Source organism: Humulus lupulus, chromosome 1 (genome assembly GCF_963169125.1).
Source record: "Humulus lupulus chromosome 1, drHumLupu1.1, whole genome shotgun sequence".
Classification (NCBI taxonomy): Eukaryota; Viridiplantae; Streptophyta; class Magnoliopsida; order Rosales; family Cannabaceae; genus Humulus; species Humulus lupulus.
In genome coordinates this window covers 266,182,994-266,255,082 of record NC_084793.1, presented here as the reverse complement: position 1 = coordinate 266,255,082, position 72,089 = coordinate 266,182,994, and the positions used below count along the sequence as shown (strand labels likewise).

At 36.4% G+C, this 72,089-nt stretch overlaps 2 protein-coding genes across 2 annotated transcripts; one reads left to right on the top strand and one right to left on the bottom strand.

The window, feature by feature from the left end:
• Positions 1-26,573: 26,573 nt before the first annotated feature.
• On the top strand, positions 26,574-28,990 carry LOC133806325 (nicotinamidase 1-like). Its single transcript, XM_062244443.1, has 5 exons — positions 26,574-26,986; positions 27,093-27,276; positions 27,629-27,762; positions 27,868-28,053; positions 28,653-28,990. The coding sequence occupies exons 1-5, from the start codon at positions 26,846-26,848 to the stop codon at positions 28,770-28,772; spliced, it is 765 nt and encodes a 254-aa protein (XP_062100427.1). The 5' UTR covers positions 26,574-26,845; the 3' UTR covers positions 28,773-28,990.
• A 32,232-nt stretch (positions 28,991-61,222) lies between these two features.
• On the bottom strand, positions 61,223-63,427 carry LOC133833889 (uncharacterized). The gene is made up of 8 exons (XM_062263496.1): positions 63,116-63,427; positions 62,767-62,970; positions 62,463-62,478; positions 61,991-62,268; positions 61,870-61,908; positions 61,694-61,780; positions 61,365-61,604; positions 61,223-61,267 (listed from the first exon to the last, which is right to left on the bottom strand). Exons 1-8 carry the CDS (start codon positions 63,425-63,427, stop codon positions 61,223-61,225), a joined length of 1,221 nt encoding a protein of 406 aa, XP_062119480.1.
• Positions 63,428-72,089: the final 8,662 nt, after the last annotated feature.

The window sequence follows — 72,089 nt, the reverse complement described above, 5'->3', positions numbered from 1 at the left end:
CTACTTGAAATGGAGTCCTACTCTTTCAACATACATGATCTGAGTTAGATAGATCTCCAACTCAATAAAAAAAAATGAGAAAGCACCCAAGGGTGCTCAGCCAAGAGAAGGGAAGAAGAGCAAGAAATGTTCATGAGAACTTACCTCTTTGATGAGCTCAAGCTTGGAGGTGTTGTAATGGAGTTCTTGTGATGAGAGAGAGAGAGAGAGAGAGAAAGATTTATTTTTCAGATTTTCTAGTGAGATAGGAGAGCTTTCTTACTGAAATAGTGAAGAGAAAGATGAAAGAAAAAAAATGAAAGATGAGAAAGAGAGGCTAGGCGTGTACAGGGGAAATGAAAGATGAAGAGTGAGTTTTTTGTTTTCCTCTTAGCTAGTTTAGTGTAAGAATTGAAGTGACAATAGGAATATGATGACTCTCTTATCTTTGTAAGGCTAGTTTAGTTTAGTGTAAGGCTAGAATGGTACCTGTGTGAAAATGTTATTTCCTATTGCTTTCAACTAAAGGAACTTATGATTTTTCATTTAATTGAATGTCACACCAAAAAAGATATTTGACGACATTAGCCTTACTAAATAAATATTATATAATTTTACTTATGTAAATTCCATTGGTCTTAATTCCACCTTAAGCAGGAATAAGTATTTTTCCCGTAACTTGCACATATTGATTTTTCCTGGAAAAATTCATTAAATTTTTTTTCTTATTCATAATTATTTTATGCTCAACATAATTTTCCTTTCACCATAATTATTGGAGAATATTTTAGATCCGATATTTTCACCCGAGTAGGGATTTTGACTTGGTCCGGGACAACAATATTAGTTTGATTGCATAACCAAACTTATTATATAATAACCAATATTTAAACACATAACTTACATATAAGGCATACCATATTTCATAAAAGTATCAAAATACTTGGAAATAAAATTTCTGAGAATAAAATTTCCCGTAACCCAAATTTTACCCGGTGCCTTAAATGCAGGGTGTTACACTTCAAGTATTGCACATTTGTGGTCGTAGACTGCTCCTCTGCTTACAACGCCATTCTGCGACGTCATACCCTGGTGGAGTTTGGAGTCGTCACCTCAATACGCCACTTATGCATGAAGTTACCCACTGTGGCGAGAATAGGCACAACCTATGGAGACCAAAAGGAGGCCCATCAGTGCTCCAACGTATCCCTCAAACATATAGTAATGGTGATTGAGGTGGCAATCCCCAAGCAACCTCCTCCCAATGAGATGGAGGTCCAGGTTGTTCAAAAGGAAAGGGAGTCCAATGAGTTGGACCCCAGAGTTTAGGAAGAAAGGGCTATCGACCCTATGGAAGAGGCTGAAGAGGTCGCCTTTGACACCTCTAATCCAAACAGGAAAACCAAGGTCGAGAAAAATCTCAAGGCGGAATTCTGAGAGGCCTTGTTGGGCTTCCTCAAGGAGAACCAGGATGTCTTCGCTTGGTCTCGCTTCGACATGACAGGCATTGACCCAAACATCATATGCCATACCTTGAATATATATCCAGAAGTTGCCACGATGCAATAGAAGATGGGGACCATTGACCCAACCAGGTCGGAGGCCTTGAAGGTGGAAGTTGACAAGCTTCTCGCGAATGGTTTCATCCAAGATGCTTAGTACCTGAAGTGGTTGCTAAACCCAGTCCTGGTGCCCAAGCCTAATGGCTCCTAGAGGACCTAAATACACTTCTCCGACCTGAACAAGGCCTGCCCAAAGGACTGTTTCCCTTTGTCTAAGATTGATTAGATGGTCGAAGCCACCTCCAGGTATGAGCTCTTGTCCTTTATGGACGCGTACTCGGGGTACAACCAGATTTCCATGTATGTTGCCGACCAAGAACACACCAATTTCCAAACACACAAAGGTGTCTTCTTCTATAAAGTGATGCTCTTTGGTCTTAAGAATGTTGGTGCCACGTATCAAAGATTAGTGAACCAGATGTTCAAAAACCAGCTTGGTAGGAACATGGATGTTTACGTGGACAACATGCTAGTGAAGTCCAGGACAGCCTCCGACCACGTGAAAGATCTGATGGAAGTATCCTCGTTCCTCTGCAGGTTTGGGATGAAGTTTAATCCCCATAAGTGCACTTTTGGAGTTGCATCCAGGAAGTTTCTGGGCTTCATAGTCAACGTCTGAGGAATAGAGGTAAACCCCGAAAAGATCAAATCCCAATAGAAATTCCATCGCCTAGGAAGAATAAGAATGTGCAAAGTCTGACGGGAAGGAAAGTAGCCTTGAGCCATTTTGTCTTGAAGGTGACTGATAAATTCATCCCTTTCTTCAACACCCTCCGAGGAGGTCAAAGATTCGAGTGGACAAAAGAATACAAATAGGCATTCTAGCAGCTAAAGGCGCACATGGCTAACCCTCCAATTTTGTCTAAGCATGTAGATGGAGAACCCTTACTCCTCTACATGGCTGTCTCTGATAATACCATTAGTGTTGCCCTGGTTTGCAAGGAAGACTGGGCCTAAAATCCCATCTACTACGTGAGTGAAAGACTCCTCATAGTGGTATCTAGATATCCACTCATGAAAAATCTAACATTTTGCCTAATGGTAGCTTCTCAAAAGCTAAGTCCCTACTTCCAGGAACATCCCATCAGAGTCCTCACCAACCAGCCCTTGGAACAATTCCTCCAGAAACTGGAGTCCTCCGGGAGACTCCTCAAGTGGGTGGTTGAAATGAGTCAGTTTGACATCACTTACCACTCGAGGACTGCCATCAAGGGGCAGGCACTAGCAGATTTTATTGTTGAGTGCACAGGAATGCACTAGCAACCTGGAGAAGCCCCTATAGTCGTGCCCAGGTAGAAACTATATGTAGATAGGTCATGGAACGATAATTGAGTCAGGGCAAGCCTTATCTTGGTATCACCCGAAGGGCACATGGTTCACAGTGCTTTGAGGTTTGGATTCGATGCCTCAAACAACGAAGTTGAGTACGAAGCACTAATCGTCGGTGTGGCCCTAGCACTTAAAGCTGAAGGCCTCGAGATCTTCAGTGATTCTCAGCTTGTGGTAAATCAGGTCCTCAATGAGTATTAGGCCCGAGGGACAAAGGGGGCCCCCTATCTAGATAAGACCTAGGAAATTATGCACATCTTCAAGAAATTTACCATCCGACAAGTGCCAAGGGAACATAATTCAAATGTTAATGCCCTAGCCAAGCTTGCTACCACTAAGGATGTTGAATTGATCAATGTGGTCCAAATAGACTACTTGGGTGTTCCAAGCATCTTAACTCTCGAGGAGGTAGAAGCAGTTCAACCCCAAGACGATTGGATGGAGCCTATTGTGAAGTACCTTGTCTCTGGAGAGTTACTGCATGACAAAATAGCAGCTCGCAAGCTGCTTTACAGAGTGCCTCAGTACGTGATCATGGACGGTAAGTTGTACAGGCAAGGATATTCATTGCCCCTTCACCGGTGTGTGTCCAAAAGAAAAAGCTATCCTTATCCTCCAAGAAGTGCATGAGGGATTTTGTGTGGACGACGCTGGGGGGCAGATCCTCGCCAAGAAAATCCTAAGACAAGGGTACTTTTGGCCTACAATGAATGGTGACGCAATGGAATTTGTCAAGAATTGTGACAAGTGCTAACGCTACGCAAACATACCTTGAGCTCCTCCAAATAAGCTCACGTAGAGGACAAGTCCCTGGCCCTTCGTAGTCTGGGGCATTGACCTTATCAGGTCCTTGCCCACGGGAAATGGAGGAGTGAAGTACGCTATTGTGGCAGTTGAATACTTCACGAAGTGGGTTGAGGTTGAACCTTCCGCTACAATCACTTCCAATAAGGTGCTGGACTTTGTCATTAAAAACATGGTTTGTCGCTACAGGCTCCCGAAGAAGATAGTCTCTGACAACGGTCTGCAATTTTAACAGGGAGCTGTTTATAGACTTTTGTCAAAGGCACAGAGTTATGAAGAGTTTCTCCTCCGTAGCTCATTCGCAAGCAAATAGGCAAGTGGAAGTGGTCAATAAGACGATTAAAAACACTTTGAAGAAGAAGGAGCCGCCTAAGGCATTGTGGAGATATTGCACTACTGCTAGGAACTCTATTGGCCATTTTCCATTCTCCATGGCCTACGAGTATGAAGCCATGCTCTTAGTTGAGGCCGCAATCTCCACACACTGAAGAGATACATATGATCCGACCATAAACCATGTTTTACTCTAAGAATCTCTAGACCTTGAGGAGGAGCTCCGAGAAGCTTCACAGCTACGTGTAGCGTCCTACCAACAAAAGGCAGCCAGATATTTCAACTCCAAAGTGAAGGATATGAAGTTTGGGGTCGGAGACCTAGTGTTGCAAAGAGTTTTCTTAGCCACTCGAGACCCTGGTGTTGGAGATTTGGGCCCTAAATGGGAAGGCATGTACCAAGTTGAGAGCATCATGTGTCTAGGGACAAACAAACTGTCCCGACTGTATGGGGAGTTAGTGCCCCATGCCTGGAATATCAAGCACCTTCGATGGTATTATCAGTAGTATGAGCAATGTATTTTCTAAATTTTGTAATCATTTTGTAGCCTCTGAGCACAATTAATGGAAACCTTGTATGCAAAACATGATAGAAATTCATAAAATTTGCTTGTAGTTCTTTTAATTTGTTAAATTTTAATGTTAACTTTTGAACATGAGGAACACCCACTCTCTGCCCTGGAAAAGTGAATGGGGACCAGTCCCCGATCACTTGGGGGCATAGCTGGGTCTCCTCGCAGGGTAACCACTCGCAGAGCATGACCTAAGAAACTAAGCTTGTCATGAGCGAAGTAAGTCTAGTGTCACAACTTGCAAGGGTGGGTCAACCTAGGGAAATTAGTGAAACCTAGCATTGGAAAACCCTAAATAACCCAACTCATAGATGAACTTGAATTATCTCCTGAGGACTACGTGCTCGAGGAGCAATAACCAATTCTCAGTTCCTGAAGAGTGACCGGAGCCTCGAGTCACCTAAACTCGGGAGCAAATATCAAGTTGCCACATACTTGATCACAAGGCATGGCCTAGAGGGGCAGAGAACTCGACCCATGTCTTGAGGACTTAGAGCTCGAGGATTAGCAATGAGTTTCCAATTTCCAAAACCCGAGTAATCTGTACTCAGGGGACAAAGCTATAATCGTGACTAACGGAAATGATCCCCTGCAACCTCTCGAGATCCTAAGACCCAAGTCGTCGAGACTGGAGGATGTAAGGACACGTCAAGTGCTCCCACTTGACATTGCACTAAAGTTACTTCCAAGGACTGCGAGCCTGTGAAGCAACACTAACTAGGGAAAGTAAGACCTTGAAGACTATGACCCACACGTGGTGGACAGGATAATGTCTAAAATTCTCATGAAATCACATCACGTTGAGTTAAAATTAAAACCTTCTCAACCTTAAGACCAAATTGCACAATTAATAAATGCTAAAAACATGTTAGTGATAATGCAATGAAGGCAAATAAATAGCGCAAGCAAAAAGCCATCCAGTAAAGTAAAAATATTTACAACTACGCTCGGGGGCTCGAGTATTAACTTGTTTATACCACAAATAGAGTAATGGCATGCAAGCCTATTTAAAAAAAGCAAAAGAAATAAAAACAAAAATTAAAAGGGCCTACTCGCCCAAGATAACCTCCACGAGGAGCTCGATCACAAGATCACCCTCGGGAGCACGACCCGCCTCAGCTGCAGCTTGAGCTTGGGTAGCTACCATCTCATCCACCTTAAGACGCTCCTCGAACAACATCCTAATGTTGGGGTTGTCTATGAAGGCTAACTCCATCTCTCTATTGCTTTTCCAAGCAACATAGAAGGTTTCCTCCGCAAGCACATCAAGCTCATTCTCCAACGCCTGGACTTGAAGTTTCAAGCCCTCAGCCTTTGTGGCAACAACTTGAGCCCTTAAAACTACATGCGTAGCCTCCTCCTGGGCTCAGGTGGTGCCTCCTTGGACCTTGGCGACATTCTCAGCATGATGTGACGCCTCCCCTACATGCTTGGCCACCTCTTCGTGGGCAAGACAGGTTTCCTCCCGTGCCACCTTAAGGCTCTCCATGATCCAATGGACAGCCTCCTCGGTGGCCTTGGAGCGCCCCTTGGCTTCCTCCACTAACCTCGAGGAAGTGTCCTTGGGTGTTTGAAGTATCAATTGCTCTGTCACCAGACGGGTCTCCAGATCGAAGGCACGAGCCTTCTTTTCCTCTAATGCCTTCTGGAGCCTTAGGTGCTCCTCCAGTGAGACTAAAGCCTCCCTTAGCTCATTAAGCTCAAAGGAACTCATCATAACGACGTCCCTAAGCTGCTAATAGTGAGCCAAAATACTCAGTAAGAAAACATATTCAAAAAATTCACAGAATAATACAACAGGCTTAGCAGTAATAACTAGAACTAAGCATAAACACTATTCAGATCAGCAACCATAGGATTGCACTAGTGCATGTTGCACTCCCTTTTTATTCTTATGGCATCCGAGCCAGTCAAGTGCTTGGTGCACTCCCAAGGTGGCCCATCCACAGCGGCCTATGCTCAATGCCCGTAATGCCAGTCTCAGCTCATAAGTCGAGTCTTGTAGATCCTTGACTTATAAGTCGAGCCTTGGAGATTCTCGACTTATAAGTCGAGCCCCCCCTAAATCAAGAATGCCCTCGACTAGAAATTCGATCTTTAACCAGATACAACAACAAATCCTTGGCTTATAAACCGAGCTTCCTTGTCATAACAGACAATCACATAATACATTTATCATACATACAAATACAATGCATTACAATACATTAAAACATATATACACAGGAATAATCATAATCATGTGCATTTACAGGGCCAACGCCCAAATCAAGACTATGTTCAGCATTCGGGCTAAGCCTTAATCATGTATATTATATTCCGGTGCAGTTTTCTTACCTTTGGTCCAAGTACAAGCTACCAATGAATGACCCTTGAGGATGATCCCTGATCTAAGCCCCTAGCGATGACCTAGTCACAACCATGATAAAGTATCCCATCAATAATTAGTGAATAAAGGCTTCCAGACCGAGTCTTAGCCTCCGGGACATCGAATTCCACTAAAATGGGTAGTAGAATCGATCTCAATCCCTTAGGGTTGAGTTCCCGCACTCAAAAACCATTTTAGGGTTCAAAACCCCTTAAGCGCCGCGACTCTAAGCTCTTGTACCACGGCCCGCCACTAGACAGAGGCTCAGCCTCCCTTTTAACTAGACACACGTCGCGGCGCTGCTTAACAGGCGCCGCAGTGCGCCCTCGCGACAGAGCCCTCACATGGCTCCCAGGGTTCAAGAGGGCCGCAATACCCCAAGAACAGGGTCACGGCCCAACCCCTTCGAACCTAGACTTCTTGGGTTTTTCTTCAGCCAAACCCAACCCAAATCACTCCAAAACAAACCTAAAACTTCAATTCAGTTCCCATAACCAATTTAACACTTTTCCAGCAACAATAACTAACTCGAAACTTGATTGAAAACTCATAAAACACTCAAAATCAATCCTTGAACCCTTGATCATGCAAGCTCTAACCTTCCCACAGAATTCAACATAATGGATATAAAGAATTTAAGTCTAGGTCCTTACCTTCGAGATATACTCTACCCTGAGCTAATTCCCAAGCTCAGCCAATCTTAAACCTTTAAGTCCTTAGTTTAGAATCCTCCAAACTTCTTCAAATCATAAAGCACCAAATGAGGGAGAGAGAGAACTGAGAGATAGAGTGAGAGAGCTGAAATCTTCTACTTCTTTCTAAGCGTTTCTAAAGTCTCAGCTGCCTAAGACTCAACTTAACCTTTTTGCCAAAAAGTCCAAAATGCCCTTATAACTAACTTAAATCATCTAGTGACATCAAGGGAAATTCTGTCAATTGCCACTACCCGCCAAATCCTCGGGTGTTCCTCTAAATTCTCCAATTATCTCCAAATAATAAGAGTTTATTCCCTCATTACCCGATAAACCCCGATAATGAGCTAAGGTACCAAAATAACCTTAGGCTCACCCCAAGCCGGGTATTTAACCATGTTGTGACTTTTCTGCTAGCTTGCTCACCAGGATCCCATCGAGTAACCACTACAACAATTTTGACCAAATATAACACCAAATATATAGCATATTATTCAAAACGTTTTTGATACATACAAATAAAAAAGATACAAAATTTTTTTTATTAAGTGTAAAGCAATAGGCGCCAAATGAAAATGACAAAAAGAAAAAAACTAAAACAATAAAAAATTAAGAATGTTTTCTGAAACCCTTTACACGCTGCCTCTCTCTCACACACACTCAAGTCGGCTCTCTCCCACTCTCACTCACTCTTTCTTTCTCTCAGAGTCTCTCTCCTGGGTTTCTCCCACTCTCCATTCGGCTTTCTCTCACTCTCACCCTTCACCTGGGTTCTTGCTTCTAGCTAGCTATAGAGATACACAGCGATGGAAAAGGACAAGAGCTCATCGCTTCAGCAATGGTGTGGTCATGGTGTGCTTCAGCTGCTCAATGGAAGGGATTGAAGGGATTGAAGCAAGAACCCAGGTAACTGTGAGGTATATGTTTCATTTTTTTTTTTTCAGATTTCAAATTAATATCCGTTCTTGAAACCAAATTCCTTTTCTCAACAGACTTCCTCATCCGTTGGACGCTGCACTCTCACTCTCTTTTCTCCATCAATAGTTTCTCAATCTCTAATCTTCTCATCTCGATCGATCTATCCATTTGAACAGCAAGCCCCTGCTTTCCTTCAAAGCCGCTGCCACCAATGCCATAGATGAGCTTTGTGAGGACAACGATCTCTCCCTCTCCCTCTCTCTCTAGGTGAGCTCAACCCATCTCTCTTTATATGTATAAAAAATATTGCGTTGGGATTTATATGTGTATTTTTTTATTTGATTCTAGAACTATTGATGATGTTTCGATTATGATATTATTGAAGTAAGTTTTTTTGTGTGATTAAATGTAAAATATTTTTTGTTTTCAATTAAGTTGATAAATTTTGGGTTTGAAAAAGTTAATTTTCCAGTGTTTCTTGAGTGTTTAAATGTCAACTATATATGCACTTAATTTGATATTTTTGATATGCTGACTACATGATAAAACACATAATATATATTGAGTAAATGTCATAGTTTGGGTCTTCAAGCTATTTTTTTTTTCAGTTCAGGTCTCCAATAATTTTCCGAATAGGGTATCTCTAGAACTTGAATATGACATATTTTGGGTTTGAAGAAGTTGATTTTCAAGTGTTTTAGTCAGAACCTCTTGTTGTTATAAAACAGGGGAAGAGAATAGATTTTTGGCCTTTGAAGTTAAATGTTGGAAATTCGAATGATGCTTATGATAAAGCTTTCTTGGTTGCATATAATGTGTTTGTTGAAATGCCTCCAAGAGAGTGATATAGATAAATGTCAAAAAAATTGTTTTCTTAAGTGTTTGTGGTTGTATACTGGTTTAAAGATATTTAATTTTCTAATCTATTTATGTTAAAATACTCATGAATATTCTCTTCTTCTATATGATTTTCTCTCTTTCATTTTGTAATTTAATTGTTTGTTTTGTGGAAAAAAATTACTACTGCTTATCTTTTTCTTTTTTAATATACAGGCTGATAGGACCTAGATTGTTCTGGCATTGGAATATCTAATGGCAGCTATAATTGATTTCCATAATAGTGTATTTTTTTTCCTTCTATGTTGCAACATGTGCTTGTCTTCAATGATTCATGTTTTAGGAGATAAATTTCTATATTAAGATGTTCACAGCCATTGTAATTTGATATATTAAACATGTTAACAATATCATTAGATTATGAATGAACAAAACTTTAGCAGTTTTTCTTGTTTCTTATAATTTAAACAATTTTTCATTGAAGTTGAAGCAAAAATCAGGAGACATATTGATGTCAATAAAATTCATTATGTGTTTCTTTCATTGTGCTTATATTTCCAATTATGTCAATTTTGTAATGTTGATGGTTTTTTTCTTTCCAGATGTCACTTCTTGCGACCATTGTCTTGAGCTCCAGCTATGTCAACAATGACTTTGGTAATAACTATAATAAATTTATGATGAGGCAGTTCAAAAGAATCATTTGTTTAGTCTATGCTTCTAATGATGATTTTATTGAAATACTAATTCATGGTTGCCTTGTCTCATTATATCATTCCTCTCTAAAAATGCAGGGAGCGCAAGAAACAAATTTTTTGCCATGTAGCATGCACTAATTCAGGTTTCATGTATGGGTTTTCCAGGGACAACAAGTGCTAGTTACATCCATTACTTGGTAACTGATGAGGTATAATATGATCAAATTCTAATAATTGATACTTGATTTATCATTTTGGGATCTTGGTTTTTAATAAGGCTCTCTATTTGTTTTTAGTTTGTCGCACCTTTACTGTTATTAGATTTATTAGGATTCTATATTTGTGCTCAGTTCACAGATGTTGGAAATTAAAAAAAAATTGGACTATAATTGAGACCAACAACATGCACCATTTGTTACAACAATCCTGAAATTTGTTCCATTACTTGGTACTAAAAACTAACATGTTTTATACTCTTATTGTTTGAGGTCTTAAATTCTCTATTTTCAATTTGAATAAAAATTACTATAAAAATTTATGAAAAATAGGAACTACAAATTGAGGAAAATGATAAGACCTTGTTTATAAAAAGTAGGAAAACATTTTGCTGTAATTGTTGATTTTGCAAGGAGCACAAATTGACTTTAAAATCATTGAATTGTAATATTTTTTTATAAACCGTACTTTATAATTGCAATATTTATAGCCACATGTACTTTTTAATTGCATATGCTTGTGCCATCTATGTAAAAAATCAACATTCCCTTCCAACTAAATACTTTTTAATTGCATATGCTTGTGCAATATTTATGCTGAAAATTCATGTCTATTGTAGATTGTATTCTAGTGTTTTTTCTCTCTTTTACTTCAGAATTTATCTGTTTGTTTGTGGAAAAATCACTGCTTCTTGGCCTTTTCTTTTTTGATGGGCTTTTTCTATAATTTCCATATATCTTAACTTCTTATTGGTTTTGATAGGATTTTCTTGATTTTGTTAGGATTTTCTTGATTTCTATAATTCTTTCATGGAAATTCTTTTGTTAGAGTGCAATATTGCTTAATTGAATTGTTGAGACACTTAACTATGGAAAAACAATTGCTATTTTATTTGAGCTATGAAATCATATTGCTCAATTTACTGTGTTATCATTCGAGAAGGCAATTATATGAACTAGAAATGCCATATATCTTAATTTCTTATTAGTTTTGATAGGATTTTCTTGATTTTGGTTCCTTTCTTATAAGGTTGCATATCTTATTTTCTTATAATTTTTTTTAATTTTAAATCTTACAGCAGTAAAAAAGTAACTAGTAATGATTTCTTTTTATTTTCCCCTAAACATATGAGTTAGTTAGAGTTTGGTATTTGGTATTTGGAAATTTTGGAAGTTTCTTTGTTCTGATGTAATCCTTATTTCATGTGTTTTGGATTGTAGAAAAACTCACACCAACAGTTTGCAAGAGGTATCTTCTCTTACTTTTGTTTTTGTTATAATATTATGCTTGTGAAATATGTATACATTGCTGAATAATTAATTAGGTACGTGGTTGATTATAATTTGGATACAGATGTACGTATTATTCTACTTACTTCATAGTCTAGGAAACAACCCTTTTTCATTAGAATTATCTCTTAACTTCATATCTTAATAATTAATATAATATGCCATTTTCCATCTTCCATTCTAGTGTTTTATCTGAATAGAAAATCTTGCATGTTTGTACTTTTGGTCTAACGTAAAACTTAGTGATTGTATATACTATTCTATTTCATAACTTTTATGTGTTTATGGTCATTTTGCCATTAACAAAAAAGAATCCACACATGAAGCTATTTGAGTCACTACTCTATACAATCACTTTTCAATCTAAATGATTGAAGACAACATTTCTTTATTTCACTTTCCAATAAAAGCTTCAGAGAGTTTTATTGAGTTAACTATAATCTAAGTATAAAATTAGTTTTATACTTCTTTAAGGGTCCTTAGCTAAGTCCTACAATGTTGGCCACTGTAACATATTCAAAAAATTTCATACAAGCTAACCATGGACCTGACCACTGGACTTACTTCTCATTAGTTGAAATGATGGGAGAAAACTTATTTTAGTATCATGTAAAGAATTTCAACTTCAAATGTCTAGTCTTAGATGATTTTCTTACAATCTATCAGCTTTTGATTCTACTTAACTTAAAAATGATGATACAACTTTCATTTTGAACTCACAGGACAAGAAGTCATCAACTTTCAAATGGCCATAGCACCTGTTGGCTTCACCTTTAAAGCTTTTGGTTACAGAATAGCTCTGCCAGAATATGCTCCAGGGTATGTATCCCCAAATGAAAAATTGGGTTAAGTTTTGTGCTTTTGAAATATGGGGTTAATCTCACTTTAATCTCATTGTAGGTGGATTTACTTTTGGCTGCTTATGGCTGCTGCTTGTGGTTTTTTCATCAGTGAAGAAGCTTTAAATATCTGGGTCTGTCTTCTGTTCTGGTACTTCTGTTTCACAAGCTCAAGAAATTTTCTTGCTCCTTTTAGTAAAATTTGTGTGTTTCATGGTTCCATTGTATGCCTGAATTCTTATTTATAGTAAATGATTTAGGTTGGGGTGCCATAGGTTGACTAAATTTTGGAAATCATAACGCATGTATTTGCTGCTGGTCCAAAAATAATATTATAATGAATGTTAACAATATGGACAATAATTACATTGTCATGATCTCAACAGTATTAATATGATCACACATTAGATATTATATAAAATTTAGTACTAAAATTGTGACATCTTTAGTTCACTTCTATGTACATACTAACAGGAAAACCAATACCAGAATAATTAAGCATCTGAGTCACCCTTTCAACTCAGATAGATTCACCTATAAATGTTTGATACTTTGTAACTATTTTACATATTTTTGGGCTCTCTATAATTGATTATTAACGTATACATGCTGAACTTTAATTATGATGCACTATGTTTAAATATATAAATTTTTATATATAATGTTCATACTTTATATATATGTATTAGTTTTAAGTATTATTAATTAGAATATTGATGATTAATATATTGCTAAAAAAATAACATTGTTTATGTGGGGAAAGAACAAAAATCAGATTATAATATGTTGAAGTATAATTTGTATTATGAGTTTGAATTAGTAGTTTTCTATGAAGTTAATAAATAAATTAGAATAAAAAATTATGTTATATCTATGAAGTTAATAACTTGATCAAGTTATTGACAATGAAAGCTTATTTTGTCTTTAAGATTTCGTTCTTGTGATTTTGCAGGCCACATAAACAATCAGTATAATACTTGCTTCTAGGAGCTTGTTAAATCTGGAAAAAGCAAAATCGAGGCTCAAAATATATTAAAGGTGCAACACTTGTTCACTCTGTTACCGTTTTTTTTTTACAATATATTGTTTTATGTTTAAGAGCACAATAACTTACTGAGTCCCAACTATTGTGGCAGTATTAGCTTGACTTTCAGTTCCTGCAAAAATCCTTGCCATTCCAAAGTCTGAAATCTTGGGATTCATATTCAAATCAAGTAGTTTGTTACTGGCTTTCAAGTCTCTGTGGATGATTCAAAGCCTAGAATCCTCATTAAGGTACAGAGTTCCTCTTGCTATTCCATTTACAATATTAACCTGTGTGCTCCAATCTAGGTGTGCACATTTCCTTGAATCTAACCATCACAAGTGCGAGAAAAATGCAGTTTAGAGTAGGAAACATAACTATACATCTATAATTTAGTATGATGATACAAGGTCCTGAAATCAGAGGACTTCAGAGAAAAGAATGTATACAAATATTTATATTATTACCAAACAAAATGATGTCTATGTTGTTGGTTGGCAAGTATTCATACACAAGTATCTTTTCCTTTCCATCTACACAGAAACCCAAAAGCTTGACAAGATTGTAATGTTGAAGTTTCAATATCAGTAGAACATCATTAGTGAATTCTTCTGAACCTTGCTCAGAACATATTGAGAGCCTCTTCACTGTCACTTCCTTTCCATCTCTTAGTGCCCCCTACAAAAAACCATTTTGTTTTTGTGTAATCCTATATATGTTGACTTCTTTTTCAGATTGAAAAAAGATAATAAAGAAATACTTTATTAATTCCCTTGTAAACAGGGCCAAAACCACCCTCTCCTAACTTGTTTGAATCAGAAGAGTTGTTAGTAGAAATTTTTATGGAAGCCAAATCAATGTATGGAAACTCCTGATCTGTTGAATCATCTCCATTGATGTTCTTATGAGAAATTTTCCAGAGATTTTCATTATTCCCTGAATAAGGAATCAAGCTGTCGATTAAGTAGAGAACAAAAATAAAAAAAGACAGGCAAGTTACTCGTAGATAAGCTTGAACAAAATCTTTATTACTCTTTTTGTGTCTTCTGTTAAGTGCATAATAGCAAGCATATGAACCAAGAACTACTATCGCAAGACATGATATAACAACAGCTACCAATGCAAATTTCCATCTTTTATTTCTTCCATTATCTACAATTCAAATCAATCAATTAGATAATATCTCTCTATTTCTTTTTCACATAAGCTAGTATGTAAAAGAAAAAAGAAAAAAAAAACAAGAATCTTCATGATGAATAATTAAGAACCTTCTCCATTCTTATTATTAGCCATAGAATCAGATTCACCCATATAAAACGCATACAACTCATATCTCAAGTAGCAGCTTCGACTAAGAATTCTAACTCCAATTGAGTAATAATAAACATCCAAAATCTCTTCTGTGGCACTTCTAAGACATTTCTTATAGTCATCTGGGGACAAGTCTCTAGTGCATTGTACTAAAGCGTATACAGTATTATCCATATGTTGGAGGTTATACTGAAACAGACTAAATCAGTATAATAGCTTTTTGATGCAAGGATAGTAGTTTTAGTTTCTTGTTCCCAGATGTTGTTTCTTAATATTTGAGTTATTTAAAATATGGTTTGAGTTGCTCCTTTTTGGGCAAGTGTTTTTTCTCTTTAGTTTTTGTTTTAGTGTGTTTTTGTCTCATCCCATTACACTCACTTTAGTTCTTTTTTCTCTGTCCTGGACTGGTTACATTTGTTGAGTTCATGCAAAAAAAATTCAAATTTCACACCTGCAACTATTCTTTGAAAAAGTGATTGTTTGTAATCAAAATATAAAAAATGTATTGTTATGCTCAATATTTTTGTTTATGAATGTCCTAAAATTGTTCCTAAAATATAGCTTCCAATCCTGTTTTGATTTAGGCTTCTTGGCTCCCTCATTTCCCCGTCTTTTTTCAACAAAGATTAAGAAGATTACTCAATTTACTATTCTCCAATCTGAAACATTTTTACTCAACTTACAGAACATATGTTCTAGGATGTTATTTATCTTGGTTCTTAGCCTGCATCTGAAGCTTTGTTCTGCTTTCTTATTGAAATAGTTTTTATAAAAAAAAGGAACAGGAAAATTTAAGGACTTATGGATGCCATGCGCTATATGTTTTATGATGGCATGAAGATAATGAAAACCTTGAGGCTTTGGAGACCAACATTGTTAAAAAAAAGTTCACTAATCATTTTGTTTTACTTAGTGAAGATAAAAAATATTATGAAATGCTTGGTCCTGGTCCTTGGAGCTTGTTTTTTCACCCTGTGCTTTAACTTTGCAGCCTTTGCAGCTTTTGAGGGTTGTGTTCTGTCATGTTAATATGTATTACACATTCTTACAAAAAAGAAAAAACAAAAGGAAAAATTCTCAAACTTTTTATTCCATTAGACCATTCTTTTTTATTTCTTTATTTATTAGCCCAGTTTTCCAAGGTTCCTTCTTTCCTAGTCGGTCCTGGTCTGGTGGTACAAAAAGTGTCTGATTATACAACTTGTTGTAAAGTGTCTGATTAATTGGGTGTTAAAAGACAGGTTAATTAAGATATGTGTCATGATGTATCATTGGTTATTGGTTTAACATTTTTTTTTGAATTTATTTTAAGTGGGAATATTTCTCTGCTTTGTCCCAAGATCTTCTATTCATGTTTAGTTTTGGTATTTGGGAATTTCAGCTATGCTAATGAAATATAAACACGGATAGAGATATGGAGTTTTGCTTTGCATAAGTCATTCATTAGTCCTGTAAATAAAAATGCATTCCATGCCAATCAGATTCGTTTTGTTTATCAATGTCCTAAAATTGTGTCTAAAATATAGCTGCTTATTTGAATATTTGTGGAAAGGGATAATGCTGTTTATTTGATACAATGAAAGACCACATTCTGAATCTCTTTGTAAGATCTTAACAAGTTTTTCTTAAGCTATTTTTGCAGCTAATGTTACTGATTGAGGTTCACTAATTGATTATCATATCTAGTATTAAGAAAGACTACATGCTAACATTTTCTTGTGCAATAGTGACAACTTCTTTTATTCATACATTTTTCTTTATTGGGAGTTTCCAACTTTCATGTTTCAGCTATATTAGGATTGATATTTAGTTAAATATAATACTAATATGTTTCAGTCACTACACATTGTATGTATGTATGTACGTGTGTATATGGTTTTTCTCTGTTTTCTTTTGATTAATTTTTAGTCATTTTATTCAGCTCTCATTTTGCTCATTTTTTGTGGAAAAGTTTGTAATTATTATGCAACTTATATGAGCATAGAAGAGGTCTCTTTGACTCACTGGATTAGAGAGTGATAGATGCCAAGCTTTTGAACTATAACCATACTGTTTATTTGACTAAATTTTGCAGTGTTTTAAAAAATTTTAGAGCAACATCATGAGGAGGTTTGCCTTGGAAACCTAAGGAGATTTCAATTTAGAGAGCTTCAGATGTCAACAAACAACTTCAGCAGCAAGTACTTGGTTGGATGATGAATTGAAGGATGGAGCAAGTTTCATGCATGGTTTACATTTGTGTATTTTGTAATGTTTCTGTTTCTCATTTTTAAAGTAAAAAATGTTCAAGATTATATAACTTTATTATGCTATGCTTTCAAATTTAAGTTAGAACTAAGATCTCATGAATTAGACATATTCATGGTTTGAATTAGTTATTGATTAATGTAATACTTGTGGTTTATCAATCTATTGAGAATTACATTTTATGATTAATTTTGATTTTTTTTTATCAAAATACAATAATGAAAATCTTTTAATTAAAAAAAACCTTATAAGTATACTTATCAAAATAAAATTTAAAATATATTATCCACACTAAAGTAACAAAATTTTATTACTAGACTTTTAATATGTTATGATTTAAAAATATATTATAAGCATAACAAATCGTTATGATTTATATAATATAACAAACTAAAAATGCTATCAAAATAATCAAATGTAACAGTGGAAAAGTGTTATGCATAAAGTATAAGATTAAACTCCAAATTTATAATCAAATACTCTAACTAAATGTTATTATTTGAATATTATAGCAACTAAAAATGTGTTATTGAATAGTTTAAGATAACATTGAACATAACATTCGAATACTGTTATAGAAAAGACAGGACTTTTAATAACAGGGGCTATGTTAGCATTTTCAGAAGCGTTATCAATACTCCCGGTTAGCAGTTTTTAAGTATTATGAATACTGTTTTTTCTTGTAGTGAACCCAAATATATCCACATAATAATATGTTCTCAATCATACACACACATATTTACAATTATACCCTCAATGGGTCGAAATTACTAAAATGCCCTTCTTATAAGAAATGGGCCCACACGCATATTTAATATTTCTAAACATGCAAGCATAATTATATTATAATATAATTCACATAATGACATGCTCATAATACATTAGCACACAATTATTACAATTATTGCCTCCCGACCCCCTAATCTAGGCACTAAGCAATATTAAGAATTTGGGATGTTACATATATCGTTGTCTCCTCTGCACTGGGCGCAACTACGAGAAGGCATCTCACAAAGGGGTCTTGTCAATCCTTGAAGGAGCTCCACTACCAGTGGAACTATCCTTTCTCCAAGCCTCCTCATAAGGAGAGGCTTCAACTCTTCGCAGCTGAGAGGCGGCATTGGGGTCTTCGGCCTGTCCTCGCGAAAGAACTCCACAAGGATTTTGAAATCCTCATTTCCCTCCTCCAGGCAGGCATTGAAGTACTCAATCACTCGCTGATGCATTTCCAAATCTTCCCATTCAAAGTACTCAGGGAAGATGATAAGGAAAAGTGTTATGGTCGGAGGACTGTCAGGCACCTCAGAGGATGGGAGGTCATTTCCCATCCTCAAAGTCCCCTCATCACGAACCGAGGACCCCCCACAAAGGTCTATGACCTCTCTAGTCGCCACTGGTCTCAGGGGGGAGACCAATGGAACAGCTGCCAGAGCTGCAAGGACTACCGAGGCTAGAGGCACCATGACTGGTGTAGTCGGGACTTAGATTTGAGAGGGTTTCGACACCCTTTGGCGTTTGGCCAGAATAGGGTCGGACAAACCCATGTGGCCTGCAAAGCAATGTAAAATGGTTAGTCTCTGGAGGGAAATAAACAAAGATAATAGAAACACATGCAAAAATATGATAAGTATGCAAGAAAACTCCTCAGAAGCCCCACCACTAGATGGCTCCTCCGCGTGAAGAATGGAATGAGAAAACTTTCACACGAGTCTGCCCATCTCCTGGGTGGTGTTCATCTTGTATTGGCAAAACCACCTCGCGTGCATGGACGTCACCTCATCCAGTGGCACAAACCTCTGAGGGTTGACCCTTCTCTTCGGGTGGTGGAGGAAGGTGTCAATTAGGTATTGGTAGTCTTGGAACTCCTTCGCAATCCAATGACGTCCCAAGATTTTCCCACACTCGAGAAATGATGGTGAAACCCACACATGTCGGGGCTAACTCCCTCTCCTACATGCTTAGCATGCTTGCAGAGCCAACAAGCTAGCGGCTTCCTCCCTGCAGCAGCATCTGTACCGCTGGAAGAACTGGACTCTGCTGTCTTTTTCTCTCCCCCACTCTTGCCCTGCCATGACTTCCCAGACTTCTTGCTCCCAGAGCTACTTGAGCTAGTTGGAGGGGTAGCCCTTTTCGGCAGGCTGCTCTCCGGAGTGTAGTCTGATAATCGTTCAGCAACAGCTTGAGCGGTGGCTAGGTCAGACACACGCTGTCTTTGAAGTTCTTTCTTGGCCCACGGTTTCAATCCCTCGAGGAAGTAGAAGAGCTTGTCTACTTCGGACATGTCCTTTATATCGAGCATTAGTCCCGAAAACTTCTTCACATATTCTCGAACTGTCCCGACTTGTTTAAGCTCTCTCAACTGGCGTCGAGCCATGTAGGCGAAATTTTCTGGCAGAAATTGCGTCTTTAGTTCTCTCTTCAAGTCTACCCAAGATGTGATGGTGCACCTACCATTTTCTATGTCATCATACTTTGTCCTCCACCACACCTTGGCATCCCCAGACAAGTACATGGTAGCCATGGCGACCTTTCCTTCTTCCGAATCGGCCCGCACGGCTCTAAAATAGTGTTCCATGTCGAAGAGGAAATTTTCCAACTCCTTTGCGTCTCTGGCCCTGTTATAGGGCCTTGGCTCGGGCACTTTAACTCGGCCATATTCCATACCTATCGACCCTGTTGCAGGGGCATTCCCAACCGTTCGCATGGTTAGGTTTACCTTTGCAATTAGCTCAACCATTTCTTCTCTGAGCACGCCAACTGCCTCCCTGCAATCTTCCGTAGTGTCATTTATGGAAACTTGTTGTTCCTTCAGCATGCACTCCACCGCCGCAATGCGCTCTTCCCACCGAGGGGAAACATAAGTACTTGTTGGAGTGTTTCTTTGCACCAACACGATTACTCTGGATAGGAAAACATCATTTTCCTTCTCTAGCATAGCTATGCGATTGCTTGCATTTGACGATCCAGAGTTATGACTTGCAGAGGAAAGATCCGTGACCCTTTCGTCCAAGCCATCTAATTCCCCCACACGCTTCTCAAGTGCTTCGATCCTCTGAGTGTTGATCACCATTAGTGTGTTTTGCCGAGCTCTTTCTCTAACTTGGCTCTGATACCAACTGTCACGGGCCAACTATTTGGGTACTCCAAGTAGATGGAACGTGCGGCACTTGCAGACACTTTAAGCTAGCAAGTCAGCCTACAACACACACCTGCAGGCAAACAAACGCAGTGGTTAGCCACATACACATCTCGGATATGCAACAGGAAATAACGAAGTATGAGCAAGCACAAAGCCAGTCATTCCTTGGAACGTCCATACAACACAAAGCACACAACAAGGCAAGTGGCACGCAATGACCCAACAAAGATAACAAACAAAAAACACATAGGCAACAAGAGAGCATACAAGGGCAAGTATGGATAAACATCGTTTTATTAAGATATAGCCTTGATAGGGCAAGGGAGTACACAGCTTTGGCCCCTATCTGTTGATGGCCATGGTGCTTCCCTAAGTCACCAGGTCACCTCCCCCTATGGAGCCTTCTAGGGATACAAGGTCTTCCCAATAACATATATGATTTTTGTCTGGGAGACATATGCATAATTACAAAGCTGCCACTACCCTATCCCACGAGGTTGCTTGGTGCAAGACTTGACTAATGATCAAGCACCAAGGCATGCTCACTTACAAAATGGCCCCATGTGGTTGTGCCAAAGGGGCAGCACCACATGTGGCTCTTATTCTAGCACGGAGCCTTGTAAGACACACCCAGGTGTGTATACTTCATTAAAGTATAGTACCCGTCAAGCTTCCTCTTCTTAAGAGCCCAAAAGTTGTAAACATACATAATTTCGAGTGGAGAAGGGATGGGCCAGTCCGCCTCCTGTACAGAACATATAGCCCAGCTAGCACTCGGTATCCATTTGGGGATAGCTGGAATAAGGTTATGCCGACGAACTTTAGGAAGTCAACATAGTACTGGTGTAAGGACAGGGCAGCTCCCGCCTGAAGGTGAGACACACTTCAGGCCCCGAGATCGTAGATGCTCTCGTTCGCCCTTTCAGTCTCTCGGGATAGGTGCGTCAATATGTCCCGACCCCCACTCTATAGTGGGTGAGTATTTTGTTGAGTGCCCCCCATGTCCCAGCTTGTTGGGGAACTGCTCTGCTTCGAATTCATTCGGTTCATATATGTTGGACCCATACATAAGACCCATGTTTACCTCCTCCTCTGAGGCACCAATCTGTAGGGGCCTCTCCACCCTTGGAGGTACTTCCCTCACCACGAGGGCCCTACTCTGCTCTAAGGCCTCCTACCTCCTCTCCTCAGGAAATTTTCCTGCTTCCCAAGCCATCTTTAGCAGTTCTCGATCAAAGATGTTGAATCCTTGCTGGTGAAGGTGGTGTAGCTCTTCGGACATCTGAAACAACAAAACCAAGCGATTAGCGCCTTGACCAGAAGAAAGATAGGCCAAAATGAGAACTCCTAAGACAATTGCTTGAGGAGTGGAGGAGAAAAGGAATTCTAAAGGACTGGGGTATCCTCAGAACCAAAAAAATTGGTGCTAGAGAACACCACTGAAGTTCATGAACCTCGACGGAATCTGGTAAATTTCCAGATTTCGGTCAAATGTCCAGAAGAACGAAAAAGCGCAAGAAAGCCTAAAGTAGTCCATTTGGACATTTTTTAACTTTTAATGTCAAAATGGACCTAAAAATACTAAACAGAGGTCAAAATGACCTCTAAATACCAGAAATCACCAGTGCCTCAAAATATCAGAAATCACCAGCGCCTAAACATGCAACAATTTTCAACCCAAAAACTCAAAACAGAATAGTTGATAGAACACTTACTCGAGATGTAGTGCTTGTAAGTGGTGTGTCGCGTTCGAACACGAAATATTTCGTCTCGTTCACCCAGAAGTATGAAGATTCTCTCCAATCGTCTAGGTCACTGGAGTGCAAGAACTGGTGAAGATTGGGGTTTGGGAATAATTGAGGGGGTTTTTAGAGAGTTTGGAAAGCTCTGGAATTTCTGAAAATTTCAAATGATAAAAGTGAACAAGAGAGAGGCAATTCTCACATTTTATACTCGAAGTACTTGGGGAGGAAGCAACTCCACCCCGACTATTGATCACCTACGGGGTAGGCACTCGAGCATGATCCAACGGTCATGATTATCAAGGCACAGATCACAATCATTAGCATGGGAAAAGGATGCCTCGAGCATAGGGAGAATGGACACCTCGGGTACAGATTTGACGTTTTGGGCGTGGAACAGACTCCTCATTAATTGCACCGATTGATGGGCCCAGCAATAGAGATTCAACATGTGGTGTTACCTTTTTGGAGTGTGACGTCATGAAAAACCAATGCGTGACCCCCCGAAGACCTTTGAAATTACTCATCTCAAACTAAGTCTCCATTGTCCAAGGACAAGTGAAGACTTCGGGGGCAAATGTTTTCTGTGATTTCATCATTGGACACGTGACAGTCATTAGAGAAGTAGTTAGACTCTCCTTGGGAGCTAATGAAGTCCTAGAGCTCCCCGGAGTGTAAACTCCTCCCAGTGCGTTGTGATCTATTTCCAGGTGTGGATGTCTTCAAGTTAGGCCACGTCTCGAGGACCTCCATTGCGGTCATCTCATCCTCTTGGTTAGTTAGTCCTCCAGGTCTAGGAGGTAGTCCTCGAAACCTGGAGTGAACGCCAGGTGTCAATTACAGCAACTTTGTACCACATGTAGTTGTCTGACATCTTTTGGTGCCTCGAGTAGTGGTGTCGAGCTCATACACTCAACAATTGGCATTTTCCAATGTGCTGCCTGACATGGGAAATGTGCAGCTACATTATGATAGTGTCAGGGGCGTGTCTCCTGTAAAGTAATGGTCTGCAACCTACGAATTGGGCCCCGTGTGATATGCCTATGACTACCTCCTTAATTAGTGCACCCGGAGGTGTTAATTAGCATTAAACTCCCAAATGATTGAGAATTTTTTTAATAAATTCCCATTAAGGGAATTAATTGTCCCCAACCACTATAAATAGGGCTAGGGCTTCCATTGTAGATGACTTTTTGGCTTTCGGATTTTTTATCCCACTTTTTATACGCAGAGCAATATATACACTGCATGAGAAACCTCCATTGAAGCTTGACTTCTCAAGCTTCAAGTACATTAATACTAAAGCCTCATGGACTAGAGCTGTTTTATAACTCGAACCACATAAATCTCGTGTCTCTTTCCTGCATTTCTTTAAGTTCTTGTTTAATTAGTTGATAGCGAAAAAGACAACCAACAATTATAATTTTCTATTATTATAAAAAAAATTATAATTTTCTTACTGATATTATATTCTTATTTTAAAAACATTATAAAATAATCAAATAATTTTTTTTTTAAATATACAATTTTGTACTATTATAAAACCCGCAAAGCGCAGCTATATTTCCTAGTTATATTAATAAAAAAACAATGATATCAATATTTTAACACTATTATAATTTGCTAATTTCAAATAACTTATTACTTGATAGCATTTACTAACAATGTAACGTCCCAAATTACCTAATAAGGCTTAGGGCCTTGATTAGGGGGCCAGGATGATAATTTATTGAAATTATATGTTTATGTGATATATATATATATATGTGTGTGTATGTAAATATGTGATTGTGTGAGTTATATTATAATATGACTACATATGCATGTTTAGGAGTATTAAATATGCATGTGGGCCCGTTTCTTATTAGAAGGGCATTTTAGTAATTTTTGCCCGTTGAGGGCATAATTGTATATATATGTGAATATATGTGATATATGTGAGAGACCACATTATTATGTGGGTTTATTTGGGTTACTCGGCACGAGACGATCCTAGGGAGGAAGTTAGTGGGAAAGTCACAACAGGACCATATACCCGACTTGGGGCGAGGCAACGGGTATTTTGGGCATCTAGTGCATTACTGGATTATCGAGTAACGAGAATGAATATTCGATGATATATTTGGAGTTAGTGAGAATAGGAGGGGATATCAGGAATTTGATCATTTTGCCCTTGGGGATGGTTTTGGTACCCCGAGCCCTCGGGATTTGCTTAAGGTTACTTGAACCTTAAGTAAACCATACACAAACAAAACACTCAGGAAAAAAAAACTCGAACACTCAACCCTCTCTCCTCTCCCAACCGACTCTCTCTCTCTCTCTCAATTTTGGTGGATTTCTTGAGGAAGCAAAGTGAATGGAAGGCTTGGATTTGTTGCAGCTAGGAGATCATTAAATAAAGCTAAGGTAAGATTTAGTCCCTGTTTTAATTTGAATTATGTCATGATTTCCTAGAGTTCTTGGGGTGTTCTTCAGCTTTGTGGCTCAAGTGGGTGATTATGAGTTTTGATGAGTTTTTAGTCAAGTTTTAGGTTGGGTTTTGTTGTTGGTATCATGTTGATGTTATTGTGGAGATTGAATTATGGTTCAAGGAATTGTTTGGGAGGATTTTGGTGGGTTTTTTGCTGAGGAAAAATAGGGGAATTATGGGTTCGTAGGGTCAAGTCGCGACCCTATTCTTGGGGCGTCGCGACCCATGTGAACCCAAGGCCATGTGGGGGGCTTCTGTTTCAAAGGCGAGACGCGAACCTCAAGGGCAAGTCGCGACCCGTGTCCTGATTCTAGGCAGGAGAGCATTCTGTTCTGGGAGGCGCGCCACGGCCCTTAGGGGCAAGCGGCGGCCCGCCTAGGCATCTTTGGTGACCTTAGGTCTTGAGTAACGGGAACTCAAACCTAAGGGCTCGGGATCGATTCTACTACCCGGCTGAGTAGAACTCGACATCCCAAAGGCTAGGACTCGGTCCGGAAGCCTTTAATTGCTTGTTATTGACGGGATTCATTATTATGGTTGTGACTAGGTTATCGATAGGGACTCAGAACTGAGATCGTGCTCTAGGGTCATTCTTATTATACTTTGCACTCGGACCTGAGGTAAGAAAACTGCACCCAATACGTGATATATGTGATTAGGGCTCGAGCCCCTGAGAATGAACGTGATTGAGTTAAGTTTGTGCTTGTTGATTAAACATACTTGAATACTCTGTTTCCGGCTAAGTGGTATATGATTGTTCGCATGGTCTGCGTAGTTAGGGGTTGGCACCGTTAAGGAACATGGTTATTACTATGTTTGCATTTAATTGATGGTGTATGCATACTTTTATTTTCTGAAGTATGCTTTTCTGTATCTATATTTGAATACCTGGCTTAGAGCTTGACTTATTAGTCAAGGACGGCAATAGCACTACGCGCTGGTCAAAAGGCTTAGGCCAAATCAAGAACGTACTATTACGTTGGCTGACCCTATGGTTGTTGGAAAACAATGCGCTTGACTGACTTTATGGCTAGTTACTCAGAGCTAAGGGAAATGGCACTAAGTGACTCTATGGTCATATAGCTAGGGCATAGGGCCCCATGTTGACTCTATGGTCAACTATTCAGGGCAGCGGGCCCCAGAGTGATCCAATAATAATTTATTTGTAATTGTATGCATGCATGAGTAAGTTATTACTGTTGTGCATTCTAGATAAGTATTTGGAATCTATATTTACTGTTCATGCACATGTTTAAGTTTTCTTGCTGAGCCTTGGCTCACGGGTGCTATGTGGTGCAGGTAAGGGAAAATGAAAGCTTGAACAGCCATGAGTTGGAGAGCTTCAGTGGCAGCGTGTACATATGCGACTGCTTGCCCACCACGACCGATGATATCTCAGAGGAACTAGGGTCGCATCCCTTATTTTGCCGCTTAGGCCGGCTGATTGTACTTTTGGTTGTATATACCTTTTAAACATCTATTTGTAATATTTTGGGATCTCATGTATGTATTAAACCTTTTAATGAAAAGTCAACAGTTCCTTTAACCAAAATTTTTATCTCTAACCCATGACATTAACCTTAGTTACACATTTATGACCAAATGACTTGATTAGCAAGTCTGACACTATTTAAAGTATACAGTGTAATGGTCTTGGATTAGGAGGACGTTATAAACAATCTATTCCAAAATGGAATGTGGCTATTAAAATTAGGCATTAAAAAAACTAAAAAATGATAAATAACATTTTTTTTCCAGAATTATGACATTTGTAGAGTTTTGCCTACTAAACATTTTTTTCTGAATTCTCGCAAACTATAAAATTGTTGAAAATGAGCTCCTTCATTTTTTGAATGATTTGATAATACAATGATCTATTTAACTGACTGAAACTAAGCCAAATAATATTTATTAGTATTAGATATACTAATTTTAAGAAAGTAGACATATATTCTCACAATTTATTATTAGAATACTATATACGCATTTTTTTTTCCTTAGATTCTAGAATGGTTCCATATTAGTGCTATATCATCAAACTATTTAAAAAAATGATTGCAATGCAGCAGAACATGAGCACATCTTCAATGATTTCTATATTTCTAACTAAGGGACTTTTAAAGTCTTACCATAGCCATAGTTGATAGTTCATCGAAAAAAAAAAAGATATTTGTCCAAAAAAACAAAAATACTATTTCCCAAAGTCAAGTCGGGGTAGGTAAAGACTCAGTTTCAGTGCTCCAGATTTGGTATTCGTTAATCGAGGGACCCATAGTGATACTTGAGATTTATACTATTGCTATATACTTTTCATCATCGTAAAAGATTGGTCAGCTTCATTTATCTTCCTTTTATTCTCACCAATCAAAGTCTTCTGAGACCCAATGGGCTCATTCGACGGGTTAAAGTCTTAAAGACTTTTTCATATATTTATTGTGATGAAATATTGTTGTCTCTGAAGCAAGAGAAAGATCGAAATGGTTTCGAATACGATTGATTTGATTCAGGAAGAGCTTCCCGTTAAGCAAGAACCATTTATCATATCTGGGGATGTTAAGACTGGTCTTGTCCTTGTCGATCTCGTCAATGGCTTCTGTACCGTCGGAGCGGGAAATATGGTAAAACTTATTTCTTTCTTTCTTTCTGTCTGTCTATCATATAATTATGATAACAACCCTGAATTTTGTTTTGATGGGACTATGATTGAAATTGGTTAAAACATAGGCGCCGAGATTCCCCGATAAGCAGATCGCTGAAATGGTGGATGAGTCAGCGAGACTCGCCAGAGCCTTCTGCGAGAGAAAATGGCCTGTTTATGGTTTTTTGGACTCGCATGATCCCAACGTTCCTGAACATCCTTACCCTCCTCATTGCTTTGCCGGAACCCACGAATCTAAACTAGTTCCAGGTACCCTTTTCCTTCCTTTTTCACTGGGTTTTTTTTTTCTTTTCTTTTCTTAAAGAAACGTATCCACCATGTGCCTGTATGAACACAAGATTATTATCATCTGATACATCCCTCATCACAAGTCATAACCTTCTTCGAAACACATCTGATGGTCTGTTTCTGATTGCTTATAAAAGGTTATTTTATGCTCTTTATGGTAATGGACTGACATGATAGCCAAGTGGCAGTCTAAGAAAAGGTCTGAGTGAATAAAGCCAAAGTTTGGGTAATAAGAATAGGGAGAATCAGAATTCATTCTTAACATTTCTCCATCGTGTCTTTTGTTTATTAATCTTTTATTTGTCTTTTGTAGCTTTACAATGGTTAGAGAATGAATCTAATGTCACGCTTAGATGCAAAGATTGTATTGATGGATTTCTTGGCTCAATTGAAAAGGATGGCTCCAATGTGTTCATCGATTGGGTTAAGAATAATCAGATTAAAGCGGTGAGATTTCCTAGATTCCATTTGTCTTGTCTCTTGTCCTTTTTTTGTTATGGTTTCTACTGTTTATTGACTAATATTTTGCAATCCCTTTTGTTAATTTTGAAGATTTTGGTGGTGGGGATATGTACAGATATATGTGTACTAGATTTTGTATGTTCCACACTGTCTGCAAGAAATCGTCATCACCTTCCTCCCCTTGAGGATGTGATTGTGTATTCTCGTGGTTGTGCCACTTATGATATCCCAGTTCATGTGGCAAGAACATCCAAGGATCTAATAGCTCATCCTCAGGTACGTTCAACTATCAAACTTTCAAGTGTGTCATAATCTGGTGTGTGAACCTGCAAGTGTAGAGCTTGCTTGGTAACACTTTTAAGTGTCTCTTATTAAACTCTTGTTCAAGTAAATCCCCACAATTCCTTTCCACTTAGCAAAAAGGGAATAAATATCTTGAATTTTAGTTCATAATTTTTCATAAAAGCTTTTCAGAAAACAGTTTATGACATAGATATAATGGCTGAGAACCAGCCGTCTTTAGTGAATTGGACTAAAACATGGTTAGTTTCATATCAGCTTTAGAGCTTTAATGCTTTCATTGAAAAATGCTTTTATTTTGCTGAAATAAATTAAAGATGTGAGTAATAAATGGTGCTATTTTTACTTCCTATAGTATGGTTTTGGTTGGAAGCTTTGGACTTTCTCTTGTGAAGTGACTTAAAATCGAAAGCCTTTATACATGCATAGAATTGTCAACTAATGAGATTAGTATAGTTTAGAGCCAAATAAGTAATTAGAAAATTGAATAGGTAGGCCTCTACATTCTGCTTTTTGATGTATTTGGCCTTTATTTACTACCTCTCAACTCACCCTGATTGTTGATCTCATGGCAGAATCTAATGCATCACATAGGCCTTTACATCGCCCAAGGAAGAGGAGCAAAGGTGGTGTCAGAAGTTTTATTTGATGACAAAGAAAATAACCGTGAAGAAAATGTCATTTCTCATTATTAAAAAACAATGTATTTGTACTTTGTTTTCTCCTTTCTTATACGGTGAGTTGTCTTTTACTTTTATAAATAAAGAAAGGCATCTTATAGATGTCTTTATTGAGGGCAGAATTTCTTCCAAGACGTCGAGTAAGAATGACTGTACCTCTGTGATATCAATAATCATGTCGTGTAGATTTATTTTGATGTGAATTTTAAGTAGATGCTAAATTTGATCCTCTATTTTGTAAAAGTTTCCACGATAATTTTCAATTTTACAAAATCTACCAAAATTAATCATGTACATTATTTTGATCATTAAAAAAAAACTATTTTATTACTGTTTTATTACTATGACCATTATGTTACTTATATTAAAATTTATCTTTATCAAAATGAGATAGATGATTAATTTTAGTAAATTCTATAAATTAGAGGATTATTAATGACATTTTGAAAATATAGAATCAAGTATAAATTAATATTTTTCCTATGGATAAACTACTTCAATACCGTTATATTACATCGTTTACAACTAAAACGACATGCGCTTGGGAAGTTTCATTTAAAGATAATTAACATTCCAAAATCTTACTTTAGATTAATTAGTAGAAAGAGTATTTGATTGATCCGTACATTTCTCTCTTTCTTTCTTACATTTTTATAAAAAAAAAATAAAGAAATCAAACTAACAAGCCAAGGAAGAGATATGTCATCTGGATATTTTTTTAAATATTTTTTTATTAGAAATATTTGAAAGAAGGAGAAGCAAAAATTCTTAAAGTTTGAATACTTCCTTTGGTGGCTGTCCGAAAATTACTGTTGCCAACCGTCCGAATACATTCAGATATGATTCTCTTTTTTTTTTTAATGATGAAAATTTCTGCAAGTCTCACTCTATAATCATTTTTAATTGATTTAAGTTTGGGTTTTTGATGTTCCAAAATTTTTTTTACTCTCGGTAATTTATACCATCTATCATCTTTTACGTATCCATATCTCTCGATTAATGTTTTTTTTTTTAGTTTTTTCAATTAACTTGCAACCAAAAGATCATCTTTTTGATAACTCTATTTGCTCTATATATTGTGCATTTACCTCTCACCAATAATTGTCAGACATTTCTTATAGAATTTAGATTTTGAGTTGATTGAATCTGTTTGGGTCAAACTCTTCCCCCAATTTTTTATTATTTTCATTTAAAAACGAATTTGATGCGTTGAAGTTTGTTGATGTAGTCCTATAAATATATATACACATTGTGTTGGTTGAACCAACAAGGGAGAGTACCTACAAGAAGATATTTCGATGCTTAAATCAGTATAATGCTTTAACTTGCAATCCACAATCTTTGAAACTTTTTTCCATCTAAAGTCTCCGGTTCCAAAAATAGGTCCCTCATCTCCTCTTTATAGAAAAATGACAAAGAATAAGGTTAAGAAGGCTTATCGTAATTGGTCCACGTGTCTAGCTTCGTTAATCTTCTTCCCGCCTTTTCCTTCCTTCATCCTATGAGCTCAAATGCTCACCGATCTTCTCACTCAATCTATATGTTTTGAGCTTAGAGCTCATCGATCTATTCAATCATTTTTAGCTCAAAGTTCATCCATCTTATTTGAGCATTCTGAGCTCAGAGCTCATCAATCTTATTCAATCATTCTAAGCTTAGATCTCATCAATCTTATTCAATCATTTTGAGCTCAAAGCTCATCAATCTTATTCAATTGTTTTGAGCTCAGAACTCATCAATCTTATTCAATCATTTTAAGCTCAAAGCTCATCGATTCATTCAATCACCTTGAGCTCAGAGCTGAGTATGCACACTTTGATTTCTCCAATGAGGTCTCTCTCTAAAATTGGCATTTTTCTTTCCCCATACTATGCCACGTCACTCCAGTGAAATTAATCCTGTACAATTGCCCCTAGCCTTTTCCCATTTGCTTCACAAGCTAATTGATAAAGGAAATTTTTTATCCGACTCATTCGCTCTGCTCATAAATTCTACCTCAATCTACGCACGTGCCTGGTTTCGTGCCAAACATTTATTATCAGTCACATCTTTCAAATTCTAAGTCAATCAAGAGGGAAAAAGTTTATTTTTCCTCTAATCGCCTAGAATCTTCGTCCTTCTTCCCTTTTTCAATTATCTCTCATTCGTCAAAATCTTATTGTTTAACGCCCAAATTGTGACAACCACTAAGCGATGGTTGTAGTATAATCGGGCGGTCAATCCACAAGGAGGTAACCTAAAATCAAAATATTAGTAGAAAATAACACAAAAAAAATTTAGTACCAAGAAATAAATAAAAAATGGAAATGAAAAGAGATTTGAGATTTGGGTGTTGTCTTTTTTATGAAATGATAAAATGAGATAAGTGAAATAAAGGTAAGATGTAATCAAGAGTTTGAGAAATGGAAAGGTTTCAAAAATCATCCATATGTTTGTTTAGTTACTTAGTTACTTGATTTACAAAAATACACAAGTAAATAGTTCACATCCCAACATTTAATTGGAAAATCTAACATTAAAGTTCATATTCTTTTCTAACAAAAGTCCATTTGAGTTATAAAGTTCTTTACTTTAAAAATACAATGTTAATCTTATGAAAAATCTAAAAATGACAAAATACCCAAGGGCAATAATGCAATAGAATATTAGACATAAAATTATGTATCAATACTACTTTTACTAATTAGAAGCACATAGAAAGAGCATGATTAATCTTATATACTATTAGTACAAGTAAATAAAGATAACAAAATAGAGATGGGGATGAAAGAACATAAATAACTCAAATACATTACATTAAGAACATAGTAAATCAAAGTAGCAAAATAACATCACTAGCATATGGAATCATCCCTAACCTTCCTAGGAAGATTAGGCCATTATGTCTATGATTCTCACAAAATTCTAAGAAGAAAATATGAGAAGAAAGTGAGTAGAAATTTTGCTATAGTTTATTTACTCTAAAAATTACATACCAATTGTGAAGAAATAGTCCATATTTATAGAGGGAGAAAATGACTAAAAAGATATTAAACAACAAAATGAGGTTTACAAATAAATTTGAAATATTAATAATAAAATATGATTTTGAAAAATCAAATCTTATTATTAATATTAACCTAGCTATTTTGGTGTATGGTCATTTTTCCCTTTTCTAAAATACCACAAAAACATGTGCTTTAAAACTCAAAATAGTAATGTGGAAGGCCCAATACCCACAAAACATGGGTTGAAGGTGGCTGGTGACAGAAGTGGGTTTTGACCTATTCCCAACCAATGGGGAGGCGCCACGTGGCGCTGGCTGGGAGAGGAGAAGGGCTGGTGGAATGTTGGCGCTGAAGGAGGCTGGGCCTGCGTTGGGCTTGAAGGGCTGCTATTTTGCTAGAGCTGATTGCGTAGGCTGGGCTTGGAGGCTCGCGGGTCAAGGGCCGGGTCACCAGGTGAGGCGTGGGTCAAGGGCCGAGTCAAGGCAGCTGCTGGCTGGGACGCGTGGCAAGAGGAGGGAACAACACCTGGCATTGGGAGAGAGGAAGGAGGAGGCTGGGCCTGGGCTTGGGGGCTTTGGATTGGGCCAAATTTCTTCAAAAATGTCATTTCCTTCATTTTCTTTTTCAGTTTTAACTATTTCTTTGTTCTCTCTTTTTATTAACGTCCAAATGCAATTTATTTCCTGAAAATTAAACACAAATTAAATTTAAAATCAATATTTTCAATTATAAAATATATTACAATAAATTCATGAAAATATTAATTAAAACTTAATTTCTTTTACACTTTAAAACTAATGAATTTGCATTTTTGAGCACTAATCACTTATTACCTTTTCTCTTTAATTTCTTTCTCCACATTCCTCTTCTAATCCTGCCTGGTGTTTATTCTACCATCTTTGTTCACTACCATATCCTCTTTTCCTTTAAAAAAATCGATCATCAATGGCTTCCAAATGCTCTTCCATGAATTCTACCAAAGCTTTGTCCTCAACCTCTTCAATCAAGTATATCAAAAGTCCAAAAATTGTTGAAGAAAAGTATGTGGAAGCCTTTAGCGATCTAAAACATAAATGCACACTCCCTCCTGGAATTACTATCAGGTGATTAAGTGATGAAAAACTTTAAAAAATGGCGCTATAAAGACATCTGTACCCCAGACGAAATCGTTATTGGGCCCAAACATCTTGAATTGCTTCAATTTCCAATCCATCATCTCCTTAGGCATGTCCTAGCAAATACTGGAATTCACTTGATGCAGTTGGTCCCTAATGTTGTTCAAGTTATTTGCGGAGCTACCATGATTGGCTCTTGACATAAAATGTCGATTTCTGGTCAAGACATCTTTTGTTGCTTTTTGCAGACTCTACACAATCACACAATTGACAATCAACCATTCAATACCTTCTATCTCACCCCCATGAAAAGGCGCTTCATGTTCAAAGATCGCCCCATGGTCAATAAGAATTGGGATGAGCTTTCCTTTGTAATTGGGGGCGACTGGTATCCCTCTTACGTGCCCAAATACATTTTTGTTCTGTCCCATGTATTTCAAGAAGGTTAGTTTCTTTACTATCATGAACTTTATTTTTCGCCTCTTTTTTGCTTCAAAGGCTTATGTTTAATTCTTGCTCTTTGACCCCCTTTTTTAGAGATCAAATGGCCTACAAATGTTTCATGGTCTCAAAACCGCGAACCACAACTTCGAGTTCATGAGCACAAGGATGATCCCATCGGCATTGGGCTTCTGTTCAAATATCCAATTAGGAGATGCATGTCTAGGCTCTGTTTCCTTCACTCCATTGATCGCTATGCGACGTTCCTCTTATTTGATCGTGATAATAAGAGAGAACAACAATTCTACAATCGCTATCTTGTGTGCCTGTTGTCTTACGAAACCAACCCAAACTCTATCCATCATGCTCCCCTACCATTGATGGACATAACTATGCTTCAAAACATGATTTCCCAAAGTTTAGTGCAGTCTAGTGAGGCTTGGGAAGAAACATTTGATTCTGAGCAGGGTTCTGATAACAGGTCTGCTCAAACCCACCATACCCCTTCTCAATCTCACACCTTGAGTAGCGACGTTGGCCTTGTAGAAGCCTTTGCCCCTCTTAACACTGTTGTTATTACTCCATCAACTAATGATCCTACTCTAGTCGTTGTTTCCAGTGAAACTTCACTCCCTGAAGTTGAGGACTTTACTGTTTCCCATTCTCCTTCTGCTCGTAGGTCCAAGAGAAAAACAACTGCAAACAGGGAAAAACTTCCTAGGTCCTCGAGCTCAGGTACAGTCAAAGGTAAGCAACTGGCCAGATCATCAGACGAAACTGATGTTCCTGAGCTCCCACCTGCACCCAAGCGCTCAAGGCTTTCCATAATTCTAGAAACGGTTGCTGACTCTTCTTCTTCTTCTGTGTTTTTAAGCGGATCTTTGGCACCTAGCCTTCCAAATTCCCCATCACCTAAATTATTGCCCCTAGCTTCCCTTTTTCTAAGTTTCAACAAGGAAAGATAGGTCAATCCCAAGCTCTTCGACATGCTGGCTAGAGCCAGGAGCATCACTGCTTCCCATACTGGCTCGAGTTTTCCTCAACCGTTTCTCAGAGTTCAGCTCAAACTTTGCTTCTTAGTCCAAGTTCAGTTACCATGTTGGACTTTGTTGTCTCCACAACAGTTGTTGCCCATTCTTCTGCATCATCCATCAAGACTGGCATTGCAACTACTAAGTCAGTAAGTTTACCACTTGTCACCATTCCTGCCTCAACCATTTCAGTTCCTCTCCCATCTGAATTTCCCCTAGTGACCACTCTAACAAATTTGTCTGTTAGTTCTATTGCTGCCTTAACATTTTCTCCGCGAACTGCAACTTTCCAACCTCCCGGGTCTTCTACTCCAATTGCCACTACCGAGAATTTGACTAGTTTCCAACCTTTTCTTTCAATTCATGTCGAATGATCTTCCCCATGCAGTGCTCTCGAGCAACATCTAAATTCAACTCTGCTCAGCACTCCATGTTTCCTTCCCTTGATGCCCAGTGAAAGTTTGGGAGACTTAACTGTGGAGGATTTCCAAGATTTATACTTCTCCCAAGACTTTCCCAAGCTTTATAACTCTGTAAGTGTTACTGTTGTTGTTTGTGCTTCAACGTCTTTAGAGGTTTTTGCTGCACAACCCTTTGATGCTACTACTCATTCTGAAGCTCAAATTGGTGCTGTCATGGTCAACTTTACTAGAAATACTGCCCTTGTTGCCTCTAGCCACGACGTTGATAGCGTATCCTGCCCCTTCCTCCCCCGAGTGCATCATTTGCGCTGAGCGAAATTGATGCAATTGTAAATCTAGGGGCTAGAAACTTTGATCAGGATAAGAGACAATGTTCTGTTGTGGAACTCGAAGCAGACCAATCATCGGGAGCTCATCACAGCTCCCTGTTTGACGAAGGAAACATCTTGTAACTCCCACACACACAATTCGCAGCTACCGCGCTTCAAATGGGGGGTACGTTATCAAATTCTTTTATCCAAGAGTAGCTGGACGCCCATTTTACCATGGTAAAAGAAATGTTTGTTTTTCCTTGTAACAAGTTATACTGAAGTCGTAACCATCAATTCATATGGATGTTACCATTTGGTATACGAACTCATAATAATTTACTGAGTTTATTAACACGTGCAGGCTAAATACTACCATGAACTTGTTAGGAATAGTGTCATTTAAAGCATATGTATTGAACAATGTTTTATGAAATAAATAATTGAAATGAATTTTTTGAATATATTGATTGTTTATTTTCTTTTTTTAAAAGAAGAAAATAATTTTTGTTTCTTTTTTTTTAATTAGTTTTTAACTTATTATTGATAGACTAATATTATATGAATATAAGAAAATTCTCAAATTCGTTATTGTGACTACAATCTTGTATCGGTACGAGAGGATTAAAATTGAAGGGAACAAATTTAAATCATTCGTAGTAAAACGAAGTTATATGTAATCTTTGGATTAAATACTGTAAGTACGGTTCACTAGTATTATGAATACATGTAATCTAGATCCGGATTACTGATGTAGTAGGATATCTTAATGGAGGTACTTTGTATAAAGTGGTTATACATGAATGAGGATAGATATTTTATTAATACTTAATCATACCGTTTACTTTATAAGTATTAATTAAACATATCAATAAGATGATCATATACAAATTGATCTTAATCCTGAAGTTACTATGAACTCTTGTTTATGTCATATGAGTTCTTTGATTCACTCGTTATGGTTTATCAAAATGATCAGGCTGAAAGCTTTTGTTTTGGGAACTCATTGATGTAAATGGTTGGGGACATAATATACAGATATGGAATCTATACCTTTATGAGAGAAACTGAATAGTGGTTCTATTAAGGGTTGGCTTTTGGAACTGAAAGGTTATTGAGCTCAAATTCATAAATCAGTTTATGAATTAACATTCACTAGTAAAGTCAATGGTACTTAAGGAAACAAGATATAATTAAAGAGGATAAACATTAACTAATTCCTACTTTAATTATGACCCATTAATAAAGGATTGAATTGTATGTAGTGATTAAATCGAATATGACACTTTTTATACTTAAAAGTACTCAATAAATAAATGTCTATAATTACAAGAGTGTGGTATCATATTTTTAGTAGAATAATATTAAGATTAATAAATTAAGGCTATTATATCAAATAGTTTTAATTAATAATCTAAATTTATTGGAGCTTGAAATTATAGGTCCCTGAGATTAGGGGTGGTAATTTGGGTCACGACGCGATGACATGACACAGAAATAAATGGGTTTGGGTGACGCGTTTAATAATCGTATTCGTGTTTGAGTTTTTGATACGTTTAATAATCGTGTCGTGTTCGTGTTTACCTTAATCATGTCGTGTCATAATCGTGTTGATCCATTTAATAATCGTGTCACACACGATAACACGAATAATTTTCATAATTTTTATGATTTTTTTCATATAGTTATGATTAATCGTGTCATAATCGTGTTATCATGTCGTGTCGTGTTTACCCGTTTAATAATCGTGTCATGTTTGTGTTCGTATTTTTGACACGTTTAATAATCATGTCGTGTTCGTGTTGTGTCATAATTATGTTGACACAAATCTGACATGTTTACATGAATTTCCAGCTCTACCTGAGATGGATATATCAACACTATTCAAGATAAGAGTTGAAATTGGGAAAAATCAGGAAAATGACACATTTGGAAAAAAAAATTGTTCTTCGGAGTCAAATATGTAATTGAGACAAATTATTTAATTAATATAACAATTTTCAAAAATGGTATTTTAATTAAAAAAGAAGTTTGGAAATTATATTATTAAATTAATTGGCAATTTCAAAAATAGTATTAAAATAATTAATTAGTTTTATTTATTTAAACAGTGTGAAAAGATAATTCAGATGATTCAAAATTGGTTTTAATTAATTTGAAATTTATTCATTAATTAATCTGATAAAGTTAGTTATCACATTTGGATATTTTTGAATAAATAATTACTAAATAATAATTAAATAAAAATGGTTAAGACACATATCCTTGAAATTGAGATATGCTACACGCCAATCATAGTGCATGCCTAGGTCCAAGACAGGGTCTTGGATATTTCTTTTATTTATTTAATAATTGGTTTATAGTTTGAGTTTTGAATTTTGAATTTAATTAATTATTTTATAAATCTATCTGATAGAAATTAGTTTCAATAAGATTCTAGAAAATTTTAAGTCTTTCACATAGAGAGAAAAATATGTCGTATTATGTTTCTCTATCCCTGAAAGCTATCTTAGACCTAATATTCCAAGATCTCATGAGTTGAGTACATCTTATGAATTATAAATTTTCCCACCATTACTCTACGTGCCCACACACGTCTTGAGGTGTAGAGATACATCTTGGAAGATCTTTGACTAAGTATTCAAGAGGCTGCTTTGGATTGGATGCCTGTTGGAGGTACTAAAAGATAGTGAGGATTCTTGATTGTTCTACAACTGGTAAATCCTCATCTTTTTCTTTCTCTATGATTAATGTTTTGCATACTAATGGATCTGGTTATTTAAAGATTGTTTAAATAATTCTTTTTAAAAATCTCTAGGCCCACCATCGCATGCTTTCCGCTGCACATATGGTAAACTAGTTACCAACATAATTGTACCGTTTCTGCAGTGACGTGGATGTAATTGCACTCTAGAATTGCTACGCGTTGGACATTGAATTACATAGGTCTACAATCAAAACTTTACTCGACTATGTAGGTGATGGTAGGAAAGCTTTGTTAGAACCACAATCCAAGTTAAGGCGTACTGAAGCGGCCATGCAGAGTTTTGACGCAATTAAGGCTCAATGCGCAGAATTGGAAGCTAAGTGCCAAGAGCTGGAGTCGAAACTTGCTTCCAATGATGATTGGCAGAAAAAACATTGTGAGCTCAACCAAGAGCATGAGAAATTGAAGGAGAAGGTGAAAAGACGAACTAGGTACACGAGGTTGCTTTTCAGAATTTTATAATTGCTTGTGTTGACAATAGGAACCGGATGGAAAGTATTGAATTGAAGAGCACGATGCTTCAACAAGAAGTATACAGGCATACCGCTAGTGAAAGGTTAGTGAAAAAACTATCCAAAGAAAAAGATGAAGTTATCATTTCTATTTCAAAGAAACTGAAGAAAGCCATTGAAGATGTTGATCAGCTTAGTAACAATCATGCAGCTAAAATGTCTCAATTGAGCAATGAAATTTCATCATTGAACGCAAGGGTTCAAGGATTAGAGAAGGTAAAAGTTAATATTTAACTTATACTTATGAATTGACAACGTCTTCTCTTCACTGGTCACATATGAAGTTATCATTTCTATTTCAAAGAAACTGAAGAAAGCCATTGAAGATGTTGATCAGCTTAGTAACAATCATGCAGCTAAAATGTCTCAATTGAGCAATGAAATTTCATCATTGAACGCAAGGGTTCAAGGATTAGAGAAGGTAAAAGTTAATATTTAACTTATACTTATGAATTGACAACGTCTTCTCTTCACTGGTCACATATTTTGTACTTAAGTATTGCTTGATTTATTCTACAGGAGCTGGACAAGAGCTATCTTGAATGTACAAGAGCTCATATTTCGGACAGGTACCCTGGTGAGAAAAAAAATGAGTATTCAAGGCAGAACTGATGTAGCGTATTACTTGGATTGCCTAATCCAATGTGAAAACTAGAGCCTGAAAGACAAACAAGACCTGCTTCATTCCTACCATGCAGACGTGGGTTTAACTGCAGGTGAGTATAGTGTGGATGTTTATATTGAAAGATTGGGGGGCTTCACAATCAATTACCCAGTTGAACATATATGTGCACTCAGAGAAGCAAAATATCTGCTTGGATTTTTCCATGATGCTAATGGTGCACCCTGTCAGAGCAATGAGATGGAAGCCCCACAGTCTTATGTGAAGGAAAAAATAGGCGATCCAAAGGTTGTAGATGCTATCGAAGGTGTTGCAGCGAGTGTGGGAAATCCACACATGAAACTGGATCAAGTCACCCCACATCAACCAATGTTGCGCCGACCGACTACTCTAACATCCCACCCCTTGAATTGGAAACCTCCCAATGAGATGGTGGTAGATAGAGTTGTAAGTATTTTACTGTAGCTTCATTTTGTTCTTCCTCCCTTCACTTTTGATACAGACAATACTATTGTGTAGTTGTTTTAAGATTGACTTGAGACAAATTTTTGTGGTCATACTTTTATTGTAGTATTCTTATTTGTTATTTATTTTTGCTCAATCTCAACTTAGTTTTTTTTCTACTGATTGTGTTCAGTGATTTATGATACATAATCTTGCTATGATAGAAGTCTGCACAGGCTATTCAGGCTGGCAATACTCGCGATCAATATCATTGGTGGGAATCACTACCATGTAATTATACTACTGTCTCTTTTCTGAGCATTCCTCCCCTGTCCATAATAATTATAGTAAATTGAATCATCATGATGCGTTGTCAGGTGAAGCACGTCGAACGTGGTATTAATCTCGTCATTTGAGCATAATTTTCTATAGAGGTTATTAGCTTGCTGATTTGCAAACATTGCAACGCATGTTGAACAACTGCCTTCCATACTACATAGCCAGTCTATGCTATCAGCTGGGCTCTGAAGCTTTACAAACTGCTCTTTCTAAGTACACGCGCAGAACAACTCCCCGTGGTGCTCGGTCCTTACATCAACGCAAACGGCACTAAGTCGCTTAGCAGTGAAATTTTTATTGTTTTTTTGTTTTTGTAATATCATTGTGTATGTTTTGTTGTTGTCTTTCTTTAGTTAACTGAACTATCATGCTCCACCTTCAAATAAACTTAAACAAATAATTACAAAAATCACAAAATTAATCTACCATTTGCTCAAGTATGGTATCTTCCACTCTACTTTATCGTTCAATTCTTGCTTGCTCATAGTAAATTTGACGCGCTCTATTCCTGCGGCGATTTCAATTGTGCATAGCCTATAATTCATTCACAATGCTCAACCCGAGTTGTTTTTAGTAATAACTTCATACGCAAAATTGTTGAACCACTCAGTCTTCATTTTTGTTGAACAATATTATTTTCTTTGCGCAGTCCACTAAACATGTCGTTTGAGACATTTGCGCAACAATTTTCATCAAAAATGTAATGTCCCAAATTTCCTAATAAGGCTTAGGGCCTTGATTAGGGGCGATGGAAAATTATAGAAATTATGTGATTATATGATATATATATGTGATTATGTGAGATATTATAATATGACTTGATATGCATGTTTTGGTGTATTAAATATGCATGTGGGACCATTTTTGTTTAATTGGATAATTGTTGTAATTTGGCCCGTTTTGGATATATTTGGCATATATGTGATATATGTGTGTGTGAGACCACATTATTATGTGGATATATATATTTGTGTTACTCGGCACGTGACGATCCTAGGGAGCAAGCTAGTGGGAAAGTCACAACTGGATCAATACCTCACTCAGAGTGAGTCAAGGGGTATATTGAGTATTTAGCACACTAATGGGATATTGGGTAATGGGAATGATTATTTGATGATATATTGGGAGTTAGTGAGATCAGGAGAGAATTCTAGTAATTTTGACTATTTTACCTTGGGGGCGTTTTTGGAACCCCAACCATTAGGATTTGCTTGAGGTTACTTAAGCTTGAAGTAACCTGTCAGAAACATAAAAAGAACATTTAGTACGTTCTCTCTCTCTCTCTCTCTCTCTCTCTCTCGTTATCCTTTTTTGACGTCGTTCACATTTTCAAAGGAAACTCTAGTTTTAGGACTCGGATTCAAGCAAGGTTAGAGTCATAACGATTTTAGGGAAGATTAGAAGCTTACTAGCTGAAGGATTTAACTGGGAAACGACTCAATCAAAGGTAGTTCAAGTTTTAAGTTTTGAGTTTTCAAGTTTCTACGCCTTGATTGGATTTTACGTTTTAAGGAGTTTTTTATTTGATTGGGACTTGGGTTTTAATGATTTTGGGAAATTTAGATGTTTGGGAACTTTGATTATATGATTTGGATATGTTTGGATAGGATTTTAGAAGGTTTTTAAATGGAGAAAATGTAGAAAATGGCTGGGTTTGAGGTTGGGTCGCGACCTTGTTCTAGGAAGTTGCGACTTGTGTGAACCTAGAACTAGGAGGGTTCTGCCTGGTGGGCGCGTCGCGACTCTAGAGGGCAAGTCGCAGCCCACACCCTGAAGCCCAGGCAGAGGGCTCTCTGTCAGGGAGGCGTGCCGCAACCCCCATGGCCAAGTCGCGGTTCGCCTGTGCATTTTTGTCCAGGTTGGGTTTTTAGTCGTGGGAACATAAACCTAAGGACTCGAGATCGATCCTACTACCCCGTTTGGTAGGATTCGACTTCTCGGAAGCTAGGACTCAGTCCAGAACTCTTTATTTACTCATTTTGATGGGAGTCTATATTCTGGTTGTGACTAGGTGATCACTAGGAGCTTGGAAACAGAATCGTGCTTGAGGGTCGTTTATTGGTAACTTATGCTTGGACCAAAGGTAAGAAAACTGCACCCAGTATGTGATACATGTGAATATAGTATGGCTTGAATATTGAATATGGAATGAATCAAAGCTTAAGTCTCTGTAAATGTGCATGAATATGATTATGCTTGTGATTATTGATGAAACATGTTGAGTGCTCTATATATGGATATATGTTGCATCATGAATGTGTGGTTGCATTGTTTACTTGAGAAACACACTGACTTATCAGTCAGAAATGGCAATAGTACCGAGTGCTGGTCGTAATGCTCTGACTTATCAGTCATGAGCAGCAATGGTGCCGAGTGCTGGTCGAAGAGCATTGACTTATCAGTCAAGAGAGGCAATAGTGTTGAGCGTTAGTCATGAAGCTCTGACTTATTATTCAGGAACGAAAATGGTGTTGAGTGCTGGTTGTATAGAATTGACTTATGAGTCAAGAGCGGCAATAGTGCGGTGCACTGGTCATATTGGTTAAGCTAACCAAAAGCGTCAAGTACGCTTATGCAGAGGATATGGCTAAGAGACCTGAGGTGACTTAATAGTCACATATCCTAGCATTGGCTTATTAGTCAAGAACGGCCTTAGCACGTTGAGTGCTGGTCAGTGCCAGGTACGCTTATACAGAGGATATGCTAAGAGACTTGAGGTGATTTAATAGTCACATATCCAAGAATTGACTTATTAGTCAAGATCGGCAATAACGTTGAGCGCTGGTCAAAAGGCACTGACTTATTAGTCAAGGAAGACATTAGCATAGTGAGTGTTAGTCGAAAGGCACTGACTTATGAGACAAGTACGATAATAACACACTGAATGTTGGTTGTAAGGCATTGAATTATTAGTCAAGTAGGGCATTAGCGCAATAAGCATTGGCCCATATGATCAAGCCTAACCTAAAGCGCATCATATGCTTGACCGACCTATTGGTCGAAGACAACCTAGCGTCGAGTACACTAGATCGGCTAGAAAGCTGGTTATACAAAAGACAAGGCAGAGCCCCAGGATGACTTATTAGTCCCATGTTCTAGGGCATCGATCCAGAATGATTCCCTAATCATTTATTTATACTTGTCTGCATGCATGAATAGGGTTATTACTGCTAGGCATGCCTATTATGATTTGACGACATATTATTAACTGCTTATAAGCATGTTCAAGTTTTATTGCTGAGCCTCAGCTCACGGGTGCTATGTGGTGCAGGTAAAGGTAAAAGAAAGTTGGACCATCCTTGAGTTTGAGAGCTTAGGTGACGATGTGTACATATGCGGTTGCTCGACCACCACAACCAAGGGTTTAAAGAGGAACTAGGGTTAAACCCTATTTTGTCTCTTAGGTCGGCTGGTTGTAAATATTTTATTATAATTAACCTTTCAAATGTATTTTGGGATCCTATGTATACAGTAAACTTTTTAGTAAAACGTTTGTATCCCTGACAAAAAATTTTAACCCTAAACCGTTAATCACATTTAGTTACATGATTATGACCAAATGACTCGTTTAGCGAATTTAGCACTATTTATAATACATAGTGTAATGGTCCCTGGGTAGTAGAGTGTTACAAAAATCCTGCTTTGATACTGAAGTGCAATTATTCTTTGGAACACGTAGGCGTATGAGCATCTGTGAATTTTTTTTATTGAAACTTGATTTGGACATAAATAAGAGCATATCGTTCATCGATCAATTTGATTATGCTTAACCATTCCTGAATTCAAGTTTGCTCAAATTTAGACAAGGAAAGAAAAGAAAAAATGTAGATTTCATTAATCATCGCGTCGACTTGCACCAACACATTACATTTCATTGTTACGATACAATCTGCACTAGCAAGTTTTAATACATTAGTACGCATAATTTGTCACTTCTGCACAACGACAATTACTTCTGCTACTCGAACTTTTCTTGCTTGCCTTATTTTTGCTAACCAAACTTTTCTTCGTTTGGGCAGTATGGGCTTATCCTCTTGTTTTTCTTCATAGAAAAAAGAGGATGAGTTGTGGGGCATGACTGGAAATCACTTAGGGTGTACTGGCTATCATATATTACCTAATGGAACAACCATTAGGTAAAGCAGAGCCGCCTGGAGATTTCGGCATTTGTGCTCTAGCACCCAGGGAAAACTTAGGGGAGATGATAGAGCCGACTGAGAACTCGCTCTGCTCATCCTCAGCTTTCCATTCTCGCCATGCCTCCGTTCGACAACCATGTCAACTCTCCCCCAGTTTAGATCTCCTTATGCTTGTTCGAAGCTTCCTTGCTGGAAGCATTGGGCCAGTAAGAATGTGTTCTCTCCTGGAACACCTTCTTTCTTTCTGTTTGAGCAATGTCTTTCTCTTAAGAGGCGCAACCTAGACTGGAAGTCAGGAGTGCTCGGGCTGCCTGGAGAGGTGCATTCTTAGTGAGCATGCTCAAGCCTGATTGGTCTTCACATGCACAAGTCTATTTCCACCACCCATTTGCTTAGTACTAATTGATCTTCTTGTGAAAAATAATTTCGATGCGCTCCACCGTCTCCTCCATCACCGAACTCTTGTTTGTGTCCCTAACTCATTCCTTCTCGAACGGGCCCTTCGATCGGAGAGTTTCAAGTTAACTCAAACAACCAACTTTTTCCATCGACGAAACAGGACCATGATTTGGAGTTGTTTGAGAATCTGAAAACTTAATAAACCTAAACCAACGAGTATGGCCTTTATCTTTCATGATATTGTTGATGTTTGGTTCTCAATTGAAAGTGTGCTATTTATAGGCAAGGCATAAGCTTGTTGCCTAACGATCCCCTCTTTATTGGCCATAATGATCCTCGAATTACTCACTCAAAGATGCCATTATTTTCGTAACTATTTCCTATATTTTGTAATTTCCCCAGATTTGGAATTGTCTCAATCGCGTGCTTTGGTCTTACTGGTAAGATTCGTTCGTACCCTAGCTAAGGGTACTTTTCATTTCTGACTCCAGTACCTTGGGGTATCACGTGGTTAGCAATCGTTAATGTGGAGTAGCTATCACTATGTTCTGCTCAAATTCTCTAAGAAGCAAAATCGTTATACATCCCAATCTAAGCTTAATTCACGTGGAGCAAAAAAAAGTAAAAGAAATGCAATAACTAATCAGTGCTCAACTAAATCTGCAAACTGCTCTTTATTGTTGATAAAAGAAAACTCTTGCTCATCTGTATGTAGAGTCCAAGAATTTTACTTAGCTAGTTAGATAGTAGTAGTAGTACTAATAGCTAGTAATAGTTGTAGTATGTTTATTACTGTGGATTTTGGTTCAAGCTGGGACTTAGTTGAACACTCGTAGCAACACTTGTAGATTTTATAAGTTTAACCTATAGTTTAAGAATATTAATTATAACATAAGGTTTGATTAATATAGCTGATTATGAAGATAATATTTATTATACTATAAGGTTTAAATAGACCCAATAAGATAATGACACTTGTCGTGTGCATGTTTATTAAGAAATTAGGTATTTTTTAGGATTAGTTTTATAAGAGGAATATTTGAAAACCCCAGAGTCTGCCAGTAGCTTTGAAATCGTTATAGGACTCAGTCAAAGTTGTTTACTCAATTCAAATTAGGCTGAAAAAGTGCAATTACGTGTATAATATTTCAGCATATGCCGATATATCGCAGCTCTAGGGGGTGATATATCGCCACTCGGGGAATACAAAAAACACGTAACTTCGCACGAACACTTCGACGAGCCTCGAGAATATAAGCCCAGGCAATATATCGCCTACCATGGGCGATATATCGGCTCTAGGGCAAGGTTTTTGAATAATTTTGAAACCGAGCTCAATTCAACCCATAACCTCTTAGCTAGCCTCATAATCTTTTTGACCGATTCTTAAGCCTCTGCTGAACGATTATTCAAATGTTTTTCAATTAAATAGTAATTATTTTATTCAAGCTAAAAGAAAAATCTTTTCATTCTTGAACTCTATAAATAGGACCTAGTAGCCAGCCATTTCTTTAATTCTTCAAGTTGAGTTCAGAGCCTTCAAGCTGCTAGGTTTACTTTAGAGTGTTAAACACTTGGGTTGTGGTTATAAGCTTTATCATCTTAAGCTTATTAAACACTTGGGAAGTAAGGTTAATAGTGTGTTTTCGATATCGAGGTGTAGTTCGGTTATAGTGCATTCAAAGGTATTCCTATTCCTAGTTCATTTCTGTATATTTCATTAGTTTTTATAGTTTTTCTCTACTCAAATCCTAACTCAATATTTTCCATTCTTGGTTAGGAAAATAAGTTCTTTGAACTTGAGGTTTCTTGTCGGTAAGTATCTTCTCAGTAGTTTGGTTCATTCCTTTTCATCTCTTTTCTTTTAGGAAATACTCACCTTGCTATTATTGGTTTTAGGAGTGTTCCAAAATCTCGTCCTTGTTCTCACATCCCGGTATTTGGTAAGGAAAATAGGATAGTTATTACATGCTTACATGATTATGTTATAATATGTTTTTATATGTTATGATATATATATATGTTTTGGGACTTATAGTTGCTTAATAGAAAACCCCAACACTTTTATGTTCTTGGGGCTTATAGTTGCTTAGCTAGCAAACCTCATTGTATTTTGAGGCTTATAGTTGCTTAGTTAGGAAACCCCAATATTTTCCATGTACATGGGTTAGAATTATGATATATGTTTATAGTATATGTTATATGTTTATAGTTTATGTTTATGATTATGTTTCATGCTTTTTAGTAGATTTTCCTTGCTGGGCATTAGGCTCATTCCTTTATTTTATATGTGCAAGAAAATAATTATGGCAGCAGAAAGATTCTTGGCAGCTGGGATTGTGTACTGAGGAAGAATGGATTTGGTGGACTGCATGAACAATTCAAGGATGAAGTTGTTTTTAGTCATTTCAATTATGTTTTCTATGTATTTTCCGCACCTGATTTTGTAACGAATTTATTTAAGATTTAAGTTATGTTTTATTTTCAAACAATGGGATCCCATATCTTACCCTGAATTTTTATGTATTTTAACCTTTGCTTTACAGTTTTTAATAAAGTTATGACTATTTCGTATGTATGTTTTCTTAAGATTAGTGTCTATGTGTAGTAGTTATTAATGGTCCAAAGTCTAGAATTAGTTGGGTCATTACACTGTAATAAACAAATAGGTTGTTGTACAATAGCAATAAAGCGCCTAATATGGAAAAATTGTTCATCATAGCAACATTTTTTGAACACGAACTACACATTTAAAAAAAATACCTCTTCAAAGACATGGAGTTCCACGTTCTGGGCAATTCCCCCCCCCCCCCCCCCCCCCATGATTTTCTTGCAGTGTGTATAAGCCCTTGCCTAACACTTCTGCTATCTAAAAGATCCCATCCCGATTTGGCTCTAACTTCTTTTTGGTTACCAGTGAATCGTCTGAGTACCCATTGACCTTCTTTGAACTCTCTAGGGTTGACCCTTTTTTGATATTGCTGCTCAGCCAACCTTTTATACTTCGTGTTGCGAATATGACCTACTTGCCTGAATTCTTCAAGCAGATCTAAATTATGGGCAAGTTGCGCGGTATTTAACGTTTAAGAAGGTGCTATTTCTGTGCGCAAAGTTAGCAAGCCGATTTCAATTGGAATCATCGCTTCTGTTCCATACACCATCGCATATGGTGATTCGCCAGTAGAAGTTTTAAGCGTTGTTCGATAGGCCCAAATCACTCTACGCAAGTCTTCCTACCAAGCCCCTTTCTTTTTTTTCCAAATCCTTCTTAATATTGGCAAAAATTACTTTGTTAGTGGCCTCGACTTGCCTGTTACCTTTTGGGTAACTAACAGATGAGAATCCTAATAAATTTTAAGTTGCTGGCACAGTTCCTTCACTTTGGCATTGTTGAACGGCATCCCATTGTCTACAATGATCTCTTTCGGAATCCCAAACTAACAAATAATGTGCTTCCAATTTTTTTTACTGTATCGGCCTTTCCAAACGTATTGTAGGCTTCACTGACTACCCATTTTGTATAATAGTCTATGGCTAGCAACACATAACGGTTTCCCCCCAGCAACTTTTGGCAGCTCTCCAACTAAATCCATCCCCCATTTAGCAAACGACCATGGCGCAACTACAGAATGTAACGGCTGCGCAGGTTGGTGAATCAATGGGGCATGCCTTTGGAATTTTTCACACATTTTTACATAATGGCTAGCTTTTGTCATCATATAAGGCCAATAATATCCCGTGGTCAAGGCTTTATGCACCAAACTTCGCCCTCCTGAATGAATGCCACACATCCTTTCATGAATCTCTTCTTTCAACTTCTTAGCTTCGCTTGGGTTTAAACATCTCAAATAAGGCACATTGAATGATCGCCTATAGAGTTGTTCATTAATTATCACATATCCCTACCAGGCTTTATCCTATCATTCAAATAGCGCAAAGTTGGGTCCATCCAACAGTCGTTATTCTGTGTTATTTTGAAGCACATTCAACAATCGTTGGGCTCTGATGTACTGAGCGTAATTGAGGATTTGCAAGTGCACTTTCCTGATGAAGCCTTTTTGGCTAATTCATTTACTCTGTGGTTCAACTCCCATGATATTTGGCTGAGATTGAATTGTAAGAACTTAGCTCGTAATGCTTTCATGGTGCTTAAGTACATCCTCATTCTCGGCTCTTTCGTGTCGAAATTGCCACTAACCTGCTCAGTCACCAACTTTGAGTCTGCTCTAATTCATAGACGTTTTATTCCCAAACCTCTTGCCATTTCTAAACCATATATCAGAGCCTCATATTGTGCCTCATTATTGGTGACTTTCTCTTGTAGCTACAGAGCTTCTTGGGTCCTTAATCCTGAAGGCGATTCAAACACTACCCCAATGCCAGCCAAATTTGAGTTCACTGAGCCATATGTGCTTAACACCCACACCCAATCCTCCTCTGTGAGCTACACTTCATGTTCTAGTTTATCTTCAAACGAATTTATCTCCACAAGGAAGTCTGCTAAGACTTGTCCTTTTTTTTTAATTTTGCAAGGCGAATCGAACATCATAAGCAGATATATCTATTGCCTATTTGGACATTCGTCCAGACAAATTGGGCTTAGACAATATTTGTTTGAGTGGGAACTCACTCAACACAATCACTACGTGAGTTTCAAAATATTGCCTCAATCGTTTCTTCGTTGTCATTAGAGCCAAAACTAGCTTTTCCAACACACTGTAACGGGTTTCTGCTTCTAACAACATTTTTCTCACATAAAATATTGGCTTTTGTTTTCCATCAACCTCTTTGAATAGTATTGAGCTTACAGCTTCTACCGAGACTGCTAAATACATGTACAATTCCTCATCCTGCTCCGGGGCGCTCAATACTAGTGGTGAGCTCGGATACTTCTTTAATTCTTCAAATGCTTTGTATTGTGCCTCACCCCATAATGATTGTAAATTATTTTTGATACACTGAAAACAAAAAGGTTCACACCGATCTGATATTCGCAAGATAAATCGACTCAAAGCTGCGATTTTCCCTGTAATTTTTTACACATCTCTCACAGTGCGAGGCTCAGTGATCTCTGAAAGAGTTGCTATCTGAGTGGCGTTTACTTCAATTCCTCTCTTGCTCACTATGTGGCCTAGAAAATGGCCTGAAGAGACTCCAAATGCACATTTAGCATGATTCAACTTCATTATGTATTTGTTTAGCACCTCAAAGCACTCTCGTAAATGGTCTGCCTCTTTTTTTGACTTCACCACCATATCATCAATGTACACTTCCATTAGTCTTCCTAATTGATCTGTAAAATTTGTATTCACGAGTTGCTGATATGTCACACCCGCGTTCCTCAATCTGAATGACAACACCTTATGATAGTAGAGCCCTCACTCAGCCTGGAACGTTGTATGGATTCTATTCTTTTCTGCCATTGGCATTTGGTTATACCCAAAATAAGCATCTAAAAAAGTCATATGCTCATATCATGTAGTTGCATTTACAATCTGGTCTATCCTTGGTAATAGGAAGTTGTCCATTAGGCATGCTTTGTTCAAGTTGGTGAAGTTAATGCACACTTGTTTCTTCCCATTCTTTTTTTTGGCACAAAAATGGTGTTCGACGTCCAGGAAGGATATAAGTATTATTTGATTGCCCCCATCTACAACAATCACTCCATTTCCTCATTTATCACTTGATTTATCTCAGGGGCAAATCTACTTTGTTTCTGTTTCATGACCGGGAAATGTTTATCTATGTTCAACTGATGCGTCATGCCTACAAGTTCTATGTCTGCCATATACTAGCTATCCATGCGAAAGTTGAAATATTAACTTTGAGGAATTCCACTAGCAATCGCTTCTATTCACTATTCATTCAGGCGTTTACCAGCATAATTTTCTCAATATGATATTCGTCCAACTGAACTTCTTCTAATTTATCAACAGTTGATTGTGGTTCTGTGTATTTTTCCTCCTCCTCAAGTGCCTTCAACTAAGTTGGTAATTTTCCCTTTAATTGCTATGCTTCGTCATCTCGCTCTTCTTCACCTCTTTCTACTTGATTTACTTATTTCAACAGTACGCAAAACTTCATTGCCTGCTTTGGGGATCCTTTGATATCGATTGTGTAAGTTCCACAAGGAGATTGGCAACGCAAAACTTGATGCAAACTCGAAGCCATTCCCTGCATTCTATGTACCCAAGGTCTGTCGATAATTGCATTATAACATGAATAACAATCAATCACCACAAAGTCCACCACTAAAGTGAGCTCAACAGTGGTCACCTATAACTCAAATGCACCTTTTGGCATTACTTTGTATTGTTGAAAGAGAAGATGGGGAAAATTGACGCTCTTAATCTCTCTTCTGGAATTCCCATGGCTTGGAATGCATCATAAAGAGTAGTTCAATGCTGCTTCCACCATCCATCAATACTCGACTCAATTGAAAATTTTCCACTTGTAGTTTAATCACCAGTGCGTCATCATGTGGAGGGCTCACATTCCTTAAATCGTCTCCTTGAACGTTATGGGGTGTGCAGGGAAATAGCGTTCTGTTGGGGCAACATAGCTCATTGTATGGTGCAAGTAGCACATTCTCTTCACCCTCTCTTATGTTCTCTTCTCAAATTTCATCTTTGCCTCCCTCTCTATCAAATGCTCTTCATACCCAAATATCATTGGGATCTACTTTAGTGGCTGTTGTGGTTGATCCTCAACTACTACTTGCGGTTGTACGTTCTGCTCTGCTACTACTTGCATTGGCGACTTTGGAAAAGTCTTGTGCAGTTGCGATGTGTTATGAGTGTTCTTAACATACTGAGGCAGTCCCCCTGTCCTTAGGATGCGATGCACCTGGTTGTACAATGATATGCACTCCGCAAGCGTGTAGCCAAAATCTTTATGGAAGGGACATTATTTGGACTGATATCTTCGTTCTACTAGAGAATTTATTTTGAATGGGTCTCTCCATATCGATTTATCTTTGTTCTTATTATAAATTTGATCCACATGCATCGTGGTTTTGATATGGGGGTATTTTTTTTCACCATCTTCTCACATATGTTTTGAGCCTTCCCTGTTCAATAAGGGTTGCTCTAATATTCTTTTATCTCTCTTATCGTTCAAGGGCGGATTTCCTTTTGCAGGTTTGGTGAACAACGCAGTTCTCCTCGCTTCTTATTCTCTAATTCTAGTATTTTAAACACCCCCTCAGATCTCAGCTGTATGTCTACTAAGTATCTTGGCAAGTTTAGGTAAAGTTGTTTACTCAGCAATGACCCTGTTTGCAAGCTTTCTCTGAATAAATTTGTTGCCACTATTTTATTTACATTATTGATTTGATGCACCAACTTCAAATACCTTTTCAAGTATGTTTGTGGATGTTAATTCAACCCTTGTTGCACTGAGTACAAATCATCCGTCGTTTTAGGTGTCTCAGTGTTTCCTCCATATTGCTGCACAAACAGCTCTCTTAACTCCATGAAAGAGTTGACTGATTTTGGCTTCAGCTGTTTGAACCATCTCAGTGCTGGTCCCACCAAGGTGGTTGCAAAGGTTCTACACTACATAGCTTCATTTTCAGTCTCCATCGCCATTTTATGTTGGAATTGCACGGTATAGTTTGATGGATATGAACTTCCATAGAATTGAGCAAAGTTTGGCATCCCAAAGTCGTTCGGCTTTGGTTCACCTACGATCCAGTCAGTGAATGGAGACTTGAAAATTCATTTTATTGCTTCAATGGCCATGTCCATTGAAGTACTGACTCCCGCATTGTTCATTCTATCCAGTACTTCCTTCATCATTTGTTCTTTCCAGTCTGATGGTACTATTGGCGTTGATGGTGACTGGCAGATTGGTAATAGTTTTTGAACAGTCGGTGTCACTACTTTCTTTGCGGTATGAGTTCTGCTCTGTTCTTTTTCTCTGTGCGATGATTTTTGTGTTTCTTCCTCATAAATCTTTGGTGCATCCTCTTCTTATTCTCAATGTTCCAGGTTATTTTCCCACTGAGCCTTATCGCCTTATCATGTTATTGTGTTCTTTGTTTGCCCTTGATGGACGTCCTTCTCCTGCCGCATCATCGCCAGCTCTGCTACCAACTTAGCTCGTTGAGTAGCCATTTCCTCTATCTACTTTTTATGTCATTCCTCTGCCTGTTGCCGTCACTCTTCTACTCGACGAAACCTTGCATCATCTTGTTCTTTCATTTGTTGCATATACTGCATCACTTTATGTAATTCTTGCATGTAGTTTATTTGAGGAGATTGACTTGTAGCTTCCTCCTGTTGCGCTTTTGATCGAGGCATTTTGTTCTTTCAAACGAAGTATTGGTCGATCTATTTTCTGCAAGAAGATACAAAAATAAATAAACACTTAAGCATTAGGAAATTGTTTTTGTTATCATCACAGACAACTTTATCATTCAAATTTTCCATAAACGACGCCAATTTTTTGGGTAAAAAATATATGCCACTAATCTATTTTTCTTTTGTTTTTCCTTTCGCAAAATCAGAACCCTGAAAAGGAGGAAGAGACTGATGAGAATTTTGATAGCGAGTAAAGAGCTGGAGGAGTTGGAGAGTAGTTTTATTTAGTAATTTTATTGTTAGTTGAACAATTTAAATTTCTTTATTTTGTTTTGGAAATTTTAGATTTAAACAAAGAAAACTACAGTCTAGAAATTTAGTTTATTGTTAGTAATTTTGATTATTAATGTTTAGAAACTTATTTCTATTTTTTCATAACATTTATTTCTTTAATAATAAAGTAGTTATTATTTGAAGAAATTATCTATTTACTTGTTATGCAAATGCTTTGGGATAAACAAAGTTTACATACTTATAATGAATGACAAACTTTTTATAATTCTAAATTATTTAAAACAGCTAATCCTAGATCTATTAAACTAATTCCGATAGTGAGACATATCTGTAGCACTTGAGATTGGGCTATATTGGTCTAGATAGAATAAATAGGCTTGTAAAGGATGGTAATTTAAGAGAACTATCTATTGGATCTCTCCTTGTTTGTGAATCTTGTCTAGAAGGAAAAATGACCAAGAGACCTCTCTCTGCTAAAGGTTCAAGAGCCACAGAACCACTTCAGCTAGTACATACGAATGTTGCAGTCCACTTAATGTACAAGCAAGAGGAGGTTATGAATATTTCGTCACTTTCATTGACGATTATTCAAGATATGGTTACCTATACTTAATGCAAAGAAAATCTAAAACTTTTGGAAAGTTCAAAGAATTTCAAGCAGAAGCTGAAAAGCAATTAGGTAAATCACTAAAAGCTCTTCGATCTGATCAATGAGGAGAGTACTTGGATGTTGAATTCGAGGACCATCTACGTGAGCATGGCATTCAATCCCAACTCATAGCACCTGGAACGCCACAGCAAAATGGTATTTCAGAAAGACGGAATATAACGTTATTAGATATGGTTAGATCAATGATGAGTTTCTCATCATTACCACTGTCATTCTAGGGCTATGCGATTCAATGTGTTCTATACATATTGAATGATTTTCCATCTAAGTCTATCCAAAAGACACCCATCGAATTATGGAATGGTTGTAAACCTAGTTTACACCATTTTTGTAATGCCCTAAACTCCAGGGACCATTACGGTGTGCCCTATAAACAGTGCTAAACTCGCTAATCGAGTCATTTGGCCAAAATCGTGTAACTAAGCATGATTAGCGGTTTAGGGATTAAAAATTTTGGTTAAGATATAACGTTTCCTTAGAACATTTACTGTATACATTGGGATCCCAAAAATATAATTTGAAGGTCTATTACAAGAAAATATTTACAACCAGTCGATCTAAGCAGTAAAACAGGGTTTAACCCTAGTTCCCCTTTCAACCCTCGGCCGTGGCGGTCGAGCAGCTGCATATGTACACATCGTCACCTAAGCTCTCCAACTCAAGGATGGTCCAGCTTTCTTTTGCCTTTACCTGCACCACATAGCACCCGTGAGCGGAAGCCCAGCAAAAAAACTTAATATGCTCATGAACAGTAATAACATGCCATCAAATCATAAGGCACACGCCTAACAAATATAGCCCTATTCAAGCAGGCAAATAGGTTCACGTAATGATAGGTATCCAGGATAAGGAATCCTGCCCTCCTGAGTGGATGACTATCAAGTCAATCCAAATCAGATAAGTGATTTAACACTGGTGGTTCTGGTAACCATACCGGGCTTATAGCCCTAAATAGAAGAGTGACAGTTGTAATATTCACTAAGGTGGGTTCTGTTCCCATTAGTCATGTGACGATAGGGTCACTGGGCTTTATAGATAAGTGATCATTTCACTAGCTTAAACAAGATAGGTGTTTGATGAACTAGTCACCAATATAATGTATCGCATTAACATAGAGTCACAACCATGGGATTCCGCTCCCTAGCCATGTGGCAAACCGTCACCTAGGCCTTTGGCCCTAGCTCTGAGTAACTAGTCCTAGACTAGTAAAGCGCTTATAAATTTTCATCGACCTTAGGGTCGGTCCAGCATCAATGCTCCCATAGTCATTCAACGCTGATATCGATTAGATCTAATCTTTTATCAGCCCTGCGTTCATGACGCGTATGCCGTTCTCGGCTCTTAGGTCAGTGATGCGCGACCATTTCCGTCCCTGACTAGTCAGTGCCATACACAAGTAAGCAATGCTACCAAACATATATCAAATGTCAAATATCCAAATGCATGGCATTCAGCATGCTTACTTAATAATTGCTAGCAAAACTAGGATCATGCATAAACACAGGCTCAAGCTCTAAACAATCTCATATTCAATATTCATAGCATGTCCTTATCACATGTTTCTCGTGCATCACATGCATCACATTTAAACATCCAACATGCATCAAGAATAACCATGCATGTCACATATACACAGGGTGCAGTTTTCTTACCTCAGGTTCGAGCAAAGAACAATAATTGAACGACCCTTGAGAACAATCGATCTTTTAGTCTTTTAGCAGTCACCTAGTCATAACCAAATATAACCTCCAATTAATGAAAATCAACAAAGATAGGGTCTTGATCTAAACCCCACTCTCGGGACCCCAAAATGTACCCACACTATGAGTAGATTCAATCCCGGGCCTTAAGGATTGACACCCCGAGCCAAAAACCCTTAAAAACACTCAAAACGGGGTTCTGAAGGAACAGGGTAGCGCCGTAGCGCTACCCCCCTAGCGCCCCAGCGCTCAAGATAGAACCAATACCGCCCAGAGCCACATCAGGTAGCGCTGTAGCGCCCCCTTGTGGGTGCTGTAGCGCTACCTCCAGCCTGAAAATGCCCAGAAACTTCTCCCTTCGACTCCACCATTTCTAACCCAAACCAAAAGCTTCGAAACATCAAATTAAGTCCCAAATGAACCCAAAAACCATCCCCACATGTCCTAGGCACCACAACCCCAAGAACCCTAGCAAAAACTCCAATCAATTCCCAACTTTCCAACTCAAAAACCAGCTGAAAATCAACTAGGAAAACAGAGCAAGAACAAGAGTTCTAATGGCTAAAAACTCACCTCAATCTCAGCAACACACCCTCTTCAATGGTAGAGCATAACCTTAGCTTATCACAGCTTGGTTCCTTGGCTTGGTTCCTCAAAAAGAGCTAGAAAATTCAAAGAGAAATGGAAGAGAAAAACCATCGGGAGAGAAAGGAAGTGAGAATCTGCTTTTGGTAAGCTTCTACAGCCTTAATGGCTGATATAAATCCTTAAGGGTGAAAAGACTTAAATTCCCTCAAGTCTAAAATAAAACCTTAACAACCACCAAGGGCAAAATCGTCATTTCGCACCTATTTCGTCAATCATAATTAACACCCTCCAATTCTCGTTATTCTCAAAATTCTTAAACACCAATAATCCATATCGCATTACCCTTTAATTCCCGGTAATGTTCTAACTATTAAAATCACCCCGAGACTCACCCCGAGCCCGGAGCTTAATCCCGTTATGACCAGACCGAACACTTGCATTTCATGATCGTCTCATGCCGAAAGGCTCAAACAAATCCACATATAATGTGGTACCATTCATAACTCACCCACATGCACGAAAATACACAATTACGCCCTCAACGGGCCAAATTACCAAAATGCCCTTATAATTAAAAATAAACCCATATGCATGCATTTATCATCATATTGTAATATAATTCACATAAACATGCATCTAATCATTTAATAACATAATATACCAATTATGGCCCTCCCGGCCTCCTAATCTAGGTCCTAAACCTTATTAGGAAATTTGGGGCATTACAATTTTCGAATTTGGGGGTGTCCTACACACGTGCTTAAAGGAAAGACCGGGAAGTTGGAATCATGCTATGAAGTGTGCATGTTTGTGGGATATTCCAAAGAGACTAGAGATGGAATTTTCTATAGTCCAAAAGAAAATAAAATATTTGTATCGACAAATGCAACTTTTCTTGAATATGACTATGTTAATAACCACAAACCTTGCAAAAAGGTTGTTCTAGAGGAGATGATCTCGAATGAAGTTGCAAAGTCACCAGCAACAACCAATGAGAAACGACAAGAGGAAACTGCTAGTTCTAGTCAGAATAGTAAAGAACCTCGTCATAGTGGGAGGGTTAGTAAGCAACCCACACGCTATGAACACGAAGTTCAAATGATTGTGTCTGACATAAACAAAGACGATCCATTGACATTTAAATATGTAATGAATGATTCTGACAAGGAAAAATGGCAAGAAGCCATGAACCAAGAAATGGAATCGATGTATTCCAATTCTGTCTGGGTTCTTGAAGATCCACCTGAGAATATCAAACCCATTGGTTGCAAATGGATATTCAAGAAGAAAAGAGAAGCGGATGGGAAAGTAGAGATTTTCAAAGCAAGGCCTGTAGCCAAAGGTTACACACAGAAAGAAGGGGTTGACTATGAAGAAACCTTTTCTCCTGTAGCCATGCTAAAATCCATTCGTATACTCTTGTCCATAGTTGCATGCATGGATTACGAGATCTGGCAAATGGATGTCAAAATAGCTTTTCTGAATGGCTACCTTGACATAACCATTTACATGTCTCAAGCAGAAGGGTTCAAATTAAAAAGGTCAAGAGCAAAAGGTTTGCAAGCTTCTTAGGTCCATTCATGGACTCAAACAAGCTTCTAGATCTTGGAATCTTAGATTTGATGACACAAGTAAAACATTTGGTTTTTGAACAAAATGTTGACGAATCTTGTGTCTATAAACAAATCAAAGATGGTATAGTAGTATTCCTCGTTCTTTACGTAAATGATATATTACTGTTGGATATGACGTAACATCATTATCAAGGGTAAAGAACTGGTTATCTGAACAATTCCAAATGTAAGATTTGGGAGAAGCCAAGTATGTTATGGGCATTAAGATTCTTAGAGATAGACAGAACAAAAATTTTGGCACTATCTTAAGCAACTTATATTGATAAGTTGCTAAAACGCTTTAATATGCAAAACTTCAAAAAGGGTGATATGCCAACCCGTTCTGAAGTATTCCTTTCCAAGGAGCAGTGTCCCAAAACACTTCAGGAAGAGGAAGACATGAGATAGTGTCCTTATGCCTCAGCAGTAGGCAGTCTGATGTACGCTAAGTAGTGTACAAGACCTGACATTTGTTATGCAGTTGGGATAGTCAGTCGTTATCAATCCAATCCTGGATTGAGTCATTGGATTGCAGTGAAGAATATTCTCAAGTATCTTAGAAATACTAGAGATTATATGCTTGTATATTCAGGTGGAGACCTGAACCCCACTGGTTACACTGATTCTAACTTTCAATTAAACAAAGATAGTAGAAAGTCAACTTCTGGATCAGTGTTTACTCTTGGAGGAGGAGCGTTAGTCTGGCAAAGTATTAAACAAACCAGCATAGTAGACTCCACCATGGAAGCCGAGTATATAGCGGCTTATGAAGCAGCTAAGGAGACAGTTTGGCTAAAAAAGTTCTACATGGATCTGGAAGTGGTTCCAGAAGTGAAGAAACCACTTGTTCTTTACTGTGACAACAGTGGAGCAGTGGCTAATTCTAAAGAACCAAGAAGCCACAAGAGGGGAAAGCATATAGAGCGTAAATACCACTTAGTCAGAGAAATTGTACATAGAGGAGATGTGTCCATTCTGAAAATCACATCAGAACACAACCCGACAAACCCATTTACGAAGATGCTTCCTGCAAAGCAATTCGAGGGTCATGTACGTAATATGGGATTGAGAGAAATGTCTTACTTACTTTAAGTACAAGTGGGAGAATGTTAGGAATATGTCCTAAAAGCATGTAAAAGACATTTATTATTTCGATGAATAAATAAATACAATGGTCTATTATTGTTATATTTAGATTACTAAATTATTGTTTGAATAATTTTTGTAAATATCAGAAAATTTTCATATTCGTTATTGAGGATGTGATCTTGTATTAGTACAAGAGAATTAAGATCACATGAATGAACAAAAAATAGTCAACAAAAACAAATTGAAGTTATGGAATTCTTTAATTGGGGTTGTAAGTATGGTTTGCTGAGTATCATGTTGATACAAATAATCTAGATTTGGATTATTGATGTGGTAAGACATCTCGGTAAAGGTGATTTATATAATATGATTATATATGACATAGACCGATATGAATAATAGTCTTTATCCAAAAACTATTTAATAATAAAGATTTGTAATTCATATCATAACTGATGATCATTTATAGATCAACCTAAATCCTGAGTGTTCATGAACTCCTGTTCATGTTTATTAAATCTTTTGATTCATTCGTTAAGGTCTCTTCATAGAATGAGGCCAATGACTTTTGTTTTAGAGATTTAATATCATGAACGGCTGGGAACATGTATCAACAATAGGGAATCTAATCTTTCCTAACGGATCGTATATAAGTTCCCTTAAGGGTTAATTCTGGAACTGAATGATTTTGAGCTCAAATCTATAATTAGATTATAGATTAATTATTCACTAGTGAATTAATGGTACTTAAGGAATAAGAAGTAAATTAGAAAGGTAAAATGATAATTATTCAATTCTAATTTATGAACTAATTAATTAAAGGGTTGAACTATTGTAAGATGGTTATATCAATGGACAGCTTAAAATAAGATTTCTGTAAAAGTATATCTATAACATAAAGAGTTCAATTCTGAATTTATAGTGGAGAAATATCATAATTAATAAATTAACTATTATAATTAAAGAGTTTAATTATTTAGTTTCAATTTATTGGAGCTTAATATTATAGGTCCATGGTCCCCGAAATGGCTCAAACAAACACTGACAAAGATAAATACAAAAATGGGCAAAAGGACTTATTTAATAAGTAAAATATTTTTCTATGCACTAAACATAATTATTGTATAATTATGTGTAATTAATTAATTAATTATTTGATTTAACAAAAATATAATTAATTTTGAATTAATTTATTTTTGGGATTTTTGGTATTTAAATAATGATGAAAATTGGGAAAAATCACATGCCTTCCCTGGCATGTGGTACACGTGTAGCACAATGCACAGTCATTGTGCTACATGCACAAGAAGCTTCTAGAAGTTTCTTTGTTCCACAATTTTAGTTATTTAAATATCAAATAAATAATGAGATATTGTAATATGATTAAAATATTATTATTTAAATAAAATCTGATAACTGATTAGTTATTTTTAAATTGTTTTAAATAACTAATATTTTATTTTTAATATATTGGATATATTAAATATAGGAGATTAGTTTTTCCAGAGCGATACTTTTCAGTGATAGAAAACATATCGTGAAATCTCCCTGAGAGAAAGAGAATAGTGATACAAGCATATGTCACTGTTCTTCACAAACTTAGGTCCAAATTTTATTAGATCTCATGTGTTGAGAACATCTGATAAATAGATTTTACCTATTATTTTTTATAGCGAGTCCACACTCGTTATTTATGTGCTGAGAACATTTTGGAAGATCCTGGTGTGAGATCTCAATGATTTTTGTCGTACAAAAAGATAGGAGCAAGGAAGGACTTGAGGTAATTTTCTATTCATGTCTTTGATTCAATATATATGTATATGAAGAAGTAGATCTAGAAATCTTGTGGGGTTAAATTAACAATTTTGATTGTTGTTCCGCTACGTATAATCTCTGATTTGATCTATAAAAACCAACAAATTTTTCCCCAAATCTTTTATTATTTTCATTTTAAAAAGAATTTGATGTGTTGACATTTGTTGATGTAGACTCATTAATATATACACATTTTGTTGGTTGAACCAACATTATAAATGTGTTCTTCAATAGATTATGGACTACACCAAAATATTGATTTTGTGACATTTGAAAATGTGACTACTGTATGTTTTTAGTAACATTTACAATTTTTGTGACATTTGTAGCAAATGTAAGATATGCCAATGTGAGTAAAAACTAGTGACATTTTCAAATGTAACAATAGTATTTTTTTAATGACATTTAAAAATGTCACTAAATAATAATTAATAGCATTTTCAAATGTCACTATATTACTTATTATAATAAATTTTATATTTATTTTTTATATTAAAAATAATTTTAGTGACATTTTAATAAATGTTACTAAACTAAAAATGTTATTAAAGTATTTTTTAATATATTTAAAAGAATATTAAGTACATATTTGATAATTAATTCTTGCGTTTTATTTTTCAAATATTGAAGATTTTTTTTATTCTGAAATATTTTTATACAAATTTAACTTAAGTAATATTCACAAATATATCATAATAATCAACAACAAAAAGTCTGATAAATATTGTAAATAATACATAATTGTAGCAAAATAACATTTCTTAAAACAACAACAACAATGGAACTTCTATGTACAAAAACATTGAAATAAACACCAACAAAAGAAAAAAAAAATACATACATGAGTTTAATTTCTACAACATAAAATCATAGCATTGAGTCACCAAGTTGTGTATCTGATTTCCTTGGAATCTGCAAGAGAATAGAAATCATATAAAATTATTTGTATACACATATATATAATGACATTTAATGGAAGATAATTATTGTAATTTTTTATTTAGCTTACCACAAATGTTGTTGGCCATGCAATAGGGGCTCCCACAACTTGACCAATTGTCTTAAAATGTCCATATGATTTAATCAGTTGTTCGTCAGGCTTAATAGGAACTTGTACTATAACTTCAGAAAAAAAGGATCCGAGCTTTTTTCCTCCAACTTCTTTTGATGGATCTCTACTTAAAACGATACCAATAGCAATTGTTTCAGGCTCACTAGTGACACTCTTAAGATTGACTACTTCTCCAACCTGTATGTATTATATTAATAAATGAATAATTCCAATAGTGGAGGATCCACTTATAAATATTTTAAAAAATGATAATATAATAGTAGTACCTCAACAACAGGAGTATCATATGCTGAAGATGAAAACCATAGTTGACATTGAGTTTCTTTGTTATGTAAGGTACTAGCATTTATGGCCTACATATATAACAATAAATTCACAAAATAACTATATATAGTTTATAGGTTAGTAACTAAAAAATCAACAAAATAAAATAAATCTTAACCAGGTGTGAAGATGTAGCATTTTCATTATAATGTAATGGCTGCACATAATTAAATTTAATGTAGTTAGTACAACTTGTTGTCAATAATTAAAATAAATGAAAAACTAGTAGTTTGACTAACCTGAAGTGTAGATATATCATTGCCATTATTTTGCTTGCTCAAAATAGTCTTAGTAAGAATTTGAACTTGAGACCTTAGATCATTTACTTCTAGCTGCAGAGTATCTACATACTCATTTTGGTTTCTTCTCCAAGTTGATTTATCCTTCCACGCATCAGATGGGCAAACACCAAATCCATACATGCGAACTGATCCATGTTTTTCTTTACCCATAACTTCAGAAAAAACGTCATTCATACTCTTTTCTTTTGATGCATCTTCAATCAGTTCTTCTTTCTCTTGTAATTGTCACTATTATTGATTTAATATTGTAAACGTGTAAGTTAAGATTAAACTAAACTAGCAAGCAAGAAATAACACATTAATTAAGAATAATTGGACCATACCATTGCTTCTTTTGTTTTCTCATTAGTAATGCTCTTATCTTTTTTTTAGTAGCAGATTTTGAACATGGTTGCACGTGTTGGCGTACTTGCACCATCTTTTTTCTACAAAAGAACATATTGTTTTAATTAAAAAGCAATGAAATTTACCTACATTTGAAATAATATTCAAATGTTAATGTTAAAATACTAAATAAATTTTACCTGTAATGCTCTAAGTTGAGCAAAACTCTTTGTGCCAGTTGTATGGTTGTATTTTTTTTTCTGCACGACTAGTCTTGTTTTTAGCACTCTTTCTCTAAAAGAAAATTAAATATTAAAATTTAGTTAGTAAACAATTCTTGAAATACAAAGAAAATAATGCAAGTTAATAAAAGTTTGAATGAAAAATACCATTGCACTTTCTGTTGCCCAATATTTTATTAGTTCCTCCCATTGATCATCATATACTCGTTTGTCTTTATATTTCTTTTGCTCCTCAAAAGATAAGTGCTCCAAATAATAAGTTTTTTTTAGATAAGATTTCCAAGCTCTAAGTTTCCTTCCAAAAGTTCTGAAAGTCCAATTCTTAGCATGAGGAGGAATTTCAAAATTTTCCTACAAGAATTTAAACACTGATTATTCACAAATTTAAATATACTAGATTGTAATAAATACAATAAACAAATATTGAGATGACATAATACTTCAATTTTTAACATAAAATACCAAACTAAATAATCATGAAAACAATAATTAATACCTGTATGATTTTCCACATTCCAAGTTTGTATTTAGCAGGTACCTCATGCCAAGTTTTATAATTAATTGGAGCATTTTTTCCATCCCGTACTAATGTCCCAATAAAGCTTGAAAGTTTGCTTGCACTTTTATCATATGGCTGTCCAAAATCGTTGCAAGTGATTTTTATCTTCTCTCCATCCCGTTTTCCCCATATTTCACGCATTTGTGTAGGGCCTTGAGTTTTCTTTTCACCATTATCATTCATTAACATATTTGAAAATGATTCTATACTATCTTGTGAGGCCAATCTACATTGCATGTATGGATCCATAGCTGTTTTGAAGATTTGAAAAAATAAAGTAGTTATATATAATTTACTTCATTATAAATTAGCAAAGAAAAAGGGCAAGCAATGAATAAGCAAGCAGCTAGAAGAAGCAATTTGAAAAAGTTACCAAGCAAAAACAAAGAATTGGAACAAGAACACAAAAGTTTATTGTAGAGTCCAAGAACTTTACTTAGCTAATTGTTTAGTAGTATTATAGTATGTATAGTATTATCTTTGTTACTGTGGATTTTTGGTTCAGACCAGGAATTATTTGGACACTCATAGTAGTACTTATAGGCTTTCTAAGTTTAACCTATAGTTTAAGAATATTAATTTTAGCCTAAGGTTTGATTATATAGCTGATATTAAGAATAATATTTACTATACTATAAGGTTTAGATATCAACCAATAGGATTTTAAGCACATGTTATGAATGGGTGATTAAAGATTAAGTATTTTGGAGGATTAAATTTAATAAGGAGTAAAGTTTGAATGCATTAGGGTCAGTCAGCAGCTTTGAATACGTTGAGGGCTTAGTCAAGGCTGTTTACTCCATTCAAACTTAGCTAAAAATGTGTAATTTCGTGTTTAATTAATCAGCGTGTGCCGATATATCGCAGCACGTAGATACGGAAAACACGAGACGATGCACGGTCGCCTCGGGCATACTGGCCCAAGCGATATATCGCCTACAGGGGGCGATATATCGCCTCCTTCAGTGTATTTTCAAATGTTTTTTAATTCTTTTCCTTTCAGCCATTCAAACTCTTGATAAGTCCAGCATCTTTCTGAATGAGTCTTCAGCCTCTGCTGAACGATTATTCAAATTATTTTCACCTAAAAAGCTATTATTTTTATTCAAGTAAAATCAAGATACTTTCATTCCCAAACTCTATAAATAGGACCTAGTACCCAGCCATTATTCACCTTTTTACTCTAAGTTCAGAAGCTGCAAGTGCTAGGAGAGTGTGAGAGTTAAACACCTAGGTTTGGGAAAATCATAAGCTTAAACATCATGAGCTTATCAAACACTTTGGGAAGTGAGGTTCTATAGTATTTCGATTGTGGTGTAGATTGGTCTTTCAAGTCTTTGAGGTAAACCAAAACTCTAGCTCATTGTTTTATGTTATTTTCTTTCTCATAGCCTTCTATTCAGTTCCCTAACATCATTCTTATTTTGGTTAGGAAAACTAAGTTCTTGAGCACATAAGTTTCGGTAAGCATGTTTTTCAAATGGTTCAGTCTTTCCATCCCTTTCATTTCATCTCTTTTCTTCTTTAGACTCACTCTTTCTAATGGTTATTAGGAGTGTTCCAAAAAGTCCCAACTCAGTCCACATATCCCGGTAACTTTGGTAAAGAAAATAGGCTAGAATCAATATGTTATATGCTTATGTTATCTTATGTTTTATGTTGTTAAATGTGTTATGATATGTATGCATGTATGTTTGTAGGCTTGGGCATATGACCCATATGACTAACAAGACCCCAAATGGGTTATGGGCATATGACCTACTTAGCTAGTAGGACCCCACTAATCCCATGGGCATATGCTTGTTTAGTCTATGGGACCCCAAGTAATAATGGCCATTATAATAAGTGTATGTTATAAGTATTATGTTGAGTCTTTATGTTACTTATGAAATTATGTTTATGACTATGTGTTAGATTTTCCTTGCTGGGCATTAAGCTCATTCCTTTTTGTTTTATGTGCAGGAAAATAGCTTTAAGAGGCGGTAAGATTCGTGGACGCTTAGAGGATGTGTATCGATGGTGAATGGAGTCAAGGAGCCGAGCGTTATTCGATTCGAGGATGTAGTTTTTGTTTTATGTCTTTTACATGTATTTTCCGCACTATTTATGTAATGTCTTTTTATCTTAAATCATGTTTTGTTTTTAAAGACAATGGGATCCCATATCCTTCTTGGTATTTATTTTGTAAGTAACTCTTATTTTTACAAGTTACTTAATAAAATTATGGTATTTTCGCAAATGTAAGTTCTATTAAGGATTGTATGTATAGTTTCGTTAATGGTCCAAAAGTCTAGTTTAGTGGGTCATTACATTTATATATGAAGGAGATGAGAAATACACACACATATATATATTACTTTCAAATGTAATCAAGTTGAGTAGTAGTATATTATCATACATTGCTTTCATTTTAAATAAGAAAGAGAGCGGTAGAAAGGAGTTCTAGAATGCTATAAATAAGTCAACATACCGAATACATTAGACCAATTGAATCAAAGACAAAGTCAACTATTTTCCACAAGAAACACATATTATAGCAAGAAGAAAATAACACATGCATGGCTTTTTAAACCATGAAAAAAGAAAAAGAAACAGTTCTGAAAAAATGAGGTACTATAGCTAGGATTATAAAATCCACCCCCACTTTTAAGACTTGTAGGGAAGCTCAAATATTAGATTCTGATTGTTTGGTCGGGAAAATGACTCAAGAACTTGAAACAGTCTTCTTCTATACCAGCTTTTTTTTTTTAGATTAATATAGTTTGAGGTATATTAATTAAGGAACAACTAAATTAATATATAATGTATTAGTCTTTTATATATATAGTTGTCTTGTTATGTCAGAGTGGTTGGAGTACTAAAATAGACTTTGTCAAGTGAATGAGAGCATATGCAATAATAAAGCAATGGGTACTTAATACTATATATGTATATAATGTCGAGCATAATATATATAGGTGAAAAGGAATAAATGAATAGGTATCATGTAATGACCCAACTACTCTAGACTTTGGACCATTAACGAAAAATATACATAGACCCTAATCTTTAATAGAACTTACAAGTGAAAAAGATCATACTTTATTAAAAACTTGTAAAACCAATGTTTAAACTTACATAACTCAAAGCAGGATATGGGATCCCATTGTTTTAAAAAGAAAAACATATCTTAATTGAAATGAAAAGAGATTACATAAATAGGTGCGGAAAAATACACATAAACCATAAATAAAGGACTACATCCTCGAAATCGAACTCTCGACTCATTGAATCCATTCATCACCGATACAGATTCCCCAAGCATCCACGAATCTTACCCGCCACTATAGCTATTTTCCTGCACATATAAACAAAAAAGAATGAGCCTAATGTCCATCAAGGAAAATCTACCACATAGTTCATATACATAAATTTCATAAGAAACATAAGAACATAACATAACACTTATATCATACACATACTATAATGGCCATTATTACTTGGGGTCCCATAGACTAAACAAGTCATATGCCCATTAGATTTGTGGGGTCCTACTTGCTAAGTAGGTCATATGCCCATAATCTGTTTGGGGCTTGTTAGTCATATGGGTCATATGCCCAAGCCTACATACATACATATCATAACACATTTCATAACATAAGAAAACATAAGATAACATATAAAACATATAACATATGAATTCTATCCTATTTTCCTTACCAAAATACCGGGATAAGAGGACAGAGGTGGGACTTTGGAACACTCCTAAGAACCATTTGAAAAAGAGTGAGTATAGTGAAGAAGAGAAATGAAAGGAATGGAAGGACTAAACCATTGAGAAAATACTTACCAAAAACTTATGTGCAAGTTCTTAGATTTCCTAACCAAAATAAAGATTAAGGTTAGAAGGCTGAGTAGAAGACTATGAGAAAGAAAATAATATAATACCAATGAACTAGAGTGTGGAAATACCTTGAAGACTTATAAGACCGATCTAAACCTTGAACCGAAATGCTATAAAACCTTACTTCTCAAGTGTTTGATAAGCTTATAATGATCAAGCTTATGATTCCCAACCCAAGTGTTTACACTCTCACACTCACCTAGCAACTTGCAGCCTCTGAACTTAGAGTAAAAGATGGATAATGGCTGGGTACTAGGTCCTATTTATAGAGTTTAGGAATGAAAGGATCTTAATTTAACTTGAATAAAAATAATGGCTTTTTAAGTGAAAATAATTTGAATTGTTGTTCAGCAGAGGCTGAAGACTCGTTCAAAAAGGTGCTGGACTTATCAAGAGGTTGAAGGTTTGAATGGGAAATGATTTTGAAAACATTCAAAATATGTTGAAGGAGGCGATATATCGCCTGGACCATTATGCCCGAGGCAAACGTGCATTGTTTCGTGTTTTCCGTATCTACGTGCTGCGATATATCGCCCCCTATAGCTGCGATATATCGGCATACGTTGATTATTTAAACACGAAATTACACATTTTTAGCTTAATTCAAATTGAGTAAATAGCCTTGACTAAGCCCTCAAACGTATTCAAAGCTGCTGACTGACCTTAGAGCATTCAAATTTTACCCTTATTAAATTTAATCCTCTAAATACTTAATCCTTAATCACCCATTCATAACATGTGCTTAAAATCCTATTGGTTCTTATTTAAACCTTATAGTATAATAAATATTATCCTCAATATCAGCCATATTAATCAAACCTTAGGTTAACATTAATATTCTTAAACTATAGGTTAAACTTAGAAAGTCTACAAGTACTAGTACGAGTGTCCAAATAAATCCCGGTCTGAACCAAAAATCCACAGTCATAAAGGTAATACTATAATTACTATAATACTACTATCTAACTTAGCTAAGTAAAGTTCTTGGACTCTACATATCACGTATAGCTTTAGTATTAATACATGCACCCTCATGATTGGTTTGCTGGATTTGGTTACCATTTTTGAGTTTCGTTATGAAACATATGTGGATTTTATGTTGTTGATGAGTAAACCTTAAGATTTGTGATTCGCACTACAACAAATTTGATATACAATGACTCCCTACAATGTCTTACACCATTGGTGTAAGACATTAAAACTTATCAGGGGTTTTAAATGTCTAATGGTGTAAGACATTGAAAGTTTATATTAATGGCTGCAATTGGAAGACATTAAAAATGGTGGAAGACGTTGGAAATAGGCTGGGGAAGTGGTCATGGGCACATCCAACGTCTCCCATTGAGAGACGTGGGACACGTGGCACGTCTCCCAGTGGGAGACGTTGGATGTCCCTTGCCCAATTAAACAAATTTCCTTCTCTTCTTCCTCCTCATTCGACCATTACACGGATTGCAAACCAGAGAGCAAAACCGAGAAGGAAAGGGGGCTGCGTTTTTTAGGGTTTTAGAGGTAAGTTTTTTTAATTTTCTTGTTTTTTAGTTAATTATTTGGTAAAAAAAAATCATAGGTTTAGTATTAGGATGAGTAATATACATGATTTTGTGTTAATTTTTCATTTTTATGCATTATTTTATACACATTGTAGGATTAGTATTTTCATGGAAGTTTTTTTATATATTTATGTCTTTTTAGTTTTCTTTTTAATTTAACCTATCACATTGTATAGATTTCATTAGAGTATATATGCTCATGATTTTTTTTAATTTTTATAATTTTTTATTTCGAAATTTAGATATATTTAAACTTTTTTTTTGTAAATTGTATATATTTTGTTATAGATATAGTTATGTTAAAATAAATTTATTAAATAATTTATAAAATATAAATATATGAAATTTTTTATGTTTTTGTTGATTATTAAGTTTTTAGGTTATGAAATTTTTTATTGATTTTTTGTTTAGGTTATAATTAGTGGCGCATTGGGGTTTTTTTTATTTGTTTACCAATATCATTTACTATTATTAGATATTTAGTGATATATGTTTAGTAATATTTAACATATTAATTAATTTAATTTCATAGGTTGTGATTTTGGTGGTGAGATTTTAGAGAGTATTTTGCATCAAAATTCCTATATCAACACACATTTGAGGTAATTAAGTTTCTAAAATTACAATAATAAGTTATATATTGCTAGATATTTAGTGATATTTTATTTATTATTTATTAATTTAATTTTATTGGTTTGTGGATTTAATAGCGAATTTGATTACTAAGTGAAGTAATTTTGCTAGATTTTGGATTATTAATTGCAAGAGGTACATATATATTCTCTTACTTCTACTTTTAATATTATTGAACAAATGTTAGAGGAGTTTGAATATCTTAAATATTCATCCATAGTGAAGTGGGTTCTAAGATTAAAATTGTGTGCTGCGATGATAACGGAAGGTTGAGAACTTGTGTGTTTTAGTGAAGTAGGTTCTGAGAAATTTGGTTGTGTGCTGCGGAGCTATAAGGAAGAAACTTATTGTATGCTATTTAAATTGTTTGTTTTGCTATTCACATGCAGATGGTTAGGTTACTATTATAAGGGAAATGCTGCCCGATTTTATCTAGAATAATAAATAATTACTTTAATATAGACATCCTATAAGGAAGAAACTTATTGTATGCTGTTTGAATTGTTTGTTTTGTTATTCACATGCAGAAGGTTAGGTCACTATTATAGGGGAAATGCTTCCCGATTTTATCTAGGATAATAACAATTAGTTTTATATAGACATACAACTTTATCACGTGCTTATTTAGTGTTGTTTATTTTCTTTTCCATAGACATAGGAGAATATATGGATAAACAGTGGATGTCAGCGAATAGGTTATCTGCGGAATATAGGAACGGGGTCGATTTGTTCTTAAGGTTTTGTTCGGAAAATGTGAAAGACCCAAATTTTACTTATTGTCCATGTCTTAAGTGTGGAAATGTTAAAAAGATGGATCTTAAAAAGATTAAAGAACACTTACATTTCAATGGGATGGACAAGAGTTACACAATTTGGTATTACCATGGGGAGATAGCTCCGATTGCTCCAACTCTGCCAAGTAGACCAAAAGGAGTGAGGAGGAATATAGTGGAGGAGAACTGGGATCCATTAGATGAAATGATTGACGACGCACATTATGGATCAGGAGTAGACCCAAATAAGTTTGAGACACTCCTTAATGATGCCGAGAAACTAATTTACCCTGGTTGTACAAGATTTACAAAATTATCTGCGCTTCTTAGGTTGTACAATCTAAAAGCTAAACATGGCTGGAGTGATAAAAGCATTACTGATTTATTTAGTTTTTTGAAGGAGTTATTGCTTGAAGATAATGAAATTCCAATTTCATTTTATGAGGCAAAGAAGACGTTATGCTCATTAGGCATGCAGTACGAAAAAATTCATGCATGTCCTAATGATTGCATATTATATCGAAATAGTTTTGCAGACTCAAAATCGTGTCCTATTTGTGGTGAGTCACGATGGCAAAAGAAAAGAAATGGTGACGATGTCAAGGAAGGAGTACCTGCCAAAGTTTTGTGGTACCTTCCGCCAATTCCTCGTTTCATCCGATTGTTTAGAAATGTCGAACATGCTAAAAGTTTGTCGTGGAATGCTAATGAAAGAATAAAGGATGGTAAATTAAGACATCCAGCTGACACCCTTGCTTGGAAGAGAGTTGATTTGAAGTGGCCTTCTTTTGGAAATGAATATCGTAATATTCGTCTAGGTCTTTCAATTGACGGGTTTAATCCACACGCATCCCTTAGCAGTAAGTATAGTTGTTGGCCTGTTATGCTTGTTATTTACAATCTGCCCCCATGGTTGTGTATGAAGAGAAAGTTTACGCTTTTGACCTTGTTGATATTAGGACCTAAACAACCTGGTAATGATATTGACATCTATCTAGCTCCTCTTATAGATGACTTGAAAACTTTGTGGGATGAAGGGGTTAAGGTTTATGATGCGTATAGGCAGGAAGAATTTAATCTTAGAGTAGTCTTATTGTGGACAATTAATGACTTTCCTGCTTATGGGAAATTTATCTGGGTTTAGTGTGAAAGGATATAAGGCTTGCCCCGTTTGTGAAGAAAAAACATGTTCTGAATACTTGAAACACTCTCGGAAAATATGTTATATGGGACATAGGAATTTCTTTCCTAATACGCATAAACTTCGGACTTGGAAGAAGGCATTCAATGGTAAACAAGAGTTTGAGGAGGCTCCTGAGCCATTGAATGAGATCCAAGTACTTGAGAAGATGTCTGAAATTGTGTTCAAGTTAGGGAAGCCCAAAGTTCGTACACCTACAAAGATGAAACGTAGTCGCAAGGCCAAGGTTGTGGAGGAGCCAAAAGGGTGTTATAAAAAGAAATCTGTTTTCTTCGAACTTGAATATTGGCCTTTCTTACTTATACGTCATAATTTAGATGTTATGCACATAGAGAAAAATGTATGTGATAGTTTGATTGGCACTTTGTTGAATATCCCTGGGAAAACTAAGGATGGAATTAAGGCTAGACAAGACTTGGTTGCAATGGGCACCTGATGGCCCTGATGATGTGCTGACGAGGGCGTTGGGCACTCCTGAGCCTCGAGGACGTGTTAGGGCTAGAGGACACGGTGTGTCCGGCTCAGTATACTGGAATACTCCAACAACTACCTTAACGAAAAATAAATCAAAAGCCTCTTCTTCGAATGACGACATTAGAAATGAGTTTGAAGAAAGATTTCAAAAACAAGAAGAAGAGCATCGTCAACAAGCACAACGCCTAGAAGAGCGCCTTTAGCAACAAGATGAGCTCTTGAGAAAATTATTGGCCCAACAGAGCAGGTCAGGATCTAACGTTGGAGTCCCACCAACGCCATCATCATACTATGTGCCCGACCCACCAGTGCCACCAACGCAAGCGTCCTACTATACTCCAGACCCAGTAGTGCCTCAAGCAGAACACCACATTATTGCACTACAACCGCTTTT

Excerpts from the sequence above, each read along its gene's own strand:
- LOC133833889 (XM_062263496.1), bottom strand. The coding sequence starts at position 63,427 with ATGGATCCATACATGCAATGTAGATTGGCCTCACAAGATAGTATAGAA. Across the intron at positions 61,605-61,693 it reads ATGATACTCCTGTTGTTGAG|GTTGGAGAAGTAGTCAATCT; the intron begins GTACTACTATTA and ends TAATACATACAG. Across the intron at positions 61,268-61,364 it reads CATGGCCAACAACATTTGTG|ATTCCAAGGAAATCAGATAC; the intron begins GTAAGCTAAATA and ends ATTCTCTTGCAG.
- LOC133806325 (XM_062244443.1), top strand. The coding sequence starts at position 26,846 with ATGGTTTCGAATACGATTGATTTGATTCAGGAAGAGCTTCCCGTTAAG. Across the intron at positions 26,987-27,092 it reads CCGTCGGAGCGGGAAATATG|GCGCCGAGATTCCCCGATAA; the intron begins GTAAAACTTATT and ends GTTAAAACATAG. Across the intron at positions 27,763-27,867 it reads AGAATAATCAGATTAAAGCG|ATTTTGGTGGTGGGGATATG; the intron begins GTGAGATTTCCT and ends TTAATTTTGAAG.